This window comes from Ipomoea nil, unplaced genomic scaffold (assembly GCF_001879475.1).
Source record: "Ipomoea nil cultivar Tokyo-kokei standard unplaced genomic scaffold, Asagao_1.1 scaffold2845, whole genome shotgun sequence".
In the NCBI taxonomy this organism is placed as follows: Eukaryota; Viridiplantae; Streptophyta; class Magnoliopsida; order Solanales; family Convolvulaceae; genus Ipomoea; species Ipomoea nil.
In genome coordinates, this window is record NW_017619273.1 from 3956293 (window position 1) to 4028381 (window position 72089).

Here is a 72089-nt window from a genome sequence, read left to right on the forward strand (position 1 = left end):
TCCAACCTTTTTCCTCCGGGACCGTCGTCCCCCACCAACGACCACCAACGAGACCACCAATTTCATAGTACACAAGGTACCGTACACACACATGGCAACACATGCCTTTCCAAGAAATACGTGGACCCATCACTCAGGCCACAACTCCATAATCACGTCACGGCCACCACGAGGACCGCTGCAATACCTTGGTGACTAGTGTCTCATACCACTAATCGTGCAATCCAGGTAAAGCCACACGCGCATCACACTTCAACAAGAATCAATTAACGGATTGCAACGAAGGTATGAAACATACTCAATCAAGGAATGGGTCACAGCCCACAACAACAACGATGAATAACACAAGTTATCATCAACCAAACGGAAGGTACAAACAACACACATGCTAGCATTTAGACACCAAACTAGCATGCTTATCAAACGGATAAACCAAAGGTAGTTCCGAGGAACACACAAGACACATCACGGTTCAACGAAACACAATGTTAAACACTTAGCACGATTCAAGACACCAAAGACCTACATGGATACCTACCACATAGTTCTAGACATACGAAATATCAAGAAGACGCTCAAATAGTTCCACTAAAGAACATCGGGAAATCAAAAGACCAAATACCGAGTCAAAAGAATCACGGGGAACAAATCCCATCACAACACCGAAGTGTTCCCCGCGGGTAGACCCACGGGTAGGCCCCTACCCGTGGTTCCGCCCGTGGGTACACTACCCACGAGGCCAATGTACCTGCGAGTGGGCGGCGGGTAGGGCTCTGCCCGTCGTTCCGCCCGCGGGTACATCCATGTGTCAAAAAATAATCCCTTTGGGGATTTTCAACTCCAAGCTCAAATTCAAGTCCAAAACATGCCAAATCTCACCCAATACAACAAAATGAATTGAATCATAGGAAATGCCAAGCAATAGCACACAAGAACCCTTAACACAAGCTCTAGATATGCATTTTCACAAGACAAATGCATAAACACTCACATTTCATAGCAAAACACAAGTAAAATCCAAGAAATCACATATAGGTAAGCAAATTAGGTTTTGTAGAGCATGAGTTACCTCTTGTAGACTAAAAGACTTCACTTCACACCTCAACAAGCTCCTTACAAGGCTCACTTTCCAAACCCACTTCAAGAACAAACCAAAAGATCATAAAGATCCTACCTTTAAGAAAAGACACCTAAGATGGAACCAAAATACAAGATAGACTTAGATCTTACCCTCCTAGATGCCCAAATAGGTGAAAGGTTGAATCTTGGAAGCAACTCTTGAAGTCTTTGCAAGGTCTCAACTTAGCTTGGAGGAAAAGCTACTCACCTTTCTAGAGAGAAGGTAGAGCTAAATTTTAGAAATTGTAAGGGGTAGAATGAAGATGTCTACTAGGTTAGGTTACAATACTAACACTAGGTGAAAGGTCAAGAATGCCCTTATTAACATTTGAAAGTGTATTATGGTCCACTGGTATCGGATTGCTCCCTTATGTGGGAGGTTTAGGTTTCGAGCCTTAGTGTAAGCGTAGTTTGTATGGGTATTCCCTTTCTTCTGTAATAAAAAAAATTTAGTATGATAATTGCCCCCTAACAACCGAGCTCGCCTTTGGCAAGGCACATTTGACATAAATTCATGTGATCATTGCAAATTTTGTCTATTTTGTTTTTTTTTTTTTTTTGTTTTGGGAAAATGATACTTTTCACTTGAGTTATATGCTTATATAACTTTTTTTCCCTGAGTTATATGCTTATAGTACTTTTTTTCCGCTGAGTTATATGCTTATAGCATTTTTTTCCCTCTGAGTTATTAATGTATCCACATTTGCCCCCTCAGTTATGTTAAAAGTGTCAATTTTTCTCCCTTTTATGTTAGATAGATATTTTTACCCTTAAAAATAAGTATTTCATATTTTTTCTCCATCAAATTATTGCTTATATGTAGGGAAGAGTACAGTTCGATTCGAACCTAACCGAGCACTATAGCAATCGAACCGAAATAATAGGGACGGATTTGGTTACGATTTGGAACCGAAATAAAATAAAATAAAATAATTGTTGAATTTAGACTATTTTAAAAATAAGAAATAGAATTTAAAATAATTAATTAATTAAATTTTGAATCGGTGGTTCAAAATTGAAATTGAAACCAAACCGAACCAATTTATCATTTACCAATAGTGTTTGATCATTTTCATATTTATTCTAATTCCACATATAAGTAGATATGACTGTGGTTCGGTTCTTAAAAATGATAAATCGTAACAGGAACTTTTTAGGAAGGTTTCAATTTTGGTTTGAAACGTCAGTTCAGTTCTAGTTTACGGTTCTTGAAAATGATAAATAGGAACAAGAACCTTTTAGGAAGGTTTCAGTTTCAATTTGAATTGCCTATTCAAAATTTATTTATTTATTTTTGTAAATTATATTTCTTATTTTTAAAATAGTCTAAATTTAACAATTATTTCATTTTATTTTATTTTTTTTCGGTTCAGAATCGTAACCATAATTGTTCCCACTGTTTCGGTTTGATTGTTATAGTGCACGGTTAGATTTAAACCAACTCATGGTAATTCATATATATATATATATATATATATATATATATATATATATATATATATATATATATATATATATATATATATATATATATATATATATATATATATATAAAAGCAATAATTTGATGGAGAAGAAAAATAAATGAAATATTTATTTTAAGGGTAAAATTGTCCATTTAAAGGAGGGAAAATCGTCACTTTTAACATAATTTAGGAGAAAAATGTGGATACATGAACAACTCAGAAGGAAAAAGTTTTATAAACATATAACTCAGGAGGAAAAAGTAACATTTTTCTTTTTATTTTTTCACTGAAAATTTGTAATTAATTAATTAATTAATAGTTAAAATTGGTGATTATTATAATTGAAATAAATGAAATAATAGTATTAAATCGATTTAAAATCTATTATTTTAAGATGATAATAATAATAATAATAATAATAATAATAATAATAATAATAATAATAATAATAATAATAATAATAATAATAATAATAATAATAATAATAATATTATTATTATTATTATTATTATTATTATTATTATTATTATTATTATTATTATTATAGTAATGATATATCGTTAAGGTTAATAGGATGTATGATTTCGCGTTTCTGTATGTGAATTATTATTACTATAATAATTACTATAATCTAGATATCTATCTCTATCTCTCTCTCTCTCTCTCTCTCTCTCTCTATATATATATATATATATATATATATATATATATATATATAAATATATATATATATATATATAATAATAGTAACTAATATTATATTATTGTTTTATTCAACATGTTAAATTACATGAATCTATTTATAAATTAATATGAATACAATAAATATTTTCACATTTGGAGGAAAATTTTTTGGAATTACATAAATCTATTTATAAATTAATATGAATACAATAAATGTTTTCACATTTGGAGGGAAAAATTTTGGGACAATTATTTTACTTTAATATATATAGAGATAGAGATAGAGATAGATATAGAGATAGAGATATTATTATTATTATTATTATTATTATTATTATTATTATTATTATAAATAGAAATAGTAATTATAGTAATAATAATTGGCTAATAGGATGATTCCGCGTTTCTGTCTTGTTATTAAGGCTGATTTTACGTTTTGTATTAAGGATTGCTTTAATTAAGGTTAATTTAATTTAAATAATTTAATTAAGAATGATTGAATTTAATTTAGGATGATTGAATTTAATTAAGGATGATTATATGTAATACTAAATATATAGGCTGATTTAATTTAATTAAGGATAATTTAATTTAATTAAGAATGATTATTTGTAATACTAAATATATAGACTGATTTAATTTAAATGATTTAATTAAGGATAATTTAATTTAATTAAGGATGATCATTTGTAATACTAAATATATATAGGGTAATTTAATTTAAATAACTTAATTTAATTAAAATACTATACTATAATAACGAATTATTATTACTACAATAATTACTATAATAATAATAATAATAATAATAATAATAATAATAATAATAATAATAATAATAATAATCAATATTATATTCTTCTTTTACTCAACATGTTAAATTACATGAATTAAATGAATTTATTTATAAATTGGTTAATTCGTTATTTTTTTTTTTGAATGCTACTGACTCTATTACAATGTAGTATCTGTTCATAGCTACTTTCTCAACCTACTGAAGCACAAAGAGCCAATAACACATAGGGGTGTGCAAACTTCAGATAATTTTCGGTTAACCGACCGAACCGACAAAGTTCGGTTAACCGTTTTTGAACCGAACTTTTTCGGTTCGGTTAATAGTTTAAAGAATTTTAAAACTTCGGTTAACGGTTAATTCGATTCGAAATGTCGGTTAACCGAATTAACCGAACGGTTAACCGAAGTTTTTAATAGATATATAAATAATAATATAAATATATATACTAATTTAAAGTTATGGATGTTTGGAGTTTATAATTAATGTTTTTGTATATTTTGTTATGAATTTATTATGATATGTATTTTATTTTAATTGGATTTATTATTTTAGGTGTTATTTTTAGAATTTTAAATTTTAGCTTTAAAAAGTTTGGTTAATCGAAAAAAATTTCGGTTCGGTAAATTCGGTGGAGCAAACTTCGGTTCGGTTAATGGAAAAAAAACTTCAATTTGTACACCCCTAACACCTCCACTGAGGCTCAAACTCACAACTTCCCATGTGAGAGCACAACCCGGGTGCCATCGCACAATGTGCTAATTGATTATTATAGTATAGTATAGTATATTATTATTATTATTATTATTATTATTATTATTATTATTATTATTATTGTTATTATTATTATTATAGTAAATAGTAATTATACTATTATAGTAGTAATAATTCGTTAAGGCATAGGATGCATGATTCCGCGTTTCTGTATGTGAAAAATTCGTTCTGTATGTGAATTATTATTATTACTATAATAATTACTATAATATATATATATATATATATATATATATATATATATATATATATATATATATATATATATATATATAAAATAGTAACTAATATTATATTCTTCTTTTACTCAACATGTTAAATGTTAAATTACACTAATTACATGAATCTATTTATAAATTAATATGATTACAATAAATGTTTTCATATTTGGAGGGAAAATTTTTGGGAATTACATGAATCTATTTATAAATTAATATATGAATACAATAAATATTTTCACATTTGGAGGGAAAATTTTGGGACAATTTTTTTTTTTTGAATGCTACTGGCTCTATTACAATGTAGTATCTGTTCATATATACTTTCTCAGCCTACTGAAACACAAAGAACCAATAACACCTCCACTGAGGCTTGAACTTACAACCTTCCAAATGGAAGTCCAACCCGGGTACCATTAATTTTTGGGACAATTAATTTGCTTTAATATATATAGAGATAAAGATAGAAATAGAGATATAAATTGTACCAGTGCTCACCAAATATACCAATTGGGGCGTTAATCTTGCAATCGTTATGCTATGGACCCGTAACAGTGCCGTTAAGCACTGTTATCTTTCTCCTTTTTTTTTCTTTTAAAAAAAAAATTCAGACCGCTTCGTTATAGGAGTATATGTTCATAATGTCAGAGCTCTATGTTCATAATTCCATAACTGTACATTCATACTTCCATAATTGTACATTCATAATTCTATAATTGTACATTCATAATTCAATAACTGTAACTTCATAATTTTCGAAGCTCTATGTTCACAAGTTTAGAGCTCTATGTTCATAATTTTATCACTATATGTTCATATTATAAGTTCGTAATGTTAGAGCTCTGTATTCATAATTTCACAACTGTACATTCATAATTGCATAACTGTACATTCATAATTGCATAAATGTACATTCATAATTCCATGACTGTACATTCATAATGCAATACCTGTACAATCATAATTTTCAAAGCTCGATGTTCACAATTTTAGAGCTCTATGTTCATAATTTTATAACTATATGTTCATAATTGTAAGTTCATAATGTCAGAGCTCTGTGTTCATAATTTTATAACTTACATTCATAATTCCATAACAGTACACTCATAATGCCATAACTGTACATTCATAATCCCATAATTGTACATTCATAATAGCACAAACGAATAACGCCGTTAACGGCGTTAACGGCAAGACAAAATAAAATAAAATAAAAAAATTTAAACTGAAATGACACGTTTTCCCTGAAAACGACGTCGTTTTGGACTCGTGTCCACAAGTCCACCGCATAATTTGCATTAATCTTGTAGGTAGTCTATCTATTGCTATATAATAGAGGAAAAGTGTCCAATAATTTCATTCCATATCTCTTAAAAGCAATTCAGTTTCTAAGATTATTAGTCATCCCATCCAAAAAAATCCTTCCGTAGAAATGGCGTGCAAACTCGTGGTGTGCTCTCCTTCTCTCCCTAATAGCATTTTGTAAGTCCAATCCTTTTTTTTTTTAAATTAGATAATATCCTCCCTATTGGAGTTTAAATTATTGTACATTAATTTTTTAAATCAATATTTCTGTTTCACTTATTTTCTTTAACAAAATTTTATAAATACAAAATCTTTTGGTGTTTCACTTATTTTTTGTGATTGTATGTAACTCATTGTTGAGAGATGAAATTAAAGATTAAAGTTTTTGCAGGCACACCACCCACGATGGTTGCTGGGTGCAATAGCAATCAAGAATGTGACCAATCAGCACATTGCTTTTGTAACACAACTCTACACAAGTGTGTTTGTCCTATTCAACCACACGATAATAATCTCGGCTACAGTAGCAATAATGATTTTGATCAATCGAAGCATATCTAAGTTTTAGTTACATGGATGTTGGGGATTTTCACTCCTCTCCAACTTATTCTATGTAATTCATGGTTGTCAAATAAATATAGTACGTACTGAATTTTATTGATTTGATGTCAATATTTCATATTACAAATATTTCTCTCCCTTGTCAATTGATCTTCTTACTATAATCTAAGAAAAATTCTTTTAAAATGAGGTAAATTATGGATTTATGATGTTGAAATTATTGGTGGTAATGATTATTAATGGATTAAGCACGCCGGCAAACATGCGGCTTCAGCCTCCAGTAACTTTTTTTTTTAAATTTTTTTATTGAATTGAAATGCTATGTCAAATGTCAGACAAGTAAAATTAACCGGTTACCTTTTAGGGGGCGTTTGGTTCACGGAATCTTGGATTACTACAGGTAATAGGATTACCTCCTGAAAGGTAATGCGAGATTTGGGGAATGTAAGATTACCTTGTGTGTTTGGTTTGGATGGTGTAATATAATATTACCTTGTTTGGCTCAGAGTTATATTTTAGGTTATATGGATCAATTTACAATAATGTCCTCAATAATATATATATATATATATATATATATATATATATATATATATATATATATATATATATATATATAATGTGTGTGTATTTATTTATATCTATGAATGTATATCAAAGTTTAAATATTAAAAAAATTAAATATATAAATATACACATATGTATATTTGATTATATAAACATATATTATTATTATTATTATTATTATTATTATTATTATTATCATTATTTTTTATTTTTATTATTATTATTATTATTATTATTTTTAGTTAACAAGGATAAAGTTGGAATAATTCAAGGTAATCTAAGATTACTTAAGAAAATAGGGGTAATCACATTACTACCACATCAGTTTTTAGGTAATATAACATTACCTGGTAATCTCATAACTTGAACCAAACAAGGTAATATAACATTACCAGACCCAGATTACCTAGGTAATCTAAGATGACCTGAACCAAACGCCCCCTTAGTAATTTGTTAAAGAGCAAATACCAATTTTCATCCCACGAGTATTAACAAAATGACAATTTTAGTCCACATGTTTAATTCCTACCAAAACTCATCCCACAACTATTGTTTTACTACCAAAGTTAATCACTCCGGTCACCGGAGATGTTAAAACACGCCGAAGTCACTTTGGTCGCTGGATGCCATTATTAAACTTAATAGTCTGATTAATGTATGTCATTCGTACCCTAATCCTTAATCCTTCTTCCCTCCCTAATAATTGTCGTTGTTATTGAATCCTTTTTGTAAGCTGTGAAAATAATTATTTCTCTGTTGTTATTTTGCTGTCAAAATACTAATTGAAATAGGATCATATCTGCTGTGAATTTTGCTGTCAAAATACTTATTCAAGCAAGACTATCTCTGTAGTGAATTTTGTTAACTTTATGGCGGTGAATTTTGTTGTCAGATGGGAGTGTAAGTTAATGCATTCATTTATTTCATATTCTGAATAGCTATGGTCCAAGGGATGGATGATGACGAATGTACTGTCAATACATCTATTAATTTAAGTTCCTTATCATTCCTTATTATATATCATCAATATTCAAAGTGACTCCGGCGTGTTTTAACATCTCCGGTGACCGGAGTAATTAACTTTGGTAGTAAAACAATAGTTATGGGATGAGTTTTGGTAAGAATTAAACATGTGGACTAAAATTGTCATTTTGTTAATACTAGTGGGATGAAAATTGGTATTTGCTCTTTGTTAAATATGATAATTGTATTGTTTTAACAAGTTACGTTTAAGGGTTTAATTGGATGTTTTTTAAGTTTGATGGTCTAATTTCACTTTGCTATATAGTATGAGGGTCTATTTGACCCTTATCCCTTCTTTGTAATTACCATATACTATTTACCATCTAAATAATCTGTGGTAATTACCAACCATATTTAACATCTAAATTTATTATGGTAATTAAACATAGAGAATCTCTTATTACGACGATTTTATATTTTTTTACTTCAAATAATATATATCAATTACCTTAACCAACATAATTAGTGTGGTGGTTTAGCACCTTATCCCTTAAGCATGAGGTTGGGGGTTTGATCTCTACCCATGTGAAGGGAGCAAACTATTGAAATTTATACTTGTCAAAATGTATATTTTATCTAATTAATGGTACAAATATTACAGACATAATGAAAGAAAATTAATCATACACATATTACAGACATAATTAAAGAAAAATTAAACATACACATATTATTGACATAATTAAAAAATATTACGTGCATAATTAAACATGTACATATTTTATTAAGAACTAGTATTTTACCTGTGCGATGCACAGATAAGACTTATACAGTGATAAGTTAAGAAATTTTAACATTAACATAAAGAATATTTCGTAAAAGATATTGATTTTGGAAGTTTACATGTTAAGATAAAGAATTTATGATCCTAACAATCTAATTTTAATTTAAAAACTCCACAAACAATTTAACCAATTGATACCCAGGCGAAGCATTGGACATAGTTTTATAAATGAGTTAATACCCAAAATCGTCCTCGACTATAGTGGTTTTTCTCAATTTCGTCCTAAGCGACTTTGGTGACCTAATATCGTCCCAGACTTTTGTGTTTCGCTCAATTTAGTCCTCCATTTGTTATTCCGTCAAATTGGTGTTAAATAAAGGGACAATTCAATAATGTCAATATTGTTCTCTCTTTACTTTCAACTTGTGAAGTGCGAAATTCCTCTTTCTTGTACGAATTACACCCAAAATTACTCCCAAACCTGCAAATCAAATTTTATATTCGCAGTTTTAGGAGTAATTCTGGGGGTAATTCGTAAAAAAAAAGATTTCGCAGTTCACATGTCTATGAGTAAAGAGATGCCAATATTAAAATTACTGAATTGTCTATTTATTTAACACCAAATGGACAGAATAACAAATGAGGGACCAAATTGAGCAAAAATGCAAAAGTCTGGGACTAAATTGAGCGAAACACAAAAGTCTGGGACGATATTAGGTCACTAAAGTCGTTTAGGACGAAATTGAGAAAAATCACTATAGTCGAGGACGATTTTGGGTATTAACTCTTTTATAAATATTTTAATTATTTTTTTATGTAATATAAGTTTGCAATAATATTATCATTTTAAAAAGTTTATCTATGTAAAAATTATGTTGATTTCATACAGAGATTTTTCATTTTTTTTTTTACATATGTAGAATCCAATTATAATTAGGCGTGCTTCAATTATAATTAACATTAAATACAAATCAAAATCTTTTTATACGCCTAATATTATTTTTAAAGGTTTCATCTAATTTTAAAATTTAAGAATTTATAACATTGATCGCATTTTTTAGCTTTTATATATATATATATATATATATATATATATATATATATATATATATATATATATATATATATATATATAAAACTTAATTTGGACATTACAAAATTAAAAAGAGTAAATATCCAAAATGGTCCCTCGACTATAGCTAAATTCACAAATTGGTCCTCAACTTTCAATTTCACCCAATTAAGTCCTTAACTTTGCAATTTTGACACGATTTGGTCCTCCATCTAATTGACCGTGATCGACGATCTCCAAAAGAACCTTCAGCTCTCGTTGGAGCACGTGGAGGCCTCCAGAATGACGTTGCACCGGTTCGGAAACACATCGTCTTCTTCGCTCTGGTACGAATTCAACTACATTGAATCCAAAGGGAGGATGAAAAAGGTGACCGGGTTTGGTAGATTGCTTTCGACAGTGGATTCAAATGTAACAGTGCGGTCTGGAAATGCAATCGGAACCTTAAAAAACCAACGATGGACCATGAAATTACATATATATCCTCAAAAATCACAGTCAACAAATGGTCAAATAGACAGAGGACCAAATTGTGTTAAAATTACAAAGTTAAGGACTTAATTGGGTGAAATTGAAAGTTGAGAACCAATTTGTGAATTTAGCTATAGTCGAGAGACCATTTTGGGTATTTACTCAATTAAAAAAAATAAATCAATTAAAAAATAGATTTTGGCTGGGCCAATAGCCCAATACATGATACCATCTAGCCCAAACCTAACCCACTGCTGCAGCCCAATAACCAAAACCCACTAAACCTAACAGACCAACCATTCAACTTCTCCTGTTGCCCTAACCTCGTCTGAAGGTATTCTTCCGTCTCGAATTGAGCAGGGGCTGAACTCGGTCAACCCGGCCGACGCCCAACAATCCCCCTCCCAGCACCTGCCGCAATGGTTGACCGACGCCCAACAATCCCCCTCCCAGCACCTGCCGCAACCTTTGATCACTACGCAAACCCGACCTCGGCTCTGATACCAATTGTTGGTCTCAGCGCTGCACTACACTCACTTCCCAGGGGGTCACCCATCCCGGGATTACCGGAAGTCAAGCACGCTTAACCATAGAGTTCTATGATACCTGGTTGTCATATCCTACTTAAAACCAATTGGTGATAAGTAGGTGGACATTAACCATTTAACCACATCGCCACGTCTCGAATCGAGCAGAGGCTGAACTCGACCAACCCGGCCGACGCCCAACATCCCTCGATTTAATTTTCTTTAGTTTAATGATTCTATAACATAGAAGTTGTAGTAATATCTGATTATGTAAAGGCTCTACGATTCGATATTGTTTGTATACTTGCATGTCTACATATTTAATTTTGTTTGTATAAATCTTGATTCTTGATTGTATTTTTCTGTAAAAGTTGACCATCGATTCAACTGATATAGATGCAAAGTAAGTCCTTGTATTCTAATTTGAGCTTTCAGATGTTAATATAACTATTGCACATGCAGCTGAAAAATATCCATTATTTTTTTCAATTCTATGTATTTTGATCTCATTTTCTGTTTAAAATGATAGTATATGCAACCAAATCTGTAAATGAAGTCGAATTTCTTCACATAAACAGACGAAAAAGAGCTGAAGATTGAAAAATTAGATGGTTATGTCATAAAGATAAGCCTCAATTTTGAGTATTTTTTAAAAGATCAAATACCAATTTTGGTCCCACGAGTATTAGCAAAATGACAGTTTTGGTCTACATGTTTAATTCCTACCAATTTTCATCCACGATTATTATTTTAGTACCAATTTTCATCCATAACAATTGTTTTAGTGCCAAAATTCATCACGCCGGTCACCCATTCGTTTAAGAAATGCCGAAATATGAAATTATTAAGGGTAGTTTCGTGCTTTTCAAATTAGGATCTCTATTTGAGCATGAATAAAGGGATTTAAGCCCTAAAATCTATCCCAATTTGTAGTTTTTTTCCTCAAATTAAGGTACGATGAGGAGGATAACTGCGAATTGGGATTGATCTTAGGGCTTGAATTAATTTATTTATGCTCAAATTGGAATCTTAAGTTGAAAAGGATGAAAATGCTCTTAAAATTTTTAGATTTCGGGATGTCTTAAATAAATGGGTGACCGACGTGATGAATTTTGGTACTAAAATAATAGTCATTGATTAAAATTGGTACTAAAACAATAGTCGTGGATGAAAATTGGTAAAAATTAAACATGTGGACCAACACCGTCATTTTACTAATACTCGTGGGACTAAAATTGGTATTTGCTCTTTTTTGAGAAAATGGTCAAATAGACACTCGAACTTTAGCTTAAAAGTCAATTAGGCCCTTAAACTTTTTAAAGGAGCAATTACACCCATCAACAATTCATTTAGGTGCAATGAAGCCCAAAAACAAGTTAATGACCTGCTATCACAGGTCATTAGGGTTCAGGCCACCTTCCGGCGAATTTTTCAACAAAAAAAATGTGACCAGCAACCGACCCAGATTTGCCAAAAATTTCGCCGGTCACTTCTTTTGTCGAAAATTTCGCCAGTCACTTTTTTTTGCCAGAAAGTTCGCCGGAAGGTGGTCTGAACCCTAATGACCTGTGATAGCAGGTCATTAATTTATTTTTGGGCTTCATTGCACTTAAATGAATTGTTGATGGGTGTAATTGCACCTTTAAAAAGTTTAGGGGCCTAATTAACTTTTAAGCTAAAGTTCGAGGGTCTATTTGACCCTTTTCCCCTCTTTTTTTAAATGCACAGATTTTTAATTACTACATATAATGATTTAGCTTTAGGAGGTATGAATAAAGAAAAAAAATCAACATGTAAAGGGATGAGGTTGAGAAGAATAAAAAATTGGAGGTATGAATTTAACTTACCTTTTCATCTGATATTTGCTTCCTCTTGCTTCGTACTCTTGTTATTTTAAGCCATGATAACCAACTCCTATGTGTGTGCTTTCGAACTTATTTGGGTTTGGATTTTATTACTATTATAATCATATGTTACTACAGAAATAAGATTAAAATGAAATCTTGTGCAATTATATGTTACTGCATAAGTGTAGATAACCAAAGATTTATGTTGTGCGCAAATTAGGAAAAAAAAAAAAAAAGAATACAATAAAATAGTGATGTTTGTTTGTAGATATATTCTAAACTTTCATCAATAGTGTGATTAATCTCTGTATATCAGATGTTACGAGAATGCTATTCTTTTTCAAAAGAAGGTTGAAATTTCGTATTTCTAGAATTCTATTCTTATTAAAAAAAAAAAAAAAAAAAAAAAAAAGTTGAAAGATGATACAGATTTACCAAATGTGCAGGTGTTTTCACTTCTAAATCTTAGCACGCCTTATTCTTCAAGCAAATATCTTCTTCATCCTTGTGAATGCTCTCCAAACATCCCTTATGCAGCTCCACCATTTTCTCCCTCTCACCTCCATGTACAGGCTATTTTCTGAATAGTGAGGGTGTATTTATAGTGTTGCAGGTTTATAGAAAGTTTGGTATATTTAATGTTAGTTTTGAGGAGTGCAAAAGGTATTTTAGATCAATAATTCTGATATGTGAACAACCTTTCAAATACTAAGATATTTAAATCTTAATGTAATTAATGGTTTTTTGAAAACAAAAAGTTCAAAGTCCAAAATAGTCCAGCAACCCAAACAATGTCGTATTAACTGAGCGAGAACTTTTGCCAAATTGCATTTGCTATTTCTTATTGCTATTTTATATCAGAGGATAATATATACTCATTAATTATCATAATTAATTATTCAGATTACATGGACGTCATAGTTAGCATAATATTAATTAAGAATGATATATATACTCCTTAATTACCATATAGTAATTATAATAAAATGACCTCGTTTTTGTTGGAATTAATGATAAATTTTCCTGCCCATATAGGAAATTAAACATATACATATTATGGTGGATAATTTAAGGAAAATAAACATACTCATATTACGTCCATAATTAAAGGAAAATAAACATACCCATATTACGTCCATATTACCGACCTGTATTTAACACTTTAATCTTGATAATTAAACATAGAGATTTCCTTCATTTGATTATATTATATTTTTGTTACTTAAAATAATATCAATTAGACACGCTCTTCCTTTTATTTTTTGTTTAGACTTTTCTTAATATAATTTTTATGTAATTAATTTCAACATTAATATACAAATCTTATCATTTCAAATAAGAGTCTGTTTGGAAAGCATGAAAATGACTTTTGAAAAATATTTTCTGGAAAATGAGTCATTTTTCAAAAAACATTTTCCTTTCCAGTGTTTGGTTGCATTTTGAAAAACTGTTTTTTTGTGTTTGGTTCATTATTTGGAAAATGAGTAGAATTGTATAATTAAACATTTTAATTATTTTATTTAGAATATTACAACATCTACAATAATATAATAATAATAATTTTAAATATAATAAAAAAAATAACTAATAATATATCAAAAATATTATGGTGGTGTAGTGGTAGTGGTGTTATTTGTTATATAATAATAATAATAATAATAATAACTGGTGGTGGTGGTGGTGGTGGTGGTGGTGACGGTGGTTGCGGTGGTATGGTAGTGGTGGTGGTGGCGGCGGCGGTGGTATGGTGGTGGCGGCGGTGGCGGCGGTGATTGCGGTGGTATAGTGGTGGTGGCGGCAGCGGTGGTGGTGGCGGCAGCGGTGGTAGTGGTGGTGGTGGTGGCGGCGACGGTGGTTACGGTGGTATGGTGGTGGTGGTGGTGATGTGATGGTGGTGGTGTGGTGGCGGTGGTATGGTGGTGGTGGCGGCGGCGGTGATGTCGTGGTGGTGGTGGTGGTGGTGTGATGGTGGTGGTGTGGTGGTGGTGGTGTGATGGTGGTGGGGTGGTGGTGGTTGCGGTGGTATGGTGGTGGTGGCGGTGGTATGGTGGTGGCGGCGGCGGCAGCGGTGGTATGGTGGTGGTGGTGGTATGGCGTTGATGATGTTGGTGGTGGTGTGATGTTGGTGTAAAAGTTGGAAAATGACTTCCCCCCAAAAAAAAGGAAGTCATTTTCCTCCAAAACAAGCCTATTTTTCAAAGTCAACGGAAAATTATTTCCGTTGACTTGATTTTCCAAGCACATCCAAACAATGGAAACTTGGAAAATGATTTCCAAAACTCATTTTCCAGGTTTCCAAACACACCCTAAATGTACATTTCAAATATTAGATGCTTTGTCGGGCCGGGGTGTGGGGGGCCTTGGGGTTGGAAATTCAACATTTTGGGAAGAATATAAAGACCATACATATACATGGGCGCAGCTCAGTTTGTCATACGAATGAAGTTTGGGGAGAATATAAAGACTAAGGGTGTGTTTGGTTGAAGGTTTTGCCCATATGAATGAGTATGAAAGTGATTGTTATTGTTTGGTTAATACATTTTTAGAACACTACTATGGATTTCGAATACCCCATCAATTGAAAAACTCATATCCAAATAAAATAAGGGTTTCATTCTTTATTCATTCTCAAACACTACTATTAGTAACTATTCTCATTCCACCTTACTACCAAAATGTCAAATACTTTCACCAAAACCCATTACCATTACCAAGTATTTGATACCCATTCCGATTCCGATTCCCATGTACGAACCAAACACACCCTAAATTTACCATTATATTATAATTAATTGAAGAATCAAAATTGCACATCGACTAATAATTTTTTTATAGAAAATAATTCAATTCAATGCTAATATAATAACGTAAGCATAGTTTTGGAAGAAAAAAAATATTTTGTTTAAAATTTTACCAGTGCTCACCAAATATACGAATTGGGATTGTTTTTATAGAAAATAATTCATTCAATGCTAATATAATAACGTAAGCATAGTTTTGGAAAAAAAAATTGTTTTGTTTAAAATTGTACCAGTGCTCACCAAATATATCAATTGGGGCGTTAATCTTGTAGGTAGTCTATTGCTATATAATAGAGGAAAAGTGTCCAATAATTTCATTCCATATCTCTTAAAAGCAATTCAGTTTCTAAGATTATTAGTCATCCCATCCAAAAAAATCCTTCCGTAGAAATGGCGTGCAAACTCTTGTGGTGTGCTCTCCTTCTCTCCCTAATAGCATTTTGTAAGTCCAATCCTTTTTTTTTTTTTTTTTGTTAATTAGATAATATCCTCCCTATTGGAGTTTAAATTATTGTACATTAATTTGTTAAATCAATATTTCTGTTTCACTTATTTTCTTTAACAAAATTTTATAAATACAAAATCTTTTGGTGTTTAAAAGAATTTGTAATATAATTTTTCTTTATGAAAAAACAATATTATTAACCGTATTTGGTTGGCATTTTCATTGGACCGAAAACGTTTTGTTGTAAATGATACTTGCTATCGGCATCATAAAAAAGTTCTTTAAATTAAATATTATTAAAAACTAAATTAATAAATAAAAAGTCAAGTCTCGTTATCCAGATATGACTTGTAATTTGGTATAAAGAGAGTTTTAAAATTTTTAGTGAGTTTAGGTAGTGTAAATGTAATGTATAATTACAAATTGTGATTGTATGTAACTCATTGTTGAGAAATGAAAAACTAAATATTAAAGTTTTTGCAGGCACACCACCCACGATGGTTGCTGGGTGCAATAGCAATCATGAATGTGACCGAATATCACATTGCTTTTGTAACACAACTCTACACAAGTGCATTTGTCCTGCTCTACCACACGATAATAATCTCGGCTATAGTAGCAATAAGGATTTTGATCAATCGAAACATATCTAATTAAGTTTTGGTTACACGGATGTTGGGGATTTTCACTCCTTTTCAACTTATTCTATGTAATTCATGGTTGTTGAATAAATATAGTACATATAGTACTGAATGTTATTGATTTGATGATCAATATTTCATATTACAAATATTTCTCTCCCTTGTCAATTGATCTTCTTACTATAATCTAAGAAAAATTCTTTTAAAAGTAAAATGATTATCTCTATTATGTTTTGTAGAAATGGCATAAGATTTAGTAAAGACAATTGATATAAATATATATTAAAAGTTAGAATTAATTATTTTTCAATGAAATCATGGAAAAATTGTAAAAAATGCCCCTCTATAATATGCCAATTATCAATGTCACCCCTGAATTATGAGTGGTGTAAATGTTGCCCCTCAATTATCAAAATGGTGCACATATAGCCCCTCCCGTAACGGATCTGTGGTTCCCCTTCCGTTGTCCATCGTTGGTACTTCGAGGGAAGGAAAAAACAACTAAATTACATATTTAATCTGACTTAATGGTGTCGTACACTAACGAGGAACCACATGTCCGTTACGACTTACGGGAGGAGCTATATGTGCACCGTTTTGATAATTGAGGGACAACATTTACACTGCTCATAATTCAGGAGTGACATTGATAATTGACATATTATTGAGGGGCATTTTTTTACAATTTTCTCTGAAATCATTTAAATGCTTTGCAAAGTTGGATTGACATAATTCAATACCATATTTCTGCTCTAGGCTTGTTTTAGCGAAAATTAATTCGTGTCAGTTTATTTTTTTATACATAATTAGCGTCAGTTTGACAAGGATATGTAAATATATAATTTGAATAAGTTAGTAAAAAAAATAAGAAAGGTGTATTTAATCATGAGTTTTGTAGATTTTTTTTAAATTTTAAAATGATATATATTTTTTTAGTATCTGTTATCACCTTCACTAAGGTTCAAACCCACAACTTTCCTACTTTCTCAATCAACTGAAGTACAAAAAGTCAATACTGCCTCCACTAAGACTCAAATCCACTCCCTTCTATATGGGAGTGCAACCCGGGTGCCATTAGACCACAAGATCTTGGCAAACAACTTTAATTTAATCTTTCTAAACTTCTAAAATTTTTGTGACATATCATATATTTTGATATATATTATATAAATTTATGTATTGTAATTGAATAAGAATTCAAGTTTGGTTACCACAAAAAAAGTGTATAATAAATTTAAAGGCAATATTACTTTTCACTATATGAATAAGGAAAAAGATCAAATTGGCCCCTTAAGTCGATCGGATAGTGCAATTGGATCACTTGACTAAAAAAAAGCTTCATTTAGATCCCCTAAATCTGTAAAATTGTTCAATTAAGTCCCAAGTGACTTGTTCCACAGGTTAAAGTCCTCACATTGTTGACACGTGTCTTTTAAAATTTTTTTTTTAATTTTGTTTTTTTTTATAAATTTATTTATTTATTTATTAATATATACGGAGTATATATATATATATATATATATATATATATATATATATATATATATATATATATATATATTAAAAAAAAACCCAGCCGGCCATGGCCGTCTTTCAAATTTGGAAGGAGAGCGGCCATGGCCGCCGCGCCCTCTGGAACAAGGGCAATCTAGTGCTGGGCGCCAACAACGACTCCTCGACTGCGACTGAGACGGCTGCAGCGGCGGAATCAGAACGGAGGCGTTCGAATTCATAAAGGACAACGGAGGCCATGGCTATGGTCGCCAATGGCAGCTCCAGGCTAGGATCTATGGTTTCCACCTATGAAAGATGCTTTGAAAGTGGTGCGAGGAGTGGACCTGAGGCAGAGGTGAGCCGTGAAGAGTATCTCGCCGAAGATGAGTTCGAGGATGATGATGAAGTGGAGGAAGAGGATGACGATGAAGACAGATTCAGAGGATATTCAGGTGGTTTCACGTCGCCGCCGGCTTCATCGAGCAGCGATGATTCATTGATTTGTTACTCACGGAGAAAGAAGTTTCTGGTAAACGATTGCGTGAAAATGACACAAATCTCCAATATGAGGTAAGAATTTTCTCTTAATTAATCAGTCTAGTTATTTCTTCAATTTTTACCGGTTCCTCTTTTTTTGTTTTTTTTCACAAAAAATAGATGCACATTGTGCAAGCTACAATTGATATTTTTGTGAACTTGATTTTATAAATTTTCTGTCCGTTGATTTTTTCATTTTTTTCATTTCCGGACATTTAATAGCTCAGCCTCCGCACGCCGTCAGAGTCGTCGTCGGCTTTCAGAGGCTTACATGTTCTGAACGACGAGATTTCTATGCTTGGCAGTGGAAGGCCGGCGAAGCTCAGATGAACATACCCTACCGGAATGGGTCGGTTGAAAGATCCGAATCGAGATCCTCGTTAATCGTTGACGCAAAAGAGCGATTTCATCACTGAGGAGGTGCAGTCAAGTCGAGATCTCACCGAGTTTTGTCGACTAGCGGGTGGAGACAGGATTGAATGATGCGGGAGACCCATTACGGTTGAAGTACTAAATCAAATACATTGATCCAGTTAACATATTTCAAAATTTTATTACATTACAAATTTAATAAAGTTTATAATAAATCATTTATAATTGTATCTATATTAAATTATTTTACAATATGTTTTTCAATGCACATTGCTTTGTATGATTGAAAGAATGAAAACATTCATGCATGTTTTAAAAGACTATTGATTATTTCTTGAAAAATCCTCTTCACATCATAATAGAATAGCAGGGCCGGTTCTGAGCATGTCTAACATGTGCGACCGCACAGGGCCCCCAATTTTTGGGGTCCCATATTTAAAGAAAATTATATTAGGTATATATAGTATACATGATTTTAGGCTTAGTGTAGGGAGATTGGACCAATTTGTGATAGGTAAAATTGAGCCCAATTGATAATTACTTTAAAACTCAAAAAAAAAAAAGAATATATATGTATGTATATATATATATTTTCTAATCATTTGAATCTCTTCTCTGCTTTTGGAAATTCCCAATTCAAAATCTCAAATAACAATTAGCATTTTCGATCGGGACGTTCTGGTAATTAGCAATTACTATTAATTTTATTTTTTAATTCAATTATATTCCCAAATCTCAATGAACAGTGTGCAGTGGTGATATTAATGGAAATGAAATGTATATTGAGCTAAAATTGCTTAGAGAAATTTTATTGAAATAAAAGATATGGGAAGTGAGTATATTGAATTCATTGAAACAGATGGGTTGTTTTCTAAATGCTACTATAGCATATCGAATATTATTGACTATCCCAATTACTGTTGCCTCTAATGAGATTTTCAAAGTTGAAATTATTGAAATCTTACTTACGATCAAGTATGTTGCAAGAGAGAGTCAATGAAATAGCTTTAATCTCCATTGGAAATAAGCTTTTGGAATTAGTTGATATAAAAAGTTTGATAGATGATTTTGCGTCTAAATGTGCACGGCACATAGTTTAGTTGAAATCTTACTTACGTCTAAACCTGCAAGTATTTATAATAAACCAATATTTGTAAAGGATTTTGTAAGTTCTTATAGATTAATCAATAAAAAATGTGAATTAATGATTGGGTTGCTTTGAATTAATTTTTTTTTAAATGAATGGGAAGGGCGAAGCCCGTGGGGACAAAAAAAAATAATAAGGTCACCACAAACAAAGGAGTCCCGATACAATCCTTACGAACGCACTCCGAACAAAAATACAACAGGGTCAATCGGGCTCAAGACCATAGTTTTTCGCCAGTCAATCCGTTGCTTGGTTTCGGGCTCAAGACCATAGTTTTTCGCCAGCCAATCCGCTGCTTGGTTTTGTTCACGCAAAACATGGTAGCACTTGGCGTTCCAACCCCTCTTGATCCCGCTCTTGCACTAAAAAATAATGTTGTTTAAGCTAAGGTTTCCCCACTCTTAGCATAAAAAAGAGGATCATTAATCCAGTTAACCACGTTTGCTGAGTCACTTTGAGGCTTCGACGTTGATTCGAAACGTCCTCAAAACCCCTCCGCCTGCAGTACAGTCCCTAGCTTTGAATCAAGAAGAGACGTGATAGGAAGAAGTGAACAAATTGATGATATTAGGGTTTGACCTTCTTCAATTATCATAATGCCCTTAGCTTCTTGGTAAGCATATATACAAGGAACCTCCTTCGCTTCCATTAGTAAGACTCGATTATTAGTCATTCTTCCAAACTTTCACCTCTATGACCAGTTAAAATGGAGCACCTCCTTTAATTGCCCTTACAGATAAATAAACACTAATAGAGTCAAAATGTAAATAAACAAAAATGATTGTTTCAAAAAAAAAAATGAAAGGGTAAACATGGGAGAACATTATTCCCTCTTATTAAATTTGTACATAAGACATATACAAAATGTTGGAAGCAGGGTAATATATATTCATTTATGTATTGACAAATTTAATCCTAATTAATGTATGCCATGTGACATTGAAATTATGGACTCACTTTACACATTAATTAATGAAGACATAATCACGGATCAACAAGCAATAATTTTCTAGATGACAAATGTTGTCACGGGATGCCAGTTACAGGGGACATCATTATATTTAAAATTCTGTCTTCTAGCTTTCATACACGCAAAAAGTTATGTATAAAGCTTTTGCTTTTCTTTTTTTTTTTTTTTTTTTTTTTTTTTTTTTTTTTTTTAAATTAATTAATTTCTTATTTCTATATAATTCTTTTCAATTCCTTTATCTTAAAAAAACATAAATTGTTGGGAAAAATGATGTTTTTATACTCTAGTGAACGTATTTTCTAAATTGAAAAAAAAAAATGGAGAATTGAGGAATTGCATAAAGAAAATTTAAAATAAAAATAAAGAATTGAAGTAACATTTAGATCACAGTTTCAAATTAAACACTACAAAGAAGCTTGGGTAGGGTATATATAATTATAAAATATTACTTCAGATTTTGATTTATAATAAAGTTCAAAACTAATAATTGGATTGTCATAGATCAAGTAATCATATATACCAAGGTTACTTTGCAGAAATCTGATAGCTGAAGTTCCCGATTAGAATCGGAATTAAATACTTGATAATTAAAACAATTTTTAATAAAAATAGATTGTATGATAGTGGATGGAAATCAAGATCTATATATTTGTGTATGTAAAAGATCTTATTCAAGCCTTGTTTTTCATAAAAGGTATTTAAAAATAATAATAAGTGATATCTTTTGTATTTAATACAATCGTATATATTATTTCGATTATCAGGTAATATCAACATTTACTCTCCAAAGTATCAAGTATAACCAAACATAACATGTATAATTGTACTTAGTACAAATTAAAAAAAATATATATATATTAGTGAGTGCCTATTAACACCTTAGAAAAAAGTCTCAAAACACCCACGCGGACTTAGCTTAGTGATGTGGTTCAGTACATAGGTAGTATTTGGGAAAGAGACCAAGATTGTTAGAAACTCGGCAACGGCAGTGTCGGATTATGTCCTGTCTATTGAGCCAATGATGAGTTTCGGTGATTTACCTCCTCCCACATGTTCTGTCGGGATGGGGTGTGGTATAATTATTAATATTATTTATATGAATAATATATTGAAATAATTGATAAGACATGTGACCTATGGAGGTAGATGTTTTGAGGAAGACTTTAAGATGCTAACTGTAAACTGACATATTTATTTATGTTTGGTCTGATCTCTAACATTAATAAGCCTTTTTTTTTTTTTTTTGTTTTTATCTATTTTCAATTCCTTTGTACTCATCTATAAAGGCAATTGCAATTCACATGCAAAGCATAAAAGGGCAGAGTACAATTGGGCATCTGATCATTCATCATCAATTCATCACCCCATTATCTATATATCTCTTTCTGTCAAAACACTATTAGCCCTTTTCTCCCAACTCCCAATGGATTCAAAGAGTGTGAGTTTTTGCATTATCTTCTTCTTCTTCTTCTTCATGGTAACATTGTGTGGTGTTGTGAGGTCGGACATGGCGAAGGACAGGGCGGAATGCGCGGACCAGCTGGTCGGGCTCGCCCCTTGTCTTCCTTACGTTAGCGGCGACGCCAAATTGCCGACGCCGGATTGTTGCACGGGGATCAAAGGGGTGGTGGAGAAGAGCAAGAAGTGTTTGTGTATATTGGTGAAGGATAGGGATGATCCTAGCCTTGGGTTTAAGATCAATGCTACTCTTGCTCTTAGCCTTCCTGATAAGTGCCATGCACCGGCTAATATATCCCAATGCCCTGGTAAGTCCCTCACCCTTATCCCGGCCTGGCCTACACGGGTCTTAGTGTGCGTTTGAGAGAGTGATTGGAGTTTTCTTCATTACTCAATGAATGACAATTTGAATAAATTGTGGGGTCGGAGTCAATACTCAATTTAGTCATCGACTAGTAGTTTTTCTTGATTTAGTCATAAATAATTTTTTGTGCTTAATTAGGTTCTCGACTTTAATGTGATGGTTTTACCCAATTGAGTCATGGGTTGTACAGAAGTTCTAAATGGACTAAAATCACTATAGTAAAGAAACCACTATAGTTGAAGACTAACTTGGATAAAATTGAGTTAATTACCGAAATGGTTATTTGACTATAACAAAATTACTGATTTGGTCCTTGACTATTTTTTGACCAATTAAGTCTCTCAACTTTAAAAATCTTAACCAATTTGCTCTTCCGTTTATTTTGCCATTAAACATCCGTTAACTCGGGACCAAATTGGTAATTTTGCTATAGTCAATGGACCATTTCGGTCATCACATGCACTATTTTCTCTGAAAAGTTAATTACTAAAATGGTCCATTGACTATAGTGAAATTACCAATTTTGTGCATTTTGATATATACAAAAGTACAAAACAAGATACAACCCTCCATAAATACATAATTATTTTAGGCTATGGCATTAATTACATTTTATGATATTATAAATTTTTTGTTATAATAAGAAATATATATATTTTAAGGTGTACAATTTATACCCTTATAGTTCATGAAATAGCAATTTCTTTGTGGTTTATATGTGTGCCATGATCTAATTTTTTGTGTGATAAATGTGATACAGATCTCCTGCACTTGGCTCACAATTCACCAGATGCTAAGATATTTGAAGATTTCAACAAAACTGCCCCAGTTACTGAAGGTATGAAATTAAGGAAGGAATAAGGTTCAAATTGGTCACTGAACGTAATCTGGAAATGCAATTAGGCCACTGAACGAAAAAAAAGTGCAATTAAGTCATTGAATACTCTAAAAATGTGCAATTTCACCTGATAGCAGGTTACCTCAATTTTAGCAGGTTATCTGCTTACGTGGCAGCTGAGTTGGCATTTTTAATAAATTTTAAATCATTTTTAATAAATTTTAATAATAAATTTTTATTAAAATTTTTTTTTTAAAAAAATAAAAATGACTTTATTTTATTTTTTATTTAATTTTTTTCAATTTTTTATAAAATTTATTATTAAAATTAATTATTAAAAATTATTTAAAAATTATTAAAAATGCCAACTCAGCTGCCACGTAAGCAGGTAACCTGCTAAAATTGATGGTAACCTGCTATCCGGTGAAATTGCATACGTTTGGAGAGTTCAGTGGCCTAATTGCACGTTTTTGGAGTGTTCAGTGGCCTAATTGCACTTTTTGTTCATTCAGTGGTCTAATTGCATTTTCAGGTTACGTTCAGTGGCCAATTTGAACCTTATTCCATTAAGGAATAACAACTTACTTTAGTACTCTCCAATTCAAGTATTATATTATTATTGGCCATACGGGCTTAACTCTTTGGTTCCGTAGATAGTATTTGGGAAAAAGACCGAAGTTCGAACTTCGACAGTGACAGTGTGGGGATTATGCCTAAATTAGGTAGATTCTTTGTGCGCACCGATATTTGGCCATATCTGTTGAGTCACCGTGATTTATATCCACCCAAATGCTCTGTCGGGCCGGGGCGTGGGGAACCCTTTGATTGGAGATTCAACCTTTTGGGAGAAGTATTATATTATTATTAATAATTAATAATTAATATGTGCTCAGCAATTGTCTTTGGAGCTCGTGAATAATTTTATACTCTGTAAGGGCATCCTCAATAAAGATGACTTTTTGGTGGATTTTATTGTACCAAAATTCCCTTAAAACAAACAAATGGAGATGCCTAATATTATATCGTTGATTCCCTTTTTAAATTATTTTTTTTCTTTTTAATTTTTAAAATTCTTTTCTAATTCATTGGTTCAAATATTCTAGTTAAAGGTAGCCCCAGTGGAGAAGCAAGAAAAGCTGATGACAAAAGTGATGTTGGCAAGAGAAAGCGATGGTTGGCCATGGAGCTCTTTGTCGCAACATTGATTCATGTGTTGTCCCATCTTTGAATTTTTTTCTTTTTAACGTTTTATTATATTGTTTGTACCTTACATACATTTTTATTTGTTTGAAAAAAACAACTTGTTCTCCACACATTTTACTATTTAATTTGTGTCTATGTTGTTAGGTTCAAGGTATCATCAAATGCTAAAAAAAATTATATTTTTTGGTATACTAAAAAGTAAATAAGTATATCTGATTTTTTTAATGTTGTTTTTGTTGTATTCTTATATTAAAAAGATTTCTTCCGGTAAAAGTTTGAATTTTATCCGCGACATCAAATAATCTAATTATTTTATTTGGGCAACATCAATACTGATACTGCTAATTCTACGTAAGCAATATAAATAACACAAGACCAAGTAAAGCAAGTAAGTCTTTATTGATCAAGGTAGAGTTCCTAAGTACAATCTACTTGGTTGCTCTGAGTACCGACTGACTGCGGTCGGGAGTCTCTAATAACAACCTATCGATCGTCCAAAAGTCCCCTACACTGTAGCTACTGTGGGCATTTATAGCCGCTGTGCCGGAGACAAGATCCCCGCTGCTCGGCATGTCTTCCACGTAGCCACCACGTGCCATCCTCCTGGGTGCCCTGCCTGTCGATGTAAAGAGCCGCCACGTGTCTTTAGTCAGCTCTCTCGCCGAAGGACTACCGCTCGGGGTTGACACCATCGCTCGGGCACCTCCCGGCCATTCCCGACCGGGGTCTTCATGGAAAAAGCCCGACCTGCCACCTGCAAAGATCATAAGAGAGAGACAGGCTACTCGGTCGTGGTGGAGCTTATGTCGGTCGGGATATTCCCTACCAAAAGCCCCCCAGCCCGGGCCTTTTTGATCAGTCGGGAAAAAACGGGACGGGATGAAGAAGCCCAACCGTCAGGCATTAGACCGACCGGCCAGCTGTCATTCCCTCGTACGCCACGTGTCGGCCTCTGCCGGCCTCGGCGATCCCATCTGTCGCCTCGGATTCAGCGCGGGTCGTGTCAGGCAAGTTGGCCCATTTCCCGCCTAAATGCCCTCCTATAAATAGGCCCTTGAGGCCCTCATTTGAACTTTCCTCACTCTTTTGCTTCAGTCGGTATCCTCTAAGAATCCCGAGCAGAGCATCTCAGCAAGGCGATCGATCAACAAACTTCAAGCTTTCCTTCGCAAAGTTCCTTCATCCGGTAAGCTCTCCCTCCTTCTCTTTACTTCACGCTTTCAACTATAGGTAGAACTGCTAGGTCAACTAACTGTCCCGGACGACTCAAGTCCTTTACTAACCCCGACCGACCGTTAGGTAGATCGAAATGACGGACTCGGACAGCCAAAACGCCTCGATCGCGGATTACGATGAGGAGGTCGAGCGTATCAGCGACGAGGAAGTGGACATTATGTCCTACACTCCCGAAGCCAGCCCCCGAGCAACGCCAGCCCCCGATCGATCCGTCGAGCATAACAGCGCATCAAGCTCCTCCGGGACATCGAGCTCTAGCTCCAGCGGATCGGGGAGCTCCCGCGAGGAAGAGGAAGAGAGAGCCACGTCAAGCGGGCGGGGTTCTCCAACCAAGGGCGTTAGGGAAACGCCTATCCGGGTGGTTGGGGACCACCCGGAAGCTGCTCCTCGAGGAGGTGATCGAGAAAACACTCCCGAGCAGACCGAAGAAGACCCGGCCGGGCCGGCCACACCAGCCGTCGAGCTCGAATTCTTGAACAGCGAGAGTGTCGAGCAAGAAACGAGCCTGCTGACCAAAGGCGAAGCGGCTCGGATTGCTGAAATACTCCGGGGTCGGGTAGAATTCGACACGAGCCGGCAGCTGGGAAACGTGATTGACAGGCATCGGGGCAAGTGGATCGGGATGCACTACGACTCCCTGATGGCCCCGATCGCCATTCCCTTCACCCCCCTCCTGAACGCCTTCTTGGCCTACTACCGGGTCGCCCCGGCCCAGATCTGCCCGAACGCACATCGGATCCTCGCCTGCTTCCCGCAGATATGTGCTCGGCACGAGGCCGAGTGCACGATGGAGTTGTTCAACTTCATCTACCAGATCAAGGTTCTCCCGGGCCGCTACGGGGGTGGGTTCCTGATGCTGCAGTCCCGAGCAGATATGTGCTCCATCAAAGGCCTGCCCGGGAACAATAAGGGGTGGAAAAACAGGATTTTCTCCCTTAAGTACGAGCCCTGGATCTTCCCGGTCGATCGCGTCTGGAGCACACATTTTCGGAAACAAGTGGTGCCAGACGAGACTCAGGCGCTCAAGGAAACGGTTGCTCGGATCTCGAGCGAGATTCATGAGTACACCATCTTCCGGACGGCTGACAGTCTGGAAGCAGCCCAGCTCCCGCCCCCGACCTACGAGCTAAGGGAGAAGTACCTGCCCGTGCCGATGGGCGTAACGGTCGCCAAGCCCTCGAGGCGAAGGAAGAAAGGTTTAACCCGAGCCGTTTATCCCGACCTGAACTCTATATTACGCTCGCACTAACTTGGGTTTTCTTCTTTGTTTGTTTGTAGCAATGGCCGAGTTCGGTGATGAGGATGCCCCCCATTCCCCCGCCCGCCAAGATCTCTCTTGGCGGCAAGAAGAAGGCGAAGACCAAGCCATCCGGGGAGAAGGAGATCCCCTCCGGCCGACCAGTGAGCGCCTCGACCGTGACGACGGGCGAGGGCTTCATCGTCGAGCCCTCCGACGTTCTGATCACTCGGGTGGAGGTCGCCCGGGGAAAGGAGAAGGTCCCCGAGCGGGGAGTGACCGAGGTAGGCGGCATGAAGCGCCGCCGTGATCAGCACAGCCCGAGCCCTTCGGTCGGGCGAGAAAGGGACTCCTCGTCCATACTGGCCCGGATCGGCAACGCCGCGCCGGTCAAGGAGGATCTGGGGACGATGACCCCGACCCAAGTGGCTGAACGGATCGGCCACGACCTGGCCGCGGTAAGCTCTTCTTAACCAACAGCTTTTTTGTTGAAGTGTTGCTGATCGGGCTAACCCCGAGTGTCTTTTATCTTCGCAGATTTCCCGGGCCGCTCAGCTCCTGCAAGGTCGGGCTATACTGGCCGAGGAAGCTGATCACCACAAGAAGACGGCCGCCCGTCGCTTGAAGGAGATCAAGGAGCTCCAAGCCGAACTGGAGAAAACCCAGAAGGCTTTGAAGAAGAGCGACGAGGACCGGGTTCTCGCCGAGAAGGTCGCCAGCCGGGCGGTAGGAGAGGCCAAGGAGCTAAAGGCCCAGCTCGAGAACCCGAGCGAGCTGGTGCGGGCAGCCTTCAAGGACAAGGAGCTGGGCACGGCCTTCCTAACAGCAGCCCGAGGAGACGAGGTCGGGAACGAGTTGATCGTCTCGTTCGGGAAATGGGCCTTTACGGCCGGGAAGCAGAAAATGCTTGAACGCACCCGCAAGCGGTTGGAGGAGGCCCTCGACGCCGATGATCTCCAACTGGTCTTGTCAGCCTTACCCCCGGACGTGGCAGATCCCGGTCCCTCACCCTTTACCCCGACCCCGAAAGCCAAGGCAACCGAGCCTGGGGCTTCGTCGGCGGCTGCCTCGAGCGGGAAAGAGGCGACCGCCAGTGCTCAAGAGGCGAAGAAGTAGATTTAGGCTTTTCGGGAGCCCGGTCAAGAGACCTTAGTTGGGAGCCCGGTCCCGAGTTGTACCGGGCATCTTTTTTATGAATGAAAAGTTACTTTTCCTTTCGTACTTTTCCTTACACCGCTCGTCTTCCCTTTCGTACTTTTCCTTTTAAATAACATAGAAATGTCGATCCTTAATGCTCGACCTTGCGGCCTTATGGCCCGGTCTTGCATAGCTCGACTTGTTCGAGACCCGATCCTATGGCCCAACGGCCCGATCGGAGCTTTGAGATTTCGACGTCAACTTGGCCATACGACCGGGTTTACCCGATCTCGAGGCCTTTGCCGAGAATGGTGAAGATGCATAAGCCCCTACGGTCGGAGTATAACCGAGCGACGGGCCCGTAAGTACTCGCCGTCAAATTGGCCAACCTGAGCGGGATTACCCGGTTCTTAGGCCTTGACGAAATTTTGAAAAATACGCAAGCCTCTTCGGTCAGGGTGTAACCGAGCGACGGGCCTGCAAACACTTCCTTCATCTCAGCCCCCACACGATTGTGCGCTCGAGGCACGAGTGGGTGCAGTCGTGGAAAGAAGTTGGACGGATCGGGGAATAATGCCGAGAGCTCCTGGCTTCCCCGATCGGTGGCGTGACTTGAGCGTCCGCCTATGTGGAGCGCGTTTTGACCGGTCGACAGACTTCGTCCGATCGATTGAATGTTGAACTGATCTGCTCATGACGAGGGTGAAAGAAAATAACCGATCGTGCCGCCGCATACAAACGGTCGAGCAATCACTGATCGTATATACATTAAATTTTCCCGCTCGCAGGCGGTTGAACTAATTTTACAACCATAAAATTTACATAGAAATGACGACCGGGACTAACTCGCAGGTCCAGCCCCCACTTCGTCTAAAAATACAAAAAATAGGCTAATGCCTAAAAAGAACGAGGTGCTCGGAATTCCAAGTCCCCTCTATTAGCCGACCCGTCGTTGTCTCTAGTCGGTATGTTCCCGGCCGGATGACAGCGTTGATGATGTACGGCCCTTCCCAGTTCTGAGCTAGCTTTCCCCCTTCTAAAGGTTGACTGGCCTCCCTTCGTCGTAAGACATAATCTCCGACTTGAAAATAACGAGGGTTGACCCGAACGTCCTTCGAGCTCTTGACGCGCTTCTGGTACTCGGCCATCCGCCGAGCGGCTAGCTCTCTTTTTTCTTCGACCGCATCGAGATCCACAGCCATGGCGTGTTCATTGTCCTCCGCGTTGTAGGTTCTCTCTCGATCGGTCGGGACCCAAGCCTCGATCGGGAGGCGGGCTTCAGCTCCGTAAACCAGGGCGAAAGGGGTCTCTAAAGTAGCTTCCCTCGGGGTCGTTCGATAAGTCCATAAGACATATGGCAACTCATCGGCCCAACTACGACCGGCCGAGTATAACTTCCTTTTCAGACCTTCCAAAATCGTCCGGTTAGCGTTTTCCACTTGACCGTTCCCCTGCGGGTAAGCCACCGACGACCGGACGTGAGTCGTCCCGATCGTGGCCAAGAAATTCTGAAAGTACTGGCTTACGAATTGGCGACCGTTATCGCTGATGAGATGTACGGGCACGCCAAAACGGGAAACGACATTGCGCCAAAGGAACCGAGCACACTGCTGAGATGTGATCGTGGCTAGGGGCTCGGCTTCTATCCACTTGGAGAAGTAATCAACGGCGACGATCACGAACCTTCTCCGACCGGACAGCTGAGGAAAGGGGCCCAAGATATCTACCCCCCACCTAGCGAAAGGAACTGCGGTCGTGACTGGCTGGTAGAAGGTTGCCGGTCGCCCAGGCATCCGGGCGTACAGCTGGCACGTCTCACATTCCCGAGCTAACTTTTCACAGTCTAGCTGGAGGGACGGCCAATAGTACCCGATCAGCATGATACGACGGGCCAGGGATTGACCTCCCTGATGTGAGGAGCAGATTCCCGAGTGCAGCTCCTTCATAACTAAGTCGGCCTCGAATGCGGTCAAGCAACGCATAAGGGGGCCTCCATACGATCGCCGATAGAGACGACCGCTCACGACTTGGAACCTCGGGGCTCTCAGCTTGGCTTTTCGAGCACGTTGCGGGTCGTCTGGGAGTCGACCGTGCTCGAGGTATTCCTTCAGATCGGTGATCCAACTATCTTCCACCGGTTGGATCGGATTGACCGGCAGGCGATGGATACTGTGTTTGGGGATCACCAAGATCCGAGCTATCTTCGACATGTGTTCCGGGGCATCTTGGGCCAATTTGGACAAGATATCCGCATCGGCGTTATCCAATCGGGGTATATGTCGGACGGTGTACCCCCGGAACTGTGCAAGCTTCTCCATGGCGAGGTCTCGGTATAGTTGTAGACGTTCTCCGTTAATCTCAAAATCTCCGAGGACTTGCCCGACCACGAGCGCAGAATCTGTTTGGGCTCGGATGTATTCAGCCCCCAAGTCCCGAGCGCATTGCAAGCCATTCACGAATGCTTCGTACTCGGCTTCGTTGTTGGTCGGGTGGAACTGGTACATGAGAGCAAAATAGACTTTGAATCCTTCTGGGCTCGTGACTACCACTCCTCCTCCTGCTCCTTTTTTGCTACTTGACCCGTCAGTAGCTAGCGACCACCACTCGGCCTCGGGATCCTCAACCTCGGGGGGTCGGGTATCCCGGGCGGTGCACTCGACCAAGAAATCTGCCAGAGCCTGACCTTTGATTGCTGGTCTCGGTCGGTATTCGATCGCGTACTGGGTCAGCATTAACGCCCACTTAACTAGGCGGCCCGATGATGAAGCGGTTCGGAGGACTGGTCCGATCGGCTGATCGGTCAAAACGCGGATCGCTCGACCTTGGAAATAGGGAGCTAACTTCTTCGCGGCTATATACAAGGCATAGACGACCTTCTCTAGCCGGGAGTACCGGAGCTCGGGACCATGTAGCGCGTGGCTTACATAGTACACCGGTCGCTGGACCCCTTCCGGATCGGTTCGGCACAATACTGCGCTTACTGCACGATCGGAGACGGCGAGGTACACGTCTAGCTCTTCTCCGAGCTCGGGCTTTGAGAGCACAATAGGTGACATGAGGTACTCCTTCAACTCATCAAAAGCTGCTCGGCACTCTTCGTCCCAGACGAACCCATTAACTTTTCGCAATACCTTGAAGAAAGGTAAAGCGCGCTCGGCTAACTTGGAGAGGAACCGGCTGAGGGCTGCCAACCGACCGGTCAATTGCTGGACCTCCCGAACGGTGGAGGGTGGTTGCATGTCCAGAATCGCTTTTACTTTGGCCGGGTTGGGCTCAATTCCTCTCTTGGTCATCATGTAGCCAAGGAACTTGCCGGTCTGAACCGCGAATGTGCACTTGGTCGGGTTCAGCCGCAACTGGTACTTCCTCATGATCTGGAAGCACTCCCGGAGGTCTCGAGTGTGGTCGGATCGGTCCCGACTCTTGACCAGCATATCATCAATATAAGCCTCCATCGTCCGGCCCAATAGATCGGCGAAGAGCATATTGACCATCCTCTGGTAGGTCGCTCCTGCATTTCGGAGGCCGAACGGCATCACTCGATAGCAATACAACCCGTCCGGGGTCACGAAGGCTGTTTTGCTCTCGTCTTCATGGTGCATCATGATCTGATGATACCCCTTGAAGGCATCCATGAAGCTCATCAACTCGGCCCCGGCCGTCTCGTCGACCATCTGGTGAATGCTCGGTAGTGGATACGGGTCGAGCGGACAGGCCTTGTTGAGGTCCGTGAAATCTATGCACATCCTCCAAGCTGGGGGCTTTGGAACAAGAACGATATTGGCCACCCACTCGGGGTAAATGACCGGACGGATGTGCTCGATCGCCGCCATTTTCTTGACCTCTTCTCTGACAAACTCGCGGCGATCGGAAGATAAGTGTCGTGTCCTCTGCACGACCGGCTTGGCTGCGGGATCGACGGCTAGCTTATGGAAAATGACCGATCGATCGATCCCGGGCATGTCCTCGGGTCCCCATGCAAAAATATCAGCATACTCCCGGAGTATGCCCAGAACCTCTGCTCGGAGCCCAGGGGTGAGGGCCCGGCCAATTTTAATCTTCCTATCCGGGCGGTCCTCGGATAGGGGAACTTCTTCTATCTCTTCGGAAGGTTCGGGTTGCTCTTTCCGTTCTTTAGCCTCCTCTTTGGCTATAGTGTTCACCCGGGAAGACGGACCGGAATCGCGTCTGTTGACCGCTCGGGTGTAGCACTTCCGGGCGGACTGGACATCGCCACGGACCACACCGACCCCATTGGGGGTGGGGAATTTCATGCACAGGTGGGGCATAGAAATTATCCCACCGATCTTCATAATGGCGGGTCGGCCCAAGATTATGTTGTGGACACAATGGAGGTTGACCACAACAAACTCCAGCTCCGTCTTGATCGACTTTGGAGGCGTGCCGATCTCTACGGGGAGCGTTATCTTTCCCTCAGGGTAGATTAAGGCCCCGGTAAATCCCGATAGTGGTACACCGACCGGAGTCAGCTCCTTCCTGTCAAGGCCCAGCTTCTCGAAGACGTCCAAGTAAAGGACGTTCACACTACTGCCCGTGTCCACCATAACCCTTTGGACATCCGTCCCCTTGACATCGATCGTGACCACCAGCGCCTCCATGCCGTGGTCGCTGCTGCTAGGTTGGTCCTCAAGGGTGAAGGTTATGGGCTCCATCCTCTGTCTTTTCCCGGTCTCCCGAGAATCTACGATCGCGACCGGGCAGTTCGTCCTCGATCGAGATGCATCTTCTAGCCCGCCAAATATGACATGGATGGTGGGCTTGCCGGATGGTCGGCTGCCAGATGGGGGGTCAAGGTCCCGTCGGTCATCGTGACGATCGTCCCTTCGATCGTCTCTTCGGTCCTGACCCGACCGATCAGAGCGGTGGTGAGATCGCCTGTGATCCCTCCGATCGGTATTTCTCTTGCTATCCTCTCTCTTCCCTACGCACTTGTCCAATTTTCCCAAATTGAGCAAATCTTCCAGCAATTGGCGCAAGTGGGTACACTCCTCGGTGTCATGCCCGGCGCATCGATGGTAAGCACAATGCTTACTCTTATCAGGGCCGTCTCGATCGGGATGGGGGAGTTTGATGAGATTGCAGGACTGGGCGTACTGCATGGCCTCCGCGGCGTATCGGTTTAAGGCCGTAAACTCGCCGTGCCTGGTGCGGGGTCGGGGATTGTCATCTCCCGATCGGTGTTCCGCCCGGCCGGCCGGTTTACGGGACGAGGAGCCGACCTCCTGCAAGCGCTTGACGGCGTTCGCCTCGCCGGCGTTAGCATAATCAGTGACCCTTCGGAGGGCCTCCTCATATGTGGTCGGGGGGTGAAGGATAAAATCCTGATACAGATACCCCGCCCGGAGGGAAATGTGAAGCATGTGAGTGGCGGTCGCATCATCCATGGGCTCGACCTCTCCGACCGCTGCTTTCCACTTGATGAGGAAGTCGGTCAAGCTTTCCCCTTCGAGCTGCCTGGCCTTTTCGAGGTACATATAGGACTTCCTCACCACTTTGGAAGTAATGAACTTCCGTACAAACTTGATCGCCAGGGTCTCAAATTTGTCGATTGACCCCGGCTGCAGGGTTCGGAACCATTCTGCCGCCCGACCGTTAAGCGTTGAGTAGAAGGCCCTGCACATCACGGCGTCTGAAGCGCCCTTCAGCATCATATTGCTGAAAAAATCATTCACGTGAGCCTCCGGGTCTGTCCGACCGTCGTAACTCTTCTCTCCCGAGACCTTTAAGTCGAGCGGGTAAGGCTGAGCCATTACCGCTGCTGTGAAAGGCGTCTGGTGGAGGGTCGATCGGTCGGTCGGGGGTGCTGTAGGATATGCACTCCTGAGCTGCGCAACTTCCGCCTGGAGGTTGTAAAGCAATCCTCGGGTTTCGTTGAGCTCGGCGTTCTGGGCGGCTTGGGCTGTATCCCGAGCGCGTCGCCGTCGGTGAGATCTCGACCCGCTGTGCCCAGACGAAGCCTCCTGGCTGGCTTCCTGCATCTGCGCGTCTTCTAACCGGCGATCTGGATCTTGGGGTCCCAGTCTCTGCCGCATTTCCGGTCGAAGACGGTCAAAAGCTACCGCTCGGGCAACTTCCTCAGGATCCTCCGCTCGGGCAGGAGCTTCCCCTTCTTGCTGGGCCTGCGACGCCTCCATCGCAACAGCACCCCCCGACCCCAACCGCGAACGAGCCGAGCGTCGAGCCCGGGAAGTGGGCTGATGCTGCGGCTCTACCTGAGCGGCCGGGTATACTGGAGGGGCGGCGGCTGGAGCCGTGTACGCAGGTGTGTACGGCGCGTAACCGACCGGTGATGTGTAATATACCGGTTGGCCTGGCCAATACCCGTATGGTTGGGGTGGGACCGGGTATGGATACTGACCGGGATAGACCATCTGAGGCATCGGTTGCTGATATTGCTGACCGGGCTGCTGGTACCCCGGTTGGATGTACTGCACCGGCTATTGGGCAGCCGGGTATGCATTCGGTGGATGCGGTGGCGAGAGGTTGAGGTTGAGGTCGACCGTTTGACCTTGCTGTTGGGTAGCATGGTGGTCGGATGAGCTCGCCGCATCCGCCTGGTCGTCAGCAAAGTTGTTGCGTGCCCACGGATACATGATTGGTGAAGAGACCGGGTGCTCGTCCAGACGTTGGCTTGTTGCACGGGTCCCCACAGACGGCGCCAAAATGATACTGCTAATTCTACGTAAGCAATATAAATAACACAAGACCAAGTAAAGCAAGTAAGTCTTTATTGATCAAGGTAGAGTTCCTAAGTACAATCTACTTGGTTGCTCTGAGTACCGACTGACTGCGGTCGGGAGTCTCTAATAACAACCTATCGATCGTCCAAAAGTCCCCTACACTGTAGCTACTGTGGGCATTTATAGCCGCTGTGCCGGAGACAAGATCCCCGCTGCTCGGCATGTCTTCCACGTAGCCACCACGTGCCATCCTCCTGGATGCCCTGCCTGTCGATGTAAAGAGCCGCCACGTGTCTTTAGTCAGCTCTCTCGCCGAAGGACTACCGCTCGGGGTTGACACCATCGCTCGGGCACCTCCCGGCCATTCCCGACCGGGGTCTTCATGGAAAAAGCCCGACCTGCCACCTGCAAAGATCATAAGAGAGAGACAGGCTACTCGGTCGTGGTGGAGCTTATGTCGGTCGGGATATTCCCTACCAAATACATTTGGTACATTCAAAATAGTATGAATATAAAAGCTAAATATTTAAAATAACTTATTATACTAAAAGAAATTTTTTAAACGTCGTCTAGATGATTAAGTTAACTAATTAATTAAAACAATAAACCAACGAAAGTTTATCTTGCCTCTATGGCTCTATCTTTCCAATCTATGAAACATATGAATAATGAATTGGTAAAGAGCAAATTTAAGTATGTCTCATGTAACATCTTGCCATGATTGGTGCAAGATTGGTTATGGCCTTAATAGCCATTAAAGAGTGCTAATGGTAACAGTTGTAACGGTTACCGTTACAACTGTTACAAAGCCTATATTGATGGTTAGATAGGCTATATAAGTGAGATCCTCCCACTACTCAAGTACGGTCAATATACTGACAAAATATACACCATCCTATTATACTTGAGACAAGTGGGAGTCACTCTGCCCAAATCACTGCAGAAATTCAACTAAGACATTATACAACAACACAAGGCAAAACAAGCAAACAACTATGGTTGGAGGTTAGTCCTTATTATCACATATCTCTATCTATATTAAAGCAAAACAAAGGGATCAAAAAAATCCCGCCCAAATGAAACGGCAACGTTTTGACAAAGGCGGATAATTTATTGTTAAAGTTTCGAAAAACCAAAGGTCCCCTATTGAGTATAATAACTACAGTTTATATAAAACCTATTTTTTTAAATACATTTACGGCTGATCACTCTCCCATCCAATTGGATTGGAGAATGTATTTAATCCATACATAATCTCTAGGAATTTATTATGGGATATATGGGAGATTGAGCCCACGAACCCATGCATATTCTCTAGGTATTTACTAGCTGTTTATTTCGAAGGAAATATAACGAAAGGTCATCAGACCTTATATATACATCACATACTCCATATACAAAGCTACTCAACTCAATACATTCGAAATTTCCATAGATAGAGATACTCTCTGATTCTTCTTCCCTTCTACAAAATGTTTGTACTTGCGAGCCAAATATCTCCAATGAATACCAGGCAGGCTCTTAGGCTAAGGGTGGTCCGAGCATATCAGATTCATGAGAGGAATGATCCATCGAAGATTAGATCAAAAGAAATTGTTTTCCATGATGAAGAGGTAAGGAACATTTAACATTAGATAGAGATAAGCAGTCCAGATTATCTATAATAGTTTTTTAAATAGCCTTACATACAGTCTTTTTACATTTACAGTGATGCATATGTTAATCTATGTTATCTATACACCTAGATTAGATATATATTTACAGTCCTATTTTTGTTATTTACAAACACACAGGGTTCCTTCTTGCATGCTCATGTACCCAAGGAGTATGTTGAAAAGTATCTTGACTGTTTTTCAGAAGGTTCAGTGTATGCTATAAAAAATTTTTGTGTGATCACAAACTTTTACTCATACAAAACCAGCCCACAGAAGTACATGATAAAATTTAACTATCAGACTATGGTTAAGGATTTAAAGCATGTGAAGTTTCCTATGAAAATGTATCGGCTGAAGACCTTTAAAGAGATCAAGTCTATTGAAGGCCTTGATGAGAAACACCTATTTGGTAATCTGTTATCTCATTCATTCTATCCTTTCCAAATAATTAATAATTTTACTATTATTATATCATCTAATCCATTGTTTTGTAGATGTTATTGGTCGAGTTATTGAAATACACTGCCCAGAGGAAAAATTAATTAATGGGAAGAACTCCAGGCTGATTGACTTCACTCTTGAAGACCCCGAGTAATACTGAAAATCACTCCCTTTCTATCATTTGTTATTAATGCTGTTTTTCTAATATATTATCAATAAATTTGTAGTGGAATACAACTAATGTGTACTTTGTGGGATGAACACGTAAGCAAGATTGAGGCATTCTACAATTCTACTTCACAAGAACCATTGTTGGTCTTGGTACAGTTCTGTAGGGCAAGGGTGTGTTTAAAAAGTAAGTACTTACTTCTGTAACTATCTTATATTATCAATTACATCTTAAAAAGTCTTCTTAAAACATCTTTATAGCGTAATGTGTATTAATACTATTTTCTAAAAGGTGGTGATGTCAAGATTTGTAGCTCCTATGATGTAACACAGCTGCTTTTCAACCAAGAATCTCTCCCCTTTGAGGAGTTCAGGAAGAGGTTAGTCAATTAACATTATTTCACTACTATCAGTTACATTTATAGTCCATTCTTATCTGTAATTCTTATTTTATGTTCTGTATTACCTATATTTTACAGGACGAGTCATGAACAGACACCAATGCGCAATATTATATCGCAATCAAGTTTTAAGGAATGTAGCTCATATTCAGTTGCACTATCTGGTGATATGGAAGTGCGTACTATCAGTGAGATCTACAGAGACAAGGAGGTAGTATTTACATAAATTTAAACTTACATCAATGCTTGCATCTTCACATTTGGAAAAACTGTCCTTTCTGAATGTCATTGCTGAACTACTCGGTATACTGGGAACTACAATCTGTAGTCTTTTGCCTGCATTTCATATTTTGGATCAGATAAAGCAAAACAAATTGTGGAATGTGATAAAGTTTTATAGAGCCTAACATTGATTACTTATATAATTTAATAATTTGGTACCACTATTTGTTGTGGCAGTCCTGTTTTTTGGGTTTTGCAAGCATATACTCTCTGATGAACCCAAACCTGCAAAATCAAAAGTGATATTTGTTAGTTTTTGGATTAGATAAAGCAAAACAAGTTGTGGAATGTGATAAAGTCTTATAGAGCCTAATAACATTGTTTACTTATCTAATGTCAGAATTTTAGACCACCATCTGTTGTGGCAGTTCTGTGTTTTGTTTCTTGCTAGCATATACTCTCTAATGAACCCAAACCTGCAAAATCAGAAGTGATATTTGTTAGTTTTTGGATCAGATAAAGCAAAACAAATTGTGGAATGTGATAAAGTCTTATAGAGCCTAATAACATTGGTTACTTATCTAATATAAGAATTTTAGACCACCATCTGTTGTGGCAGTTCTGTGTTTTGTTTTTTGCAAGCATATACTCTCTAATAAACCCAAACCTGCAAAATCAGAACTGATATTTGTTAGTTATATAACGTAATGATGATTAATAATTACTGTTAGCTAAAGATTTCCAGAATTATACATTATATTATAGTTGCATCTCTAATTGTATAAAGTTCACTGCAGTTTGGAGATTTCTGGGTTGCAGCTAGGATTGTGTTCATTGATGATCCAGAGTGGTACTATGCTTCATGTCGAACCAAGGGTTGCAACAAAAAGCTTAAGCTAAAAGGGAAATGGCTGTGGTGTAGTACATGTGACAGAAATTGGGGTGATGGGACACTGAGGTACAGAGTTAAGGTTAGAGTTGTGGACTTGGATGGCAATGCGCCTTTTCTTCTATGGGACAGGGAGTGCCTCGATCTAATTGGAATTCGTGCAGATGATTTGAAGGATACCGATACAAAGGTACTAATATAATTTCAACATGTCCTATACTATTAGCTTAGTACTACTAACTTTGTCATCTCATGAAATACATATATATAATTATCCAAATGAAGCATCTACCTAAGTATTCATTTAATTCTCTTTGGACCACCTATATGAAAAACATTAATATAGTATAGCTTTCATAAGTACTGAATCTCTTTTAACTAATTGAGTTATCTGCAGGGAAGAAAGGGTCTACCTAAGGAGCTTGAAACTCTAATCGACTTGAATCTGTTATTTCGAATTGCTGTGCGTAAGGAACAGTTCCAAAACTATCTCAATGCTTTCCCTGTTATGAGAATCATCACTGATGAAAAGATTGTTGAGAAGCACGCACCAGAGCTAATCCAAGTTAGGGACAGGGACCTCTCATCAAAGTTGGAGTTGGAGCTTACGGATGAGGACCTATGGGATATAGAGGTATACTGCTGATCCAGAATCATGTTATAAGAATTACTTTATAAACTAAGTATTTTACATTTACATGTTCACCATTTCTATGTGTAGGATATCGACCCAGCAAATGAAGCTGAAAGCCCTCTCCAAGTTGTTGCACAGAGACTGAACGAAGATAACAGTATTGAGAATGGAACCGTGAAGAGATCGCTAATTGATGAGTTTTCAAGCACACAAAGTTCGAAGAAAAGCAAGGACAGTGTTGTGAAGATTGAGAAAGAAACAGATTTGTAATGAATTAAATGTCTGACAATGTGCTCTTTTGGTTTTTTGATTTTGTTTTGAATGATGGTTTTTGTTGACAGTATTGTGTTTTGGGAACATCAGCTGGACTGAACTTTTTTGCATAATGTATGGTTTTGTTGGTTTAGTACCAAACATGAGAAACCCTCTAGATTTGTTGTATTCCTATTACCGATTTTTTTTGGCAGGAATTGATGGCAAAACAATAGAAAGATTGCAGAGATCATGGTAAAAGAATTCAAAGGCTTGCAGACATGGTGGGAAAATGTCAATCAGTTGGCAGGCATATTCCTAAAGACCAGACTGATGGCACACAAATCAAGAAGTAGCTGAAATCAGCATTCTCGAGGACCATCCAATGGTTTATGTTAGCATGTAATACAGCTGACACTTTCTAATTATGTAATATTAAGGAACATTAGTGTAGGATACTCATTATGAACCTACAAGTTTAATTTTTTAAAATTTTTTGTGCTCTCAGTTTTAATGATTAAATAAGTCTACTTTTTGTTGTAATGACTATTTGTAAAACTTATAAATATTGATTTTCCCTAAGTCTATACTTTGTTAATTATTTCACTTCTACAGTTGCATACACTCACATATCTGCAAGTTGTCATCCAAAAAAATGTAACTAAATTAATAAAAACTGAATATTCAAATTAGTAGATCATCTAAGGCAGCCAAAGTTAAAGCAATGTAGAACAAGCTATTTGGTCTCTCAACAAGCTATTTGCTCTCTCAACAAGCTATTACTATATTCGTATGAGGATTAAAGCAATGTAGAACCACGTTATTTCATCTCTCAACAATTTGGCAAACTGTCTAAATTAACATGCATTCAATTATTTAGAAGAGGAATGTGTGATAAAAGCAAAAAAAAAAGTTCTATCACTTAATCAGATTACCGGACAATTAATAGTAAAAAAAAGAACAAAGGGACACGTGTATATAAAAAATAGTCTTATCACTACACAATATCAACACTAGATTAATTAAAATATATAAATCATTAGTTTTCAATGAAGTACAGTAACAGCTATCAGTGACATAAAGCTATTGTTGGAAACTAAAGTAAAAATGTGTTTCCCAGCACTCATAATTGAGGACTAAGGGACTTACCAGTTGTTGACAACAATGTACAGATGATTATCTCCTCAATGACCTTTTTATACAATGTAGATTATGTTGCATCTTACCTGCAGTTGAATCAACAACCGTTAAAGCTAAAAAACGACTTTCAGCAAATTAATTAGGATCTTACAGCTTATTAGGGACTTACCAATTGTTGACAACAATTTTGGTTAAAAGCAAGCGTCCTTAAGTAATGTTAGTTGAAGACCTTTTGATCTGTAGTTTACCTGCATTTGGGGGATTTTGAATTAACTGAATAACTGCCTTAAAGTTATTCTTAGTTACGAACAATGTAAGGAAATTATTATGCTTGACTAACATTTGAATGCGTGACCAGATTGAGCCATACAAGGGTATTAAAACTTATCTTTTAATAGTCCGAAGCAACTGTATATACAATATTCTGTACTCCAACTTTGTATCTATGAACCATCCACAAATTAATGGACATAAATACAATGTACGTGTACCAGCTTACCTGCAAGTGGAGGATTACAATTAAACAAATTAATTCATCATTAACATTAGATAGTTTAACAACACTCAAACAATATCAGCAAGTAATGTGTATCTTTATTGTAAAGCACATTAGATGGACCACAAACTTATCTTTAGGCTCCTCGAAGCATGTCTAAATACAACAGTCGCAAACAAAGATCATTATCAAATAAATCCTATCACAACCATCAGTATTTGTGGGCTTGAACCGACTACTGCCTACCTGCAAAATGACATAAAGTTTATTAGTTTATGTTAACTAAATAAGAAACCTATTTACATTCCAATAAAAATTGACAATTCCAGTTTAGTATGAATGCAATTACTAATAATATTCATCTACCTATGTTAATGGACTTCCCTGTGCATTAAGTAGCACAACTAAACCTTTCAGTATTCCAAAAGCCATTATAATGGCCAATTTCCAATGTTGTCTCCAAATATTAATTGAGTAGTTCTTTTCAACTATATAATCAACACATAGAGTTTAAACAGCTGTTTTAAACACCACCTAAACAATTCCTTATTCTAATCAATACATCTCCCTAAGAATACATGAGGAAACTTACATCTACAACCACCATTGGGTCGAAGAGGAAGCATCCCAGCAACAACCAAGGTAAATCTTAGTACACTTCTATCTTTATTATAGCTATCTGTCTTCCTATATAGATAGAGATTATAAGAAATAGTTCGGCACACTGTAAAAAAATAATTAAAAAAATATACTTATTAACCAACGAATTCTAGCTTCTCCGATGCAAATTAAAAATCATCCTAAAAATTCAACGGTTAGCAAAATTCATATGCATGTGTTGTATAATCGGATTACTTCTACATATTTAATAAGTAAACGCTATCAATAGCCCTATTTATATATACATCTGAACAGCGTAGAATAATTAGGTTAGTAATACATACCCAGTTTTGTTGTTATTTTCCAAATCGAATAGCTGAACCACCGAATCGGAAAAATGGTCACCGACCTTAATCGCACACATTTATGACCAAAAATGTCCGATCTGTATGTACCCATGAACTCCGGAGACTATAGTGTTCACCGGAGCGAACCGTGCGTTGATAGTCCAGATCAAACCTCCCATTTGTGGCTGTGACCGTACTATGAACACTCAGACGTCGAGTATGCCGAGAGCTATTTGTCAGTCGATGCTCCACACAAACATCATCTTCATTGTCAATCCATAGTACAGAGTACACGAGACTCACCAATCGAACCCTAAACCCTTACTCAGCTCTATTTTTAGAGAGACAAACCAGGTGGATTGCCGGCGAAATGAGCTCACAATGAGCGTTCAAGGGATTAGGAAAGCGACATCATTGAGACCATTCTCACTGTCATTTCCATTTTATTTATTATTATTATTATTATTATTATTATTAATATTAATATTAGTATTATTATTGAATTATTTATGTTATTAATAATTTTATTAGTCTAAAAGTTTCTGATTATTTCTATTTTTATTATGATTGTGATTATTAATATTCTGATTATTATTGTTCTTATAAATAATTGTTAGCCAAATATTAGTCTGAATCATTAATGTGATTATTATAATAACAAAATATTGGTTGTAATTATAATATTTAGTATTATTTTAAAATTTAATATTTAAAGGTTATTAGTAATAAAAACAATAAAACGGTTACGAAGATTAATATCATTTTCCTTATTTCTAAAAAACGGGACATTGCTATATAAAAACACCTATGGTTAAAAGATATATCATTATATAATATTATTATCATGACATATTATGAAAAAAATAATGTGATAATATAGTTAAATATAAAATTTGAAATATTGGATTAAAACTATCGGTATTATTATACAATACAATAGTGACATCAATTACGAACTATCATTGGATAATTACAGTATAATTTGTTATTATTGTCAAAAATTGTTCCAACGAATGATGTATGATATGTGATAGACATATGTGTTTACGTTGCAGCGAATGAGAATAGTAATATCACTGATGCAGCCTACGTGTCGCCAATTGAATCCAGCCGGAGTGCAGTCAATAGTAAACTGCTTATTGGTGTTTTCCAAAGTTCGCTAAGTACGCCATTAAGTATTGTGACAAATGGTAAGTTTGGCCTAGAACACAGTTGTATATCATGAAGTTTTCAATAATTTGTAGTTTTCTAATGTATTATTTTTATATTACCATCACCTTTATACTATTTCTACCATTTTGAGATGGTTTTTGTTGATCTCCCAAATATAATGAATGATTATATATACCAAATTCTTACTGTATTGCTTCAACCAATTTTTAACATAACATAAACATAATTAATGTTTATGTAATTTACATCCCGTGCATCGCACGGGTCAAACACTAGTAAATGTATATGTGCCTATTAATTCTTTCATCTCAATCAACTAGATTTTGTTTTAATTAAAAAAAAAAAGAGGGGGGAGGGCAGGGGATTCAACACAATAAACGATGTGATCCAATTGTGCTTTAAAAAAAATAATTTTACAATGAATCTACTTAGTATTCTTTTTTCATATGATTTACAACTTACAAAGTACGTTTTAATATATCATAATATCTGCTCTTTTTATTTTCTCTTTTTTGATTTTTTTTTTTGAATGCTACTGGCCCTATTACATTGTAGTATCTGTTCATATACTTTCTCAACCTACTGAAACACAAAGAGCCAATAACGCCTCCACTGAGGCTCGAACTCACAACCTTCTCTTTTTTGATTTAATTATTTTGTTTTTACTCTTTAAACAAATAAATAATTTTTAACCCAAGCTATATATTTTTTTTAAAGAACAAAACAAAGTTGATTAAAAATAATCACAAACACAATTAATGACATAATAATCAAATGATAATGGAAGGACATAAAATTTACTCATTTTATGTTTATAATTTATTTTGTCTTTTATCTTTTAACAAATAAAAAAATTAATTTGTTCTCTTTTTTTTCCCCTCCAAGTGGTGACTAATTTTATTTATTTTTTATTAAAATTGACTTCATTCTATTTTTAAAATCCTATATATTTTAATTATAAATTTATTGGATATAAACAACTTCAAACTTTTTCCGATAATCTATTTTCATCTATTATATGGAGTAATTTTTTTAGACAAGTTCTACTTTGTATTTTTTATTATTATTATTATTATTATTATTTATTATTTTTTTTTTTGGAAACAGAGGGGGGAACCCCAAAAAAACAAAAAACAAAAAAAACAAAAAAAAAACAAAAAAAACAAAAAAAAAACAAAAAAAAAAAAAAAAAAACAAAGCAGCAGTTAAATGTCAACAGCCGAATTGTTCATATCTCTTGCGCATTTGATACCTAAGCCTCCAGCTTCAACAGATGAGGTGATGGTGTCCCATTTCACTAAATGAAGATGACTGCCATTCTGCCCCCCATTCCAAATGAAATGCCTAATTTTCCTTTCAATCTCGTCACAAACACCTTCCAAAAGCCACATAGATTACATAGTATAAAAAAAAGGAATGAGTCATTTTCATTTTGGTCCTAGACCTATAGGGGCGTGGACAATTTTCATCATTTATAATAAAAATTGACAATTAATAGCCACACTTATGGGTCATTAGACATTTTTGGTATTCCGTCTTGAAATCCGTTGACCGTCTAATTGAAGGGCAAAGTTGTCTTTTTATGTTCTCTTCTTCTAATCCTAGACTTCTAATCTTAGACGAAGCTATACTCAATCCTGGACACGCGACGAGCTCTGCCAATTCAGAGACCACCGCGAGAACCAGATGTTTGCTCCAGCCACCATTGCACGGTTTCTCACCAAAATTCTTTTGCAATCATCTTCAGAATCGAATCAGGATTGTGTTTGCATTTAGGGATCCAATTTGTATTTCCCCCAAAATGCGAAGACTCGCATGAAACTCTGCCCTAATCGCCTCAATCGCAGGCCGATTTTTCCCAAATCGCCCTACTACAGTCAAATTCCTCCCGATTTCAGCCTTCAAATTCCATTCCACCTCTGTAAACTTGACTACCGCTCTAGATTCAATCCTCTCCTCACGATCGCAAATCGAAGGAGTATCGCAACCAGTCTGAGCAAATTTCTCTGAACATCCCCCAATTGGAGAAGCATTCTGGCCATGCAACCACGATTTTACTGGAAAACCTTCAATCGACCGCTTCTGATTAATGAACGCACCTCTGTTTCCAGATCGGAGTTTCATGCCTCCTCGCTCTCGCAACTCGGACGCGATTTCTGGAAAGAGAATACAATCCGGCAGTTGATCACTCAATAGATCGTCAATTTGATGCATTTGAGTATCGATCTGGCCTCCTGGAAGCATCGTAAATGAATCTGCCATTTTTCCGATTTTCGGCGAGTCAACCACCGTAAAAAAGTTGACCGTCTAATAGTGTACAACTTCGTTTAAGATTAGAAGACGACATCATAAAAAGACAATTTTGCCCTTCAATTAGACGGTCAACAGACGAATTTCAAGACGGAGGACCAAAAGTGTCTAATGACCAATAAGTGTGGCTATTAATTGGCAATTTTTTTTTATGGGGATGAAAACTGTCCACGCCCCTTTAAGCCTAGGACCAAAAATGGAAATGACTCAAAAGGAATACTAGAGAGAACACTTTAGGCTACCACGTGTCTTCTAGCGAATGAGAGCATCTTCGCCTTCCAGCCCTCGAGTCTACCTTTTATCCTATCCATAACTTGAGACAACAAATCTCTATTAACCCGGTTGTGGATAGCACGAACCCCATATACTTCCTAAGATTTTCAGTCTTGCATATACCAAGATCTTGGGTGATACTCTGGGCTTTCTATTCATCGACATTCTTGGAGAAGAAAACCTGTGACTTATGGAGATTCACCCTTTGCCCCGAAGCATTGTAGAAGCATTGAAGGCATTGCTTCACCACCTTGACCTGTTTTTTCGAGACTTCTACAAACAAAATACGGACGTCAGCAAAAAAGAGGTGTGAAAGTGTAGGACCGTACCTAGATCATTTGATCCCACGCCAAGTTCCTGCTTCAATGGCGTCCTTGATGATGTGACTAAGCCTCTCCATGCACAAGATAAAAATATACGGGGATATCGAGTCTCCCTATCTTATTCCCCTATTCGGCTTAATCTAGTCAAGGTGTTCCCCATTCCATATGATGGCTAATCTAGTCGTTTCAATGCAGTGCATGATCCCTTGGATCCATCTGTGTTCGAAGCCAACGGCCTTAAGAGTATCCTCGATGAAATGCCAGGAAATACGGTCATACGCTTTTTCAAGATCAATATTGATGTCCATTTGACCAACAACTCTCGTCTTCTTCTTCATGGAATGAAGAGTTCCTTAGAAGATGACTATGTTGTCCGTTATTTGTCTATCTGGAATCCAATAGTCTGATGAATGATGTCTTTAATTCTGTTAGTAATAACCTTGTATGCCACATTGCATAGGTTGATCGGACGAAAATGAGAGGGTTTGTCCGGATGATTGGTTTTGGGGACAAGGGCAACTAAGGTGTCATTAAGACCCTCAGATAATGTGCCTTTGCTCATGAAATCTTGTGTGTGTTTGACCAGAGATTTGCCCATAATGTTCCACGATTTTTGGTAAAACTCCGCGTGGAAGCCATCCGATCCCGGGGCTTGGTAAGGTTCCATATCAAAAAGCGCACCTTTGACTTCATCGATAGTACACTCTCTGTAAATGTCATTCCCAGACTCATGTCTCCGGATTGATCATGGGAAAAAGATTGGGAAGATCAATGGTTGACTTAGGCCCTTCCTCCTCAGTAAAAGGGCTGACAAAGAAGTTTCTCACCATGGTCTTTAAAAGCTCCTTATCCATAACCCGGTTACCTTCCTCATTGATCAGATTGGTGCAGTTCTTCCTCATCCTTCAGATTACATGGACTCCATAATTAGTATAATATTAATTAATTAAGAATAATATATACTCTTTAATTACCATATAGTAATCATAATAAAACGACCTCATTGGAATTAATGATAAATTTTCCTACCCATATAAAAAATTAAACATACACATATAATTGTGGGTAATTAAAGGAAAATAAACATACACATTCATAATTAAAAGAAAAATAAACGGGCTCATATTACCAACCTGTATTTAACACTTTAATCTTACTATGGTAATTAAACATAGAAATTTCCTTCATTTGATAATAGTATATTTTTGTTATTTAAAATAATATGGATTAGCCATGCTCTTCCTTTTATTTTTTGTTTAGACTTTTCCTAATATAATTTTTATATTAAATAATCAATTTCAACACTAATATACAAATCTTATAATTTAAAATAAATGTACACTTTTAAATATTATAATTGTTTATAATTTCATCATTACTTTTATTATTTAAATATATAATAAAAATATTTGTCCGTGCATCGCACGAGTAATTTACTAGTATTGCTATAAAGAAACAAACTAGTGTGGAGGGAAAATAAAACTGAAAAGGATAGCAATATTGTCAAATGAAATTAAAGTGGGTAACACTTGTGTGATACCGTCTCACTGGTCTCAATCCGTGAGACGGGTCGAATCTTTGATTAATGAGTCAAGTCTTTGATTAATGAGTCGGATCTTTGACATCATTAATCAAAGATCCGACCCGTCTCACACTAGTTTTTGTCAATTGAAGTGTAATTAAAATGATACATACATTATGGTTCACACTGCTACATAGACCGTGATCCATATTAAAATTTGCCGTGAACTAGCAATCGTTATGTTGTGGAACTGTGTCCACCTTGCAAGGTGGACACGATTCTATGTTCATAATTATTGAACTATATGTTCGTAATTATAAAGTTATATATTCATAATTTTTGAACTTCATATTGATAATTATTGAACTCTATATTCATAATTACAGAACACTATGTTCATAATTACTGAACTATATGTTCATAATTATAAAGCTATATATTCATACTTTTTGAACTTCATATTCACAATTATTGAATCTCTATTTCATAATTACAAAACTATATGTTCATAATTTTTGAGCTATATATTCATAATTATGAACAGTTTTGAAACCGTGTCCACCTTGCAAAGTGGACACAACTCCACAACATAAATTGCTCATTTTGCCGTGAATTAGGGCAATTTATATCGTGCACCAGGGCGCACATTGTATTATGCGCCCTGGTGCAAAATGACATTGTTTTGTACTTTTTTTTTTATAATTTCGCTTTCCGTGTGTAGGCTGTTAACTTCTTTAAAAAAAATTCTCATGTTTCGAAAATGTACGTAATTGTATAATAGCATGTACATAATTGTATAACAAAATACACATACTCTTTTTTGAAAAGATAATACACATAATCTAACATAAAACATAATACACATAAACTCTTAACATAATACACATAAATTCCATGTTTCAAATGTACATAATTGTATAACATAATGTATATAATGGTATAACATTATGTACATAATTATATAACATAATATATATACACTCTGTCGCGTCAACTTCCCACAGAACTTAAAAAAACGACGTTGTTTTGAGATGTGCGAAGTGCACAGTGCTATGTGGTGTACGGTATAATGATTGGTGAAGAGTTAATTCCACCAAAGGTCCATTGTCTTTGGTGGCAATTCCAAATTTAGTCCCAGACTATCGTTTTTGTAATTTTACATCGCAGAATATCATTTTTTGGACACTTTTAGTCTTTATTATGACTTTTTTTTTAAAAAATTTTTAGTAAGGGTATTTTTGTCTATTCATATTTCTCTTTTGTTATTTTTTCGGTTTCAACAGGTTTAATTCGTTTAGAACTTTAGGGAACCTCTGATTTTTAGTAACCATCTTTTTCAACTGATTTTTAGTAAAGTTCTAAACTAATTAAATTGGTTAAAACCGGAATGTGAGACTAAAAGAACTAAAAGTGTTCAAAAAATGATAATCTGAAATGTAAATGACTAAAACGATAATGTGAGACTAAATTTAGAATTGTCACAAAAAATAAGGAACATATAATGGAATTAACTCATGGGTGAACTAGATATTGGGCTGATCAGTTTCAGGTACGGATCAAACAGGGCAGAAAGTAATGGTCATTGCCGCATTGGGGAGGATATACAATCCGGCCCGGACCAATGGATACCCGAACAAGACTTTGAAACTTGAAAGTTTGATCCGAATCCGACCCGTCCCCACCCCTAACTTAACCACTGGGCAAGGAATATGTACACTATATATGTACGCACACTTGATACAACTTCATTTTCAGTTTTCACACACCGATACATATAGTTTGAAATTGGATGGAGCTCCTTCGATCGAATCTCTCCCGAGTTCGGATTCCAGAGCCTACAACTCGAATCTACAAGCATGAATGCTGCGTCTCCTTCGATACTCCGGTAATTCATACATACCGTTTGATCTAACAGTATGCATTTACTGCTTTCTTCGCTTTTGGTTCTGTGTTTATATTTGCTAGCCTATTCGTCTTTGGTTTATAGTTTGATTTTTTCATTTCCAGTTAGAACTTCTTTGCTTTTTGTTTTTGCTTTCGTTCTTGATATCGATGATTGTAATTCTTGACTTTACTTCATTTTGAGCTTGTTAGGGTTTATCAGTTACGGAGTATCAATTATGTTTGGAACGCAACTGTTAATTTTTCAAAGTTGTTTCAAAATAATGTTGCCTGTTTACTAAGTTGTAAAGCTACTGCTCTTCTGTTGTACTACTGCAAATTATTATGAACATATTTTACTCTCTAATGCTACTGATTGAAGTCATTATTTGCTACTGATCTGGTGTGATGAAGCCTGGTATATATGATGTTTTGATGGTGTTTAATTGTTACATTTTACAGAAATCTGAGGGTGGACTGTTTGTTGACATGAGCACTTTTTTAGCATTTGGAAAGGAGTATGTAGGTTGGAACTATGAAAAGACTGGAAACCCAGTTTATTTGCATATAAAGCAGACCGTGAAGGCAGTTGATGAAGATAGACCTTCCAAGAAACCAACTCTTTTGGCTATAGGTAGGTTAAGCTTGTAATGTAGATTGAGCAGTGCAGTGGTAGTAGGTTTCAAAATTCAATTACAGTGTTACTTAATTTTCTATACTTTGATGTTTGTAGATATCTATCCCTTGTGAAATTCTGGTGGCAATTATATAAGCCGCTAGGTGTAAGCCATCTATATCGTAGCATTTTGTCTTCTATTGATGTGTTAGCCAAACTTATGTATATGTGTTCCTAGATGCGCTATATGCTCATTTTTCATGATTGTAAGCATGTGCTTCTTACACATATATGAGGATGGCTTACACTAACACTATTTGGTTTGGCAATCTTGTGGTGAAGAAATAGGGTATTTATAATGTTTAATGTAATCGATCCCCTTCTTTATTTTATGATTTCTTTGATTGTTGAGGGCTGGGGGATAAAGGAGGCTGTTGGTTTAGGTGGTCCAACTGAAAACTGCTGTACTTTAGCTTTGGAATTCCTTCATTTTCTGTGACTGAATGGCTGAGGACTAAATTTCATGTGGCACAACCTTTAGTCATTGAACTTACGTGAGTAGGCACCTGAGGTCATTCCAGGAGATGAAAGTTTAAAATATGAACAGCTTCTTTTTGTTTTCTAATTCATATGGAAAATGAAAGCCTGCATCTCCGATCTTCTGTAAATTGAGAACTTATTAATGTATTATTGACTTCATGAAGGACTTTTTGCTATTTGATGGTTATAGGATCATAAACTATTGTTGCAATGCATTATATCATGCCCAGTTCAGAGGGCTGTGTTTGGCTTGGGCCAGCATTTTGTTACTTACTATATCTCAGATTTTCCCATCAAATAAGTGTTCCATTAATATTGATAGTCCATCTTGTTTGTGTGTTTGTCTTTCTAGGTCTTGAAGGTGGTTTTGATAACAATGAACCTGAGTATGATGAGAGCTATCAAATAGTCTTATTGCCAGATTATTTGACTCTTCCATTTCCTTCAGTTGAGTTGCCAGAGAAGGTGAGTATCCCCTTTTCTAATTGTTACACGTGTGGAAATGTGTCATGCAAAAAGTGTCTTGTTTTCTAGAGTGACATTTGGGTTTTGCTGCTATATAAAATTACAGATAAGGTTGGCTGTTGATGCTATTTTATTGGCTGAGAGTGCTGAGAGGAAAGAGCAAGTTGCTGCCTGGACAGCTGATAAGAAACTGACCAGTAAATATGCCATGGAACTAGTACAGCTTGACAATGGTGTTGTTGTTCCTCCATCAGGGTGGAAGTGTTCCAAATGTGATAAGACTGAAAATCTTTGGCTGAATCTAACTGATGGGACAATCCTTTGTGGTAGGAGAAATTGGGACGGAAGTGGTGGTAATGACCATGCTGTTAACCATTACAGAGAAACTGGTTATCCTCTAGCAGTCAAGCTTGGAACAATAACAGCTGATTTAGAGGGAGCAGGTAATGCGATCTTAAATCATAGAGATAACATTATAGGTTTGTTTACCCTTCTTGGGCATGTAACATTGGACAGTTGGGTGAGAAATAGTGTGAATGAGAAGTGTCCCCAAATAATGTGGCCTTGAAGCTACATGTATTGGATATTCTAAACCCAATAGGGAACACACGTTTCATTTATCTATATCTGTTTTTGAGTTAAATGTACTGCTCATGAGTTCTATATTTTGGCAGCTCAGATGTTTATTCTTATCCGGAAGACGATAGTGTCGTGGACCCACTTTTAGCACAACATCTTGCTCACTTTGGTATTGATTTTTCCTCATTACAGAAGGTCAGTACCCTTGTTGTTTGAGAAAGCTCTATATGAAATTCTAGGCGCTCAGAAAATTCTGCTTGATGTGTTGCTATATTATGTTCATGGTGTTTACAAAATCCAACTGTGAACCTATGGGTTGTGAATTTCTTTGTGTTGTCTGTTTTACTCTGCCTCCTTAAATCTTGTCTCTTAAAGCTATTGTCCATTTGCAATTTGAATCTGCTGCCATATCTTTTTTTGTACTGTGATGAGTCCAAAGTAGCTGATTGATTACTTTTTTCCTTTATCACTTTCTCTTGTAAAGACTGAAATGACAACTGCTGAAAGAGAACTTGATCAAAACTTCAACTTTGACTGGAACCGGATTCAAGAAACTGGACAGGATGTTGAACCACTTTTTGGACCAGGATATACAGGACTTGTCAATCTTGGCAACAGGTATTGCTAGTTTTGTTTAGCGTGTTTCCCTAAATTTTTATTGTAACCACAACTAAGGGGGCGTTTGGTTCAAACATTGGAATCGGAGTCATAATTTGAATTAAATACTTGGTAATTGTAATGGGTCTAAGTAGACAAAGTCTTTTTGTTTGGTAGTAAATAGGAATTGGAATCAAAATAAATAAGTAATTAAAATAAAAATAAATAAAATATTAAAATATATATTGCATATATACACACATATCAAGTTCCATATTGAATGCATGAACAATGATTTATTTATTTATTTTTCTTCATTTTTTTTTTCTATTGTTCAAAAGTAGGGGAGGGAAATGGTGATGGGCTTTATGAGTACTAAAGGATTTGAAACCAATAGTAGGACAACAAAAGTAGGCAAACAAACAATGGTAATGTCGTAATGAGTATCAAATCCAAGAGTACCAAAGTCCCCAACCAAACGCCACCTTAATTGGGACTAAGGCTTAGTTGAGCTTTCTATCAATTGTTTATACTTCTTTCATCTTTCTAATATATTTTTTAATCTTCCCTGGCAGTTGCTATTTGGCTGCAACAATGCAAGTTGTGTTCTCAACACGTTTATTTTGTACCCGGTAAGTTTTTCCCTCCAATTTAATATGCATTAGTCAGCTCCATATTTAGAATAATATTGCTCTTAATTTCTTTTAGGTACTTGTTGGAACAGAGTCTTGCTTTTCATTTTTGGATTTACCATTTTGTGTAATCTCTATTAGGTACTTTCTAGAACAGAGTCTGAAAACAGCTTTTACTATGGCTCCTGCTGATCCAACTGTAGACCTTAACATGCAGCTGTAAGTTTTAGCTTATAGTTCTATAATGAACATTCATTTCCAGGAATGTTAATTGTGGTTCCTTGTAATTGGCCTCTTTATTCCTCTGTTTAACATATATTTTTAGCACATGATTAGATTAGATCACAAAGTTCTAGAAATATTAAATATTTCATTGTTAGTTCTATGGGGCTGTCTTTGACATTTTCCCTTTATTTGTCAGTACAAAACTTGCCCATGGCTTGCTTTCTGGTAAATACTCAGTTCCGGGTACAGAGGTATGTATGGTGCACAATCATTTCCTTCAGGCATTATTCCTCTCTTTTGCTATTAACAGAATTTTAAGTTTCCGGAAAGATTATACTGCAAATACTCAAAAGTCTAGTTTAAGACCGCTAAGCTTTTTGACTTAACTTCTTTGTCCTGATAAGTAAAAGGAATAATTAAACGGTACCAAGGGTCTACCACCCAAAAATAATGGCCAGAAAAAAGAGGCACAACACAGGCCTTTACAAGTTTGAATCTATCTAAACCTCCCAACAAAAGTGAGTAGTGTGATTAGGATACTCCTCTTGTAACCCAAAGAAAAGGGTGCCACCTAACAGATATGGTAGTGAAAAAAGTGGTGCAACACAGGTCTTTACAAGTTTGAAACAATCTAAGCACTCATCAAAAGAGACTGGTTAGGATACTCCCCATGTAACCAAAGGATAAGGTAGTACCCAAAAAACATCATTTAATTTTCGAAGGTCATTTTAATTCCTTCGAAACATGGAGATAGGAGCTGCACAAATAAATCTTTCTGACTGACTGAACTGATATATTCCACTTTCTTAGCTATTTGCATATCCATATATTATCACAAAGACTTGGGACATGTTATAGAACTTCACAACAAAGCAAGTCATGCTCCAATGATGTGTTTTGACATCCTTTTACACTGTTATCTTTTTCTCATATTCCAGAAACTGGAGGGTATTCGTCCTCGTATGTTCAAGTCAGTTATTGCTGCAAGCCATCCTGATTTTTCAACTATGAGACAACAGGTATGTTCACATGCTTGGACATTTAGAACTAGTTTGAATTTTTATTTAGTAAGAATGCCGAGTTCATAGAACTGGTACCTGCCATTATATAGCATAATGAGAGTTTCTTTTAGCTGTGGATGAGCAGATGATCACAAACTTGTAGTTTTGTTGTCATTTTGTCCCTGCATTTATTCACACTTCATTTATCTTATAGTAAATTGAAAATAAGCAAGGCACTTGTTGCTTTCTATTAATTCAGTAATTACTATCAAAACATACTTATCCCTATACGTATGTGGTAAATGAATAATAATTATTTCATCCCCGTGCTTGATAATATATTGTAAGAATTGCATTCATAATGCAGTACATTTTTTGTTAATCTGTATATAAACAGTAGTTGAAATGATGTACGCTTTATGTGGTTGATTCAAATATTCAATTTCTAGTCAATATGCTTCATTGTCCTTGCAACTCTCTAGGTTTTTATATGATTTAAAAAACATTATTGCTTATTACTACTCTGTATTAGATTATTACTGTAGTTGGTTGACAATGATTTGCGTATAGGATGCTTTGGAGTTTTTCCTGCATTTTATTGATCAAGTAGAACGAATGAATTCTGGGAACTCTAAGATTGATCCTTCAAGGAGTTTCAAATTTGGTATTGAAGAACGTATACAATGTCCATCTGGTAAAGTGGCTTACAACAAAAGGAATGACTACATCCTCTCACTAAATATTCCTCTGGACAAGGCTATTAACAAAAGTGAGTGCTCTATCTTTCTTATTGCAAAATATTCCGTCTTTATTCTTATATTTCATGTTCTGGCATTTTAGAAGAGCTTGAAGAGTTTCAAAAGTCAAAGGCTGAGAAGGCTGCAGAAGGAAAGGAAATGTAAGTTCTGACAAGCATAGAATGTGTTTCCATTTTGTGTCTTTCTTACTAAACATACTGAATTCTCTCAGGCCAGCTGATGAAATTGTTCGCCCAAGGGTGCCTTTGAAGGATTGCCTAGACTGCTTTTCATCTCCAGAAGAGATTCATGATTTTTACAGCTCTGCTTTAAAGACAAGAACAACAGCAACCAAGTGAGCATTTAACTCTACTTTTTATTAAGCCTTGATTGAGTTCACTTGGGCTATCATAGCTAGTTCAAGACTGCTTCATGAATTAGTGAAGCTAATAGAAGTTAATTCAATTGCACATCATGGTGTTGTTTTGATGGTTGTCTTTGCTTGTGTTTCTCATAGAACTGCTGGGTTGACTTCCTTCCCTGATTATCTGGTCTTGCACATGCGGAAATTTGTCATGGAGGAAGGATGGGTACCTAAGAAACTAGGTATGTCTTTCTTCTGGTGCTATCTACGTCTTTAATTGGCAGGATTTAATTTTTGTTATTTTTCTGGTTTGCCTTTCTAGATGTTTATATTGATGTCCCTGACACCATAGACATAAGTGATATGCGTAGCAGGGGCCTTCAACCTGGAGAAGAGCTATTACCTGAAGGCGGTATGTTTTGCTTTTGATATTCCTGAAGTTCACTGCTAAATGAAATATTTTCCTTTGCTATCTTCTTCTGTTAATATATTCTACATCTAATCAGCTAAATAGAAAATTTTGATTCTTGCATGCGTTAACGTTAAAGAAACTTTTTCAAAGAGCATATGAAATTGTATGATGTAAAGTTAGGGTATTTTACATTGGTAATGGTGTTTTTACTATTTTGTTAACATTTGTATGATAGATCATTGGTATCTGAAATTTGCTACAATTAGTGGCAAACTCAAAATTGGTTGTTGACTTCAAAATTGGCTTATTGAGTTATTGCAAATCTGTTAGATTTTGGGTTAAAATGGGCAGAAGTAGGTTGGATTGAAGGGATTGTTTTTCCTTGTAGTTCTGTAAGCCCTCTCTTTTAGTTATCTTTATATCAAGTCGATTATTTTTCCCACATTCAAAACCATAATTCATAATTGAAGATGAGATGTGTTGGGGAATTAGGGTTTGAAATTAGTGAAATGAGGAAGAACTTGGATGTGAAGAGGAATAAAAGAAAAGGCAAAGTAAATTATATAAATACTCTTCATCCCACTATACTTCTGTCTATTTTAAACTTAAAATCTTACAAGACTAAAGAAAATTTGATATTGTGGATTAATTTTTGGAATGCTAGTGTAGTAAAGGGACCAAAAGTGAACTTTTCTCTTTTGCAATCTTTGATAGAGAATATTCAACATATTGAAGTTTAATATTTAACATTTGACATTTGTTGTTTATGTTGGATAGGTGCTGGGGATTCTGAGGAACAAAAACTTCTAGCTGATGAGGGTATTGTTACCCAACTTATGTCAATGGGATTTAGCTCTCTTCATTGTCAAAAGGCTGCTATCAATACCTCCAATACTGGAGTGGAAGCTGCAATGAACTGGTTGCTTGCTCACATGGATGATCCAGGTATTTTACTTTGAATATATAGCCATCTTAAGTTCAAGTCAGACCCGTTTTCTCATAATTGAAGTGCATTTGTATTCAATTTTCTTTGCAGACATTGATGCTCCAATTTCCCAAGTAGGAAAAAATGTTGATATTGATCAATCACAAGTTGATACATTGGTTTCCTTTGGTTTTCATGAGGACCTTGCTAGGAAGGCACTGAAAGCATCGGTATGATACACAGATTGTTTTTATTTTGTTTCCTGGTTTTGGGAAGTATACAAATACCATGACTTCAATTCTTTGTTAGGCGCTTTCCATTTGTTAAATACTTAAACATCTCCTTTTATAAATATATTATTTGACAGGGTGGTGACATTGAGAAAGCAACTGATTGGATATTTAACAATCCCGGTGCTTCCGAGACATCAGATATGGACACATCATGTAGTGATGGAACTTCAGTCGATGCTGCACTACCTGATGGTGGAGGAAGTTAGTCTATTACCCTCTTCTTTCAACCTTTGGTTATTTGTTAGTCTTATTAATATCTGAGAACCATGTTTTCCTTTTACTTGAACACAGGGTATAGGCTGATTGGACTAGTGAGCCATATTGGTACCTCAACCCAATGTGGTCATTACGTTGCTCATATCTATAAAGATGGTAGATGGGTAATTTTCAATGATGAGAAAGTTGGGGTCTCAAAGAATCCCCCCCTGGACATGGGATACCTGTACTTTTTTGAGAGACTCAGTGATTGAATGATGATGGAGGATTAGAGGTTAAACAAGTTGATAGCAGAGGGGATAGTAGAGGCCTAGAGGGTGGACATTGGTTCTGTTAATCATTGTGATACATGAAGTTAGATCAAAGTACTTAGTCACTCATTCAACTTCCATCTCAATTCAACTTCCTTGACTTTAATGGGGGGTTCAAATCCCAAAACACAAGCACTTGGCTTTATACTCTTTTGATGTTGTAAAACATATCTGAATGTTTTTTGATGAAGTAATTTTTAGAAAGTTTATTGTGTATGCAGGATTTTTTTATTTTTATTATTTTTTTTGTTTATTTTTTTTTTTTAAAAAAAATACTCCGTAATTGTTGTTATAGGGATTGCATGTGTGTATTTTAGTCTACAAGTATATGCGTCTATATTATCATGACATTTAAGTTGTAATAGAGATGGGAGTTAAGAGGGAAAATTAACTCCACTTTCCATCTCTACCCTTACTTTGGAAGAGGTCGTCTTCTTCATGTTCCCGTATTTAGCGGAGTCCGGCCCTTTGGACTTAGCTCCTGTCTCTTTTTTCCTTTATCTTTTACCTATCATCCTTTTTGTTTTGTTTTGTTTTACCTACTCAATTTGTTTTATTTGCTTGTTTGTTTGTTTTTTTTTTCTTTGCCTTTGTTTTAGCCTCTTATTTCTTGTCTTCTTTTTATTTTGTTCTTTTTAAAATTGTTATAGTTTTTTTTTTTTTTTGATCGTATTGGGAGGGAATTGTTATAGTTAGCAAGACTGCACGAGTGATCACATGAGCGTGTACTTTAGTCTGCACGTATTTAGCTTTGTACATTTTAGATGTTGTAAAATATATTTGAAATCTTTTTTTTTTGACTGAGTAATATTTTGAAAATTTATTGTGTATGCATGTTTTTAAAAAAAAAAAAAAAAATTATTTTTATATATAATTGTTATGGTTAGTAAGAATGTGATCACATGAGCGATTTTAGTTTGCAAATATTTGCATATATGATATTTAAGTTGTAAAAAGATAGAAGTAAAGAGGGAAAATTCTCTCAACTTTCCATCTACCCTCACAAGTAATTTTTAGGTAATTAGTCAAAGGAAAATAACTTTTGTTCTTTTTGTTCTCTGACATTTTTTAGCCCAAGAAAAATGGTTGCCTTTAGATTTGGAGGAGATTGTCTACTCCATATTCCCATAATTAGAGGAGTGTCTCTGGAGACTTAGCTGCCATTTTTTTTTTTTTTTTTAATAAATACCGTCTTAATTTGTTTTGTTTTATTTGTGAACTGTCCACCCTTAGAAATAATTTTTTTGTCCTCCAATCTTTTTCGACTTGAGAAGAGAGAGCTGTCTTCTCTAAATCCCTAGATTTAGAGTCAAGTCTCAGATTTGGATCTTATCTTTTTTTTTTTTTTAATATTTATTTTATTTTTTATTATTGTTTGTTTTCTCAACTTGTTCTTCGTTTCTTCTGTTTCCTTTTTGTCTTTCCTTCCCTTTCTTTGTTTCAGCCTCTAATTTCTTTTATCTTCTTTTTATTTCTATGTTTTTTTTTTTCCCTTTTGTTTCATTTAGTTCTTGAGTTGGTATATCTTTGGTTTGGCATTCCTTGTCGATTATTTTGATTTAATTATATTGGATGATTTGAGAAATTGTATTTTCATTGTTTTATTTAGGATTGATGATTAATGCAGATGGTCACGCAGTACAACCAAATGCAGTACAATTGCAAAAACTATAGCAGTACAAAAGTGGTACAATTCATTATATTGTACTACCAATTAAGTACTTAATCATGCATCTGCTTTTGCGACTATTTAATGTCACAGCCTGTGGTGAAGAACTTAAGATCCAGACATATATGAAGAAGAGTGCTTAAAGACATTATTGAGTGCAGCGTTGATGAGAATGGGAATGGGAATGGGCACGCCAATCTCCTCTCCATTATAATTCTCACCGGCACTGCACTCAACCATGTTTTAAGCTCTCCAGTGTAATACTACATCTCCTCTTATTTTCCACTATTTATTGAGATTTTAAATTTTGATTGATCTAAAAACGTATAGTGAGTCATTGTTTTTATTCATTTTTTATGAGATAAGGATCAAAAAGATCTTCCAACTTTATACCAAAGTGAAATTAAACAGTCAAAATATATAAAAAAAAATGAATTAAACCTAAACTGATTAAAAGTGTGCAATTACTATTTTTAACAAGTTACCAAAAGGTAATCAATTAATTTTGTTTGCTTGGCACATCTACATGGTATTTTATTTAGAAATTAAAAAAAAAAAAAACTTAAAAGGAAATAGTTGTTGGCTTCTCCGTATGACTTCTGTGTTACATTTGAACAGAGAAACTCGTTAGCTTCTCTTCTCCATTCATAGAGAAGCTAGCGAGCTTCTCCTTCCAAATCTGGACAAAGAAGTTCACTGGCTTCTCCATGAACGGAGAAGAGAAGCCATAGCTTCTCCGTTCATGAAGAAGCCAACGAGTTTCTCCATTCAAATTTGGGCGGAAAAGTCCGCCGGCTTCTCAACGGAGAAACCATGTCTTCTAGTCCATGGCGACAGGCTGGGCAAACTGCCAGCCTGCCAAATTGCCATGGTTTTTTTTTTTTTTTTTTTTTTTTTTTTTTTTTTTTTTTTTTTTTTTTTTTAAATATAATTAGTTTACTTTTTATAAAAATAAGCTTAAAATATTAATTGAGGTGACATGTTACGTGGAATCCTACGTGATAGGTGACTTAGAGGTAACATGTTATTATAGGCTAAATAGATTAATTGTACTATTTTAACAAATTTAAAAGTTTAATTAAAGTTTTTTTTTCTTTATTAATTCGAGTGACTAATTGTACTTTAGTATATAATTAAATGGTCTATTTCACACTCTTCCCTTCATTTATTACTTTTTTCTTTATCCATAGGCTATAAAATATATCACATTTTCATCTCATACTCATCATATTAATGCTCAATCACTCATTTTTCATTTTCCGTCAACTTCAGCCGTCCGCAATTTTCCCTTTTTTCAAGTTTTTGTTTTTGACTTCTATTTTCCGGTCATTGAAAATTTATTAAAGAGTTTATTACTGAAATGGTCCATCAACTATTACGAAATTATTAATTTAGTCTTCGATAATTTTTGTGCCCAATTAAGTCCTCGATTATTTTTTGTGCCCAATTAAGTCCTCGATTTTGAAAATGTTAACCAATTTGGTCCTCCGTTTATTTTGCCGTTAGATATATTCATTATCTCAGGACCACATTGGTAATTTTGCTATAGTCAAGGGACTATTTCAGTAATTAACTTTCGGAAAAAAATGGTGCGTGTGATGATCGTACCGAAATGATCCATTGACTATAGCAAAATTACCAATTTGATCCCGAATTAACGGATGTCTAACGGCAAAATAAACAGAGGACCAAATTGATTAACATTTTCAAAGTCGAGGACTTAATTGGGCACGAAAAATTATCAAAGACCAAATTAATAATTTTACAATAGTCGAGGGACCATTTCGGTACTCTTTTATGTCTTTATTTTTAAACGGTATTAGTTTCTGACAAACCAAGTCATTGAAGGCATTATATTTTCAAATTTGATTTTTACTTACTGACAAATTAAATTTTAATCAGAATTTTTAATATTGTTTCGTGAACTATCTGCTTTTAATCATCTACCTTCTGATAGTGAACATAATTAATAAGATATGTAACGACTTCGGACTTACTTTTAAATAAATAAATAAATGTAGCTATGTTAAGTAGAAACCATGTAGCACTTTTATTTTTATTTTTATTTATTTTGTGACACATAAATACAAAGGTAATTAAAGTTTCACCCTCAGAAGGATGAAGTTTTATAAAAAAAAATAAAAAAAATTGACTTTGACACCTATGGTTTTGACATTTGATACATTGAACTGGACGTTTGGACCTCTACTGCTTTAAATTTACGTTATCGTCGATTACAAAAGATGCAGATAGATGTTGAATTAAAATGCAACACTTAAATTGTTTTTTTTCAACGGGGTATCTCCGGTCCAATTGAGTTACTTATACAAAATTTTGAACGGCTCCCTTCTAGATTTTCCATTTCCACTTGTATCCCTTTTGATTTTAAAAATTAGATCCTTAGGCCATGGGGTGTCAGATTTCATTTTGGCCAAGGGTTGCAAATTAGTTTTGATAACTTTTGGTAGATATTAAAAAAAAAAAAACTTTTTTCTCTTTTATAAGTAATAATTTTAAATGTTGTTTTTGTGGTATGGTGGTGGTGGTGTTGTTGTTATTATATTTTGAAAGTGAGTTAAAATTTTAGCGATATAGGAAAAGTAAAGTTGAATTGCATGCAAATGTAATGATATGAAAATATATATGTTCATTAGGGGTGAAGTTTGGGAAGAATGAAAATAGGTTGATTTTTAAAATGAAAGAGTACTGCATGCATGAATGTGGATAGTTAGCCTTATGGTACTAATGCCATTTCGTTTGCAATTCTTTCCCAGGAAAATAAATAAATAATTTCTGAATAGTGTAAAAAGAGTTAATCCTAGCTTTGGTTTTCAATTATTGTGGGATTTTCATATTTAATTTTATCTTTTTAACGTAGTCACATTGCATCCATTCACTTCAATTAATGTTTTTATTTATTTACAGGGCGTTTGGTTGGAGGGATTTTAAATTCCCTTCCCACTTAATTCCCACATAATTTCAAAGGCCATTAAATTCCGTAGTTTGGTTGGAGGGAATTGCAATTCCATGGAATTGCAATTCCCCCATTTTCATGGAATTAAAATCCCATGTCCCTCCCTGGTATTTTAATTCCTGGGAAAAAAAGATAGTGATGAGTCAAAATTACTCCTTCCTTTTTTAACCTAAAATTAATGTCTAACAACAATAATGGACATTTTTGACTTTATACTACTTATTCCCTTTCAATTGCCATGTATACCAAACATTGGAATTGAAATTCCCAGTAATTCTATTCCTATCAACCAAACACTGGAATTTAAATTCCCACTTTATTCCCAGTAATTCAACTCCCATGGAATTACAATTCCTTTCCCACATAATTCCTCCCCTCCAACCAAACGCCCTGTTATTTTTATACTTAGGTAATCCTAGCTTCATCAAACTAATTCTAAGTCCATATGACCACACCCCTAGAGTCACTACATACTAAATTGTGAGTTGTACAATCAGCTCATCACTGGTCAGAACCTAGTCTCCATGCGCATACAAGGGATCCAATTCACACCTTCTATTACCCTAGATCTTTTTTTCTATTCATGTTTCCAATGGATTTTAAACCTCACACTGCTGTTTTCAATCATGACATCAGGTTAGGTGATGAACCACTACACTTAGTCTTTGGGGCAATTTAATGTTTTACTAGGTTAAAGAGTAGGACTGAATTTAGTAAAAAAAAAAAAAAAGGGAAAATGGCACTTTTTCCCCCTATGTTATATACTTATAGCACTTTTTCCCCCTCAATTATTTATGTAAGCACATTAGCCCCCTCAATTATTTTAAAAGTGGTGATTTTCCCCCCTAATATATTAAATTGACATTTCTACCCTTAAAGTAAACATTTTATTTATTTTACTTCTCCAACAAATTATTGCGTATATGTAGCGATTACCACGGTTCGGTTCGAACTGAACCAGACACTACAGCAATCGAATTAAAAGTTTTCAGTTATGATTCAGATCTAGAACCCAATATTTGGATTTCAATTTATTAAATTTAAGAATAAAAAAAAAACTGGATCATGAACCGGCGGTTCCGGATCCCATTCGCGATTTTGAACTGTCTATATTTTAAAATTTTATTTTTTATTTTAAAATAGTTTAAATTCAACAATAAATGTATTTTATTTTTTCAGTTCGGAACATGAACCGGCCATTCCAGTTCGCGATTTTAATAAACTCTAAATATCGCGTTTTGATTATAAATTGTAATTGAAATATTTTGGTTTGGTTACTATAGTATCTGGTTTGAACCAAATTATAGTAATAATTTATTGGAGAATAAAAATAAATGAAATATTTATTTTAAGGGTAAATATGTCCATTTAACATTTCAGGGGGGAAAAAGAGCCACTTAAATAATTGAGGGGGAAAAAGTGCTATAAGTATATAACATAGGGGGAAAATGTGCCATTTTTCCAAAAAAATATTATCACATTAAAAGGATATGACTAAATGTGAAAATGCGGAAGGAAACTAACAAATAGATTTTACTCTTTAAAAAAAAAAAAAAAAAAAAAAAAAGAAATGAGACACTACTCATGTAAAGGTAAAAGCTATATATGGAATGACATGCACTCATGTAAAGAAAGCTATGTATGGATTATGGAATGACACGCATTCATGTAAAGTTGTATATGAAATGACATTTGCATTATGACAAGAAAAATATACTCCGTAATTAATTAAAAACTAGACGAATAAGGGGTAAAGGGGTCAAGAAAATGAAATTAAAGTAATAGCATACAAATAATTTCTTTTCTTTTTATTAATATTTTTTTTACCATATAATTATCCAATGCAAAACTCCCATGTGCCAAATAAATTATTCAAACTCATAAATAATATGAATAATATTTTTTAATAAGAAATACTGATCACTTTTCTTATAAAAAGACAAAGGGGCTGTTTGGTAAATATACATTGACTGAATGAGTTAGTGAATTTGACTAGTTGGTAACATTAGCTGATAGCTGATTACATACAAAATGACTCTTTCAACTTACCAACTGATTTTTGAGACTAGGTGCACTAAAATGACATATTGATATACTTAATTGTAACTTTTAAAATTGAGAGACTAATTAATTGATTTCTGATATAAAGTTCGGAGATTTATTTAAATTTTCTAATATAATGTATACTGTATATAAATCTCTCACACACACACACACACACACACACACACACATATATATATATATATATATATATATATATATATATATATATATATATCCTGCACTCTCCAGCTTCCAAATTCAGCCCCATGGAAGAAGTAATGGATGGAAGTTTTGATGAAAAGAGTATGCTCCATAGCCAAGCACAAGTGTGGAAGTACATGCTCCACTTCATTGACTCCATGGCTCTAAAAGCCGCCGTCGACCTCCGGATACCTGACATCATACACTCTCACGCCGCCGCCCAACCCATCACACTCTCCCAAATCGCCGCCGCCATCCACGACTCTCCTTCCCCGGACACCGCCACCCTTTCTCGTATCCTGAGGCTACTCGTCCGCCGCAAAATCTTCACCTCCGCCGTCCGACCCAGCGACGGCGCCACCGTGTACGGCCCGACTCCGGCGTCGAGGTGGCTGGTGCGTGACGCGGAGCTGAGCATGGCCCCCATGCTGCTCTTCCAGACCCATCCTTTGTCCATGGCGCCTTTCCATTGCTTCAGTCGGTGCGTGAAGGAAGGCGGATTCGCGTTCGAGAAAGCGCATGGGAAGGGGATTTTCGAAATGGCCGCCGGCGATCCGGAGTTCAATAAGAGTTTCAACGACGGCATGGAATCTGTGACTCAGATCATTAGCAAGGCGATCGTTTCGGGTTACGGCGGAGACGGGTTTAGGTCCGTTGGGTCTCTGGTGGACGTCGGAGGCGGGACCGGAGCTGCCGTGGCGGAGATCGTGAAGGCGTTTCCTCATATCAAGGGGATTAACTTCGACTTGCCGCATGTTGTCGCGACGGCGCCGGAGTACCAAGGTGTTTCTCACGTCGGCGGTGACATGTTTGTGTCCATTCCCTCTGCTCAAGCCATCTTTATTAAGGTAACAACAAGTCAACAACTACTTAGTTTCATGTCTATTGTTTTTCTTGATTTGAGAATTGAGACACTCATTTATGAACAATCTAAATTAATTTATTTTTTGTGTTTATCAATTAAAATAATAAGGCTAATTTACTTAATGCACATACCTTTGACCGGACCCTTCATTGCTATATGATGTTACACATATTTTTTCTCTTAAAATATTGGGTGATAATAGATTTAATTCATCAATTTTAATTCTTAAGTTAATGAAGTGACACAATTGATCCTTTCATTAATAATAGGATTTGTTAAAAATTTTCCAATCTTTTCAGATATCTTAGCTAATTGAATATTTTATTAGTTTAATGAAATTGAGTGGATGGTTTACTCTTTTTAAAAAAAAAAAAAAACTTTTTTTACTTACTAAATCATAATTATTTATCCTAAAAAAAAATCATGAATTATTTTATTAGTTACGTTTAATGAAAGTGAGTGGATGGTTTACTTTTTTATTTTTTTTATAATTTTTTTTTACTTACTAAATCATGAATTATTTTATTAGTTTAATGAAAGTGAGTGGATGGTTTATTTTATTTATTTTTTTAAATTTTTATTTACTAAATCATGAAATATTTTAATATTAGTTTAATGAAAGTGATCGAGTGGATGGTTTACTTTTATTTATTTATTTATTTAATTTTTACTTACTAAATCATGAATTTGAAGTGTGATTTAGTGGAAGAAGATAAATAGGAGGTAGAATTTCAATATTAGCTTTAATTGGTCCATTAACAATTTTAAAGAATAGCAATAAACTTTAACAAAATCACTTTAATTTGCTTACAACTTATGAACTAAAAATATGACATCTATTACATATGTATGTACTAAGTGCAATTACACTTTAATTATAATTCTTATTTATTATTAAATTTAAATTTTTGTGTCTAATAGTATTGGTAATGTAGTTTTTTTTTTTTTTTAATTTTTTTTTTTAAGGGTTGTGGTTCAGCCTTTTGAAAGAATGTAGTTTTTTTTTTTTTTGAAAACTTTTTATGTAGTTTCTAAATATATAAATTTTATATACTAATACTAAATTTAATATTACGAAAACTTGAATTAAAAGTAGTTTTTTTTTTTTTTTTTTTTTAAAGAACCTAATGATTTTTCTTGTTTGTTTGTTTGTTTATTGTGATAATTTAAAGTGGGTGTTGCACGACTGGGGAGACGAAGAGTGCGTGAAGATTCTGAAGAATTGCCGGGAGGCGCTGCCGGAGAAGACCGGAAAGTTGATAATTGTGGACGCAGTTTTGAAGCCGGAGGGTGATCCCATATTTGGTGACATAAGTTATGTAACAGATCTTCTCATGCTGGCTCACAGCTCTGGAGGAAAAGAAAGGACTGAAGAAGAATGGAAGAGATTGTTAATGGAAGCAGGATTTCCAAACTATAACATCATTCAAAATATTGCTGTGGCTTCCATTATTGAGGCCTATTCTCAATAATTTTTTTTTCTTTAATTTGGTTATGTAATCTATATGTTTTACTTTGGGTGACAAGAAAAATCTACAGTTATTATTACTTAAAAGTGTGTACTAGATAAACCTCGCTTTATAATTTTAGGTGACAAATTAAAAGATTTTTATATGTGGTGCCATTTGGTCAATAAACATGTTCAAGCTGGTCAATAATGTACACTTGATTGTCTTTAATTATATTACTTTTTAAAAGTAGAAGAAGTAATTAAATTGCAAAAAATTAAAGATATTGACTAAATTGTTCAAAATCATGTAATACATGGATCTTCTATGCACTTTAACCATTTTAATTTATGTGGATTGTATAATAAGTTTGTGGACATTATATAATACTTTTGTTTTATTTAAATAATTTTTTTCAATTATTTTTCTTTAGTGTTATAATTTTTTTTATCTCGTAAAAGAGAATTAGAAACATTTAAACCAAAAATAGTATTTATTTAGACTGTTGCTTTTAGACTTAGTACTTAGATTAATGTTATTATAAAGTTGCAAACATTTATTTTTGTGACAGTTATATATAATCAATCTCTCATATATTATTTTGCATTTATATACTTTAAATTACCGATTTAAATAAACAAATTCAACATTTATTTACCTATGCATGAACATCTTCTATATAATATATAATATTACATTGATATACTTTGAAATACTTATTTAAAAGTAAGTATTGGACATTATCCTATTTTGCGCGTAGAAAAACTAGTAATCAAAATAAGTCTCAATTTGGCTGCAGATTATTATAGCACGGTAGTGGTTCACGAAGCCTATTCTTTGATTTTCTAGCCATGGCCTCCCCCACAATTATTGTTCTTAGACTTTGCTTTGTTGTCATCTTTTGCTACTATATTCAAGCTGTATTATGTTAGATTTGACTTTTTTTTTTTTTTTTTTTTTGACTCTAATAATATAATTTTCAAATCTGTCTTTATGTTTAAATGACTTCTAAATTCCATCTAAATTACACTTAATTCTTCACAAGTTATCAATCAACACCTCCAAATTAAACCTAGACACAATCAACAACCAAATAAGTATCCAAATTGACTATAAAATACATGAGTGATAAAAAAAATATTGTAAAGAAAACACAAAATATACTACACCTAGCTATCAGTTACGTTCATATATTTAGCTATGCATCTTAAGTAATTGCAGGAGCTATGAGTTTCAACCATCACCTTCGAGGGGATAGATCTAATTAATAATAGTATACCTAATTCACTTCCACTTTTCTCTTGTCAACTTAATACATTTCAAATCAAATTAATTGTGATGTTGAAAATTTTAAGAAAAAATGTTATTTTCCCCACTAAAATTATTCATTAATATTCAAATTTTGATGTTTATATTAGGTATAGGAAAATTCTATATTATATTTTTATTGGCTGCTTATAAATTAGTTGATTTGTACTATAAAAAAACAAAGACCCTAATACAATAAGGATGCATCATTAATGAATATTAGGAGTGTATAAGATTACTATTTTAAAAATAAAATTGGATAATAAAATATGAATAGGTTTGAAAAGTATTTCATTCAAACAATAAATCAATGACATTTCAAACATTTTTAAAATATATATTTGTAAACTAAACTAGTAAAAGCATGAGGCATTTTCAAGATACTGTAGTTTAGTTTTGACTTAGCTGAAATTGAATGTACTCGATCATTACCCTGCCAAACATATGGACATGCATATTGAGATTTAGAAAAGTCTTATTTGGATCATTATATGACCACTTGCAATGTTTGCATGTATACATACATCACTCTATATATTCATTAATTATATATTTATTGTTGTAAATACATTTATTTGTGACCATTATCCTAGTTTTTCTCTTCCAGGATTAGATACAATTTTCTCATGATTGTATATGTATATATATCTTGCTGTTATCGAATAAAATGGGTCCTTGCCTAAGTTCATTTTGATTTTTGTTTTTGTTTTTTTTTTTTTTTTTTTTTTTTGTTTTTTTGTTTTTTGTTTTTTTTTTTTTTTTTTTGTTATAAGCATACAAGCAGTGATTAAACAAAATTCATACGAGATTATGTAAATTCACAATGCGTTAGTTCTACCTCATTGCAGAAGAAATTTGATCATCATCTTGTTTGCAGCGTTTTCCTCAAAACTATCTGTCGATCTGATTATAATCGTTGTGCTAGGAAAAGGATAATGGTTAATACCATTCCGAGGTTATGTGATAGATGCTTATTTTGTGCGATACATGAATATATTTAATTATGTGATACATGATTAAACCTATTAAGAATCATGATTACATATTACAGAATCTCTGTATATTCTTTTCTTCCACTTAAATTTTATTTGAATAGGAAGACTTGTCCATTTATTTTTAAAGTTGAAACTAAATGAGGAATGCAATATGCTTTTAGTTCTTCCCTTGATTCTTTGGCTCTCGTTTGATTATAGAGAACTGTATAATGATTGATTCAATACATTCTTTTGTTATGCCAATTTAATGGATCTACATGGGGTAAGGTTGGAAACATTTGAAGCAAGTGGTTTATCTAAGCTGAGAGAAGTATACACTCTTTGTTCTATGAGCTGGAGCTCATTGTTTTAGAAAACCATAGCCCTTGAAGTACTTAGGAAGTATAATTTTATTTTAGTACTGACAGTTTCTTTATGTTCAAGTGGATCATAAAACTATATCGGAATCACAAGATGTTTTATTCCAAGTTGCTAAAGAACCATATGTTAATATGACCGGTCAAGTTAGCTTTTTGTGTGTCTTGTTTTACAATCCCAATGAATTCTCAATAAGTTACACACTCACAGATTATTGTTCCGTAACAACATTAATATATGTATTAGTGGATTATATTGTCAAGTTTTTTTTTTTTTTTTTTTTTTTTTTTTTTTTTTAAGACAAAAGAAGAGGATAAACTTGAATTGATTTATGTAACAATTGTTTTGTGTCACAGATTGCTCTATTATACTTTAAGGTAATGTAAACTATCATAATAGATGGCCACCAAACAAATAATATAATTTAGAGACTAAATGAGTAACATATATAATTAAGGGATTAAGTTGAATATTTTAATATAGTTGATGGACTAAAATATAATCTCCCTATTTAAAATTAAAAAAATATCACACATTCACACTCCCAAATGTTTAAAATTAAAAAATGATCTCACACGTGACTCCATAATGTGTGAATTGTTATAATATGTAGCTTCTTTCAGCATGAAAACCATGCAGATTTAAAATATTAAATAAAATATTAAAAAAAAAAAAAAGTAAAAAACATTGGGTGGAGGATGACGGCGGACATGGAATGTTAGCCGGCAATTCAATTTGGAGCGTACTGATGAAGATGGAGATGATGAATAAAAAAAAAAAATTGTTAGCTTTTCCTTGTGGTTTTATTCAATCCCAAAGTGCCTGCCTTTTACTCATCTCCAAACACGCCTTCCACTCCATCCTCTTTTCTTCCTTTCTCTTTCCTTACAGCTTCTCTGCACGCAAATCTATCTCATATAAATGCACACCCACACCTTCATTTCCTCCATTGAAAATTTGGTTAATTCGGTTCGGATTATCACGCTTTCATTTCATTTCTCTGGGCTATTAATCCTATTATATATCAATGGATCGTGGGCAAGAAAATTCTTCTTCTGCGAGCTGTAGAAGAAAGGAAACGGCGGAGAAGGGTGGTGCGGCGGCGGCGGTGAGCGAGAGAAGAGCAGCTGCGCGGCGGTTGGCGGCGGAAGATGTGAACAAGCTGGCTGACGATTTCATCAACAGTTTCAGGAGACAGCTGAGATTCGAGAGGGAAGAATCCATTAAACGTTTCCAGGAAATGATCAACCGGGGAACATGATATATAGATGCATCATCCAAGCTAATTAAGCCTATATATATATATATATATATATATATATATATATATATATATATATATGGGTTGAATAGTGCAGTTTCATCATCATCCTATGTTCATTTGCCATAATACGATGCGACGACAAATATAATCTATTGTTTGATTGATAATTTGAGAAAAAATAAATTTGTTTGTTTATTCAAAGTTTTGCAAAACTAGTATTATTATTATTTCAAACGTATGTACCGTTACGTTGGATCAGTAGATGTTTTAAATTTCACGTCTTCCTCCATCGCTTTGGTTGGTAGTATTTAGGATAAGAGATTAATCTTCGAACTCAGCATTAATAATGTGAAAATTATATTTAAAGTGGATAGATTTTTTAACTTGTGCATATTGAGTACTGACATTTGACCTTGCATGCTACTCTCATATGCTCGATCTGGTTGGGGTTGAGAGAAGAGGTGCACTAAATTATCTTTTAATTTTCTTCTGGATCCATCAATACAATACTCATTAGGCATTCATGATAGCACTAATGCATTGCAAATAGAAATGCCAGCAAAACTGATGACCAAACAAATAGTACTATC

The 72089-nt window shown here is 35.8% G+C and overlaps 5 protein-coding genes across 7 annotated transcripts; all 5 read left to right on the forward strand.

Annotated features, from left to right (window-relative positions):
- The first annotated feature begins 18628 nt into the window (after positions 1-18628).
- On the forward strand, positions 18629-19616 carry LOC109159995. Of its 2 annotated transcripts, none has more exons than XM_019308112.1 (2): positions 18629-19102; positions 19292-19616. In XM_019308112.1, the coding sequence occupies exons 1-2, from the start codon at positions 18789-18791 to the stop codon at positions 19347-19349; spliced, it is 372 nt and encodes a 123-aa protein (XP_019163657.1). In that variant the 5' UTR covers positions 18629-18788; the 3' UTR covers positions 19350-19616. The 2 variants fall into 2 exon arrangements, with proteins under 2 accessions (XP_019163657.1, XP_019163656.1); XM_019308111.1 differs by having other exon boundaries at positions 19297-19616.
- A 3217-nt stretch (positions 19617-22833) lies between these two features.
- Positions 22834-25646, forward strand: LOC109160175 (protein YLS3-like). The gene is made up of 3 exons (XM_019308388.1): positions 22834-23324; positions 24141-24218; positions 25322-25646. Exons 1-3 carry the CDS (start codon positions 22982-22984, stop codon positions 25444-25446), a joined length of 546 nt encoding a protein of 181 aa, XP_019163933.1. The 5' UTR covers positions 22834-22981; the 3' UTR covers positions 25447-25646.
- An 11588-nt stretch (positions 25647-37234) lies between these two features.
- On the forward strand, positions 37235-40412 carry LOC109159857. Its single transcript, XM_019307966.1, has 9 exons — positions 37235-37345; positions 37526-37796; positions 37882-37978; positions 38056-38183; positions 38289-38376; positions 38476-38608; positions 39417-39698; positions 39906-40142; positions 40230-40412. The coding sequence occupies exons 1-9, from the start codon at positions 37235-37237 to the stop codon at positions 40410-40412; spliced, it is 1530 nt and encodes a 509-aa protein (XP_019163511.1).
- Positions 40413-50324: 9912 nt separating this feature from the next.
- On the forward strand, positions 50325-58588 carry LOC109160173 (ubiquitin carboxyl-terminal hydrolase 14). Of its 2 annotated transcripts, none has more exons than XM_019308385.1 (19): positions 50325-50463; positions 50922-51093; positions 51968-52080; positions 52187-52523; positions 52760-52854; positions 53144-53277; positions 53832-53888; positions 54030-54107; positions 54310-54364; positions 55052-55132; positions 55685-55883; positions 55958-56012; positions 56084-56206; positions 56369-56457; positions 56538-56627; positions 57405-57572; positions 57664-57782; positions 57920-58046; positions 58137-58588. In XM_019308385.1, the coding sequence occupies exons 1-19, from the start codon at positions 50368-50370 to the stop codon at positions 58313-58315; spliced, it is 2367 nt and encodes a 788-aa protein (XP_019163930.1). In that variant the 5' UTR covers positions 50325-50367; the 3' UTR covers positions 58316-58588. The 2 variants fall into 2 exon arrangements, with proteins under 2 accessions (XP_019163930.1, XP_019163929.1); XM_019308384.1 differs by having other exon boundaries at positions 50326-50463; positions 55955-56012.
- A 6711-nt stretch (positions 58589-65299) lies between these two features.
- LOC109160174 ((R,S)-reticuline 7-O-methyltransferase-like) lies at positions 65300-67739 on the forward strand. Its single transcript, XM_019308386.1, has 2 exons — positions 65300-66110; positions 67300-67739. The coding sequence occupies exons 1-2, from the start codon at positions 65328-65330 to the stop codon at positions 67597-67599; spliced, it is 1083 nt and encodes a 360-aa protein (XP_019163931.1). The 5' UTR covers positions 65300-65327; the 3' UTR covers positions 67600-67739.
- The last annotated feature ends 4350 nt before the right edge of the window (positions 67740-72089 follow it).

Bases quoted from the DNA above. Each gene is read 5' to 3' on its own strand.
- LOC109159995 (XM_019308111.1), top strand. From the start codon at position 18,789: ATGGCTATGGTCGCCAATGGCAGCTCCAGGCTAGGATCTATGGTTTCC. The intron at 19,103-19,296 runs GTAAGAATTTTC...TTAATAGCTCAG, and splicing joins ACACAAATCTCCAATATGAG to CCTCCGCACGCCGTCAGAGT.
- LOC109160175 (XM_019308388.1), top strand. From the start codon at position 22,982: ATGGATTCAAAGAGTGTGAGTTTTTGCATTATCTTCTTCTTCTTCTTC. The intron at 23,325-24,140 runs GTAAGTCCCTCA...AATGTGATACAG, and splicing joins TAATATATCCCAATGCCCTG to ATCTCCTGCACTTGGCTCAC. The intron at 24,219-25,321 runs GTATGAAATTAA...CAAATATTCTAG, and splicing joins AACTGCCCCAGTTACTGAAG to TTAAAGGTAGCCCCAGTGGA.
- LOC109159857 (XM_019307966.1), top strand. From the start codon at position 37,235: ATGAATACCAGGCAGGCTCTTAGGCTAAGGGTGGTCCGAGCATATCAG. The intron at 38,184-38,288 runs GTAAGTACTTAC...ATTTTCTAAAAG, and splicing joins GGCAAGGGTGTGTTTAAAAA to GTGGTGATGTCAAGATTTGT. The intron at 38,377-38,475 runs GTTAGTCAATTA...TATATTTTACAG, and splicing joins TTTGAGGAGTTCAGGAAGAG to GACGAGTCATGAACAGACAC.
- LOC109160173 (XM_019308384.1), top strand. From the start codon at position 50,368: ATGGAGCTCCTTCGATCGAATCTCTCCCGAGTTCGGATTCCAGAGCCT. The intron at 50,464-50,921 runs GTAATTCATACA...TACATTTTACAG, and splicing joins GCGTCTCCTTCGATACTCCG to AAATCTGAGGGTGGACTGTT. The intron at 57,783-57,919 runs GTATGATACACA...ATTATTTGACAG, and splicing joins GGAAGGCACTGAAAGCATCG to GGTGGTGACATTGAGAAAGC.
- LOC109160174 (XM_019308386.1), top strand. From the start codon at position 65,328: ATGGAAGAAGTAATGGATGGAAGTTTTGATGAAAAGAGTATGCTCCAT. The intron at 66,111-67,299 runs GTAACAACAAGT...GATAATTTAAAG, and splicing joins CTCAAGCCATCTTTATTAAG to TGGGTGTTGCACGACTGGGG.